Source organism: Adiantum capillus-veneris, chromosome 16, assembly GCF_014529385.1.
Source record: "Adiantum capillus-veneris isolate H3 chromosome 16, ASM1452938v2, whole genome shotgun sequence".
NCBI lineage: Eukaryota > Viridiplantae > Streptophyta > Polypodiopsida > Polypodiales > Pteridaceae > Adiantum > Adiantum capillus-veneris.
In genome coordinates, this window is record NC_140946.1 from 46,035,805 (window position 1) to 46,107,893 (window position 72,089).

The following is a 72,089-nucleotide window of genomic DNA, read 5'->3' on the forward strand; positions in this document are numbered from 1 at the left end:
CAGTGCCCAAGATTCGCTATGGTGGACTCCCCCCCTATCCTCCCACCCTCCCAGTGTCAGACTCGAATAGCTAGACGTATTCACAACAAAGAAAGAATGGGTTGGCAGGACCTCTGGCACTCAGCTGAGTCCAGATGGCTCACTCACTCTGAACTCCTCAGAAGGCACCAAAATACAACCGTGGGAACTAACCCTTATAGATTTAAGGAAGTTTTACTTACCGAAAAAACTGGAATGGTCCCTGTCTACCTTCCATGATCCCTCTCCTAAGGCTATCTACTGGGAAAATGGAAGCTCCCTGCATAATCCCCCCAATCTACCACCTAAGCTCAAGGTACCCATGCACATCACTCTCAACAAACAATGGAATGCTACTCTGTCATGGAATCAGTGGCTTTTCAAGTTCCGAACCATTTGGAATAAGGAAAATCCCGCTAAACACTTTGTTCTACTCTGGATAATCCTTCACAAAGCTGTCTGGACAAGGTACAGAATGAGGTCTCCTGGACTGGGCACTGGAGCTTGTAGCAGGTGCCATCAACAAAAAGAGGACATCCCGCATCTTTTCATGAGTTGCCCCTCTAATTCTACTATACTGTCCCTTTTAATTAGTGCACTGGGCTTCACCCCAACTGGAAATAATTTCTACTTGGTGATTCAATTGCAATTTTGTTAGTTGTTTGGAAGAGGATCCGAGGAGAGTTCTTCTGAATCATATGGCGTGAAAGGAATGAAAGTATCTTTAATAATGCTTACCAGACTAAAAGTCTGAGAATATTATTTTCCCACTTTTCCTTGCAGGTAAACCAGCTCAAGCTTGATCAGTGCATGGGCTCCTATAACAACGCAAACATCAACAAACAATAGGAAGTTCTACTGGATGGCTCGTACACCGACCTCAAGCGAATGATTGACGACTACAGGTCTGAAGAGGAGAAACTTAGAAGGCAACATTTCAATGGCCTTTGCCTAATCACCCACCTCCAAGATGTCCTCCATTCCCTACCCGGTAGTAGCCGGTGGTGATTACAAAGGGTTAATGGAATACTGTTACTGTAACTTTTGGAAGACTGCTATAATATTTGGTATCTAATGACCATTGTAATCCCCCTTGGAAAAGCTATTGTAATTTTTTTAAAGACTGCTGTAAAATTTGGTATCGAATGGCCATTGTAATCCTCCTAGGAAAAACAGGTTTTAGCCTGTCCCCATCACCTTAGATACATGTAATGTTGTTTCTTTTCTAATACAATCCTCCTATCGCCTTTAATAGGGGGGGGGGGGGGGGGGGGGGGGGGGGGGGGGGGACTTGCATTGCCTTCAAGATGCGAGCATTTGTGATTGCATCGAGATAATAACATCAAGCATAGCCTACCATGCATCCTCTCAATATAGTACTGCTACAAGACTACAACGTACAACCTATGACTCATTTTAGACTTAGTGCTCTCTCAAAAAACTATAAGGGAAACCCCTCTGTGAAACAAAAGTGAGACTTACATTGAGCAAAGAGTTTGTGTCAGTGGGGGAAGAAAGAGAGAGAAAGAGAGCACAACATTTTTTATAAGCTTCCTCTTGACTCCTCAGCCCACTTGCAACAAACTTCAAAGAAAGAGACCCTAAGTGTACACCCTACAAGCCTCAATAAATATGACAGTACATATGTCTAAAGACTAAACTTCCTTCCAATGAAAATTTTCCTCATACGGTGTTAGGAGTTGACGCCCTTCTTCCCTTCTCTGACTCTCGAGCCCTTCGTATGAAGGCAACATCGGTGTTTTGAAAGGAGAAGGCAAAATATGCCCATCCTCATCGAAGGATGCTAATCCCACTCTCCTGTCATTAGAAGGGCAACCCTTAGGAAAGCCCTTCCTGGACTTGAACTGAGGTCAAGGACCTTCAAAGGTAGGAGTGGAGACATTTTCATTCACATTTGCATTTTACATATTGACTGGAATTAAGAGTAGATGAGGGGGAATTAAAAGTAGATGAGGGGAATTGGGGTGTGGGGTTAAGCCATTCATAATTTGGTAATTCCCTAAATTTTAATGGGAAATGGGCCAGTGGCCATTGCTAAGTTCTAACTTAACCTAATGGCAAATGGCTACTCAGTGCTCACCCAAAATTTTGAACGAGCCAGACTCCAGAGCCGTGGCGCGAGCACAACGAGTGTAACTCTTGCTCTCAGCCTCTCTATGTAGGTGCCTGTAGGGATTTGGAAAGATATTGAGTGTCGATGGTCACAAGGGGCTACCATCATCCCCACACACATCAAAGGAACTAGAGCAAAAGAGGAGAAAGAAATGTGGGATTTGCTACGTCAACGCATGAGAGAGTTGGAAGGTCTTGTGACAACACGAAGACTCATGATCAGAGACTTGCGAGCAACCTTCAGACTCTTCTCAAGCTCTCAGTTTTCCCCCTATTAAGCTTCATCCTCGGACAATGTAAGAATTGATTAGTTTCTCCAATAGATTCTACTTGTTTCTTGTATGGAAAATGGATGCCTTGACGTTTAATTTGCATTTGACAAATGAATGTTGCTACTTCTCTTTGATGGCCTTTGTCATGGACAAGTATTTGGTAGTGCTGAAAAATGCTTGTTCTTTAAGTTTTATGTGCTATGTATCGAGTTGAGCTTGAGGTTGGTGTATATTTCTGATGTTCTTAATACTATCCACTCATAATTGTGAGTTTTGCAAAAAAAAAAAAAAAAGTGTTGTGTAAGGGGACATTTTTTACTCTTCTGTCATTGGAAGGGCAATGTTAAATTTTTCCCTTTTATCCTTAAGGGCATACTTCTTACATACCTGTCTTTTGACATTTTGAGTTGCCTATCAAATCCTAACAGTGCTCATACCAATCAAATCTTCTTGCCTCCCATGTGGCAATTTCCTTGCTGAACACCTTTATCTCTTTATGATGTATGTTAGGGTGTGGTCACGCGAGGCATAGTTATCTGTTGCGGATAATTATGCCTATCAAGGGTTTATCGTTAATAAAGGATTTGACCTAAAGTCCATTGTTGTCGCACAAGCAAAAGTAATCCGCAACACTTGCAGTGGTTTTTTGTGGGCACTGCTGACCGTCAATAGCTAGGTTGTAGACATGCGGGGGAAGGAGAAAGAGAGAGAGTGAGTTACATTCCAACCTGCTAGCCAAATAAAGCCAACATTCTAAAGCCACCTGCAAAGCTGTCAACGCGTAAGCTACAATCATTCCTCATTTTTTAATGATTTTCTTTGGGTTGTGTTTTGCAACTATGCCGATTTTGACATAGTTGGGAAATGGCATGCATAGTAGAAATAAGCATCCTTAGCAACTGTGTGTGACCATGCACAAGGCATAGTTATCATTTCAAATAACGGATACCCTCGGGGGGTTCACTATATGTAAACCTACCATATCACGTGTGTTCAAAACATGTTTGTAAAACCCCTTATCTGTAAATTTTGTTAGGAATATAATGTACCCTTTTCTTTTAAAATCTGTAAGTTTTTTTCAAATTTGAAAAAATAATATCCTTCTGTATATATATTTCTGTAAGTTTCAAGAACTTTAAATACCCTTCTGTTTAACTCACGTGATAGGTTACATTTTTCTTAGGTGACCTCCCCGGGTGGATACCTAAGCCTCACATGACCAGCACCATATAGTTGTATCGAGTACCATTTTTTTTGCCAAGGCAAAACAAAGTAGACAATCTACGTTATAAGATGTATGTGAAGCGAGGAGACCCTAGGTCTGTTTGGAGCTCGACAGCCTTGGCCTATGCACGCGAGGCGACTGCGTCCAAGGGTTGGGCTTTTGATAGGCATAGGGGAGACGGTGTGTTGCGCACCTTTCTCGGCTGCCGAATAGAGTCGGACAATGATCGTGAGGGCAGGGGATTCTCCTGGGGAGGGAGACCTCACTGCTTTTTGCTCTGGTTCGGTGGCTCCACCTCGTTCGCAATTCTCTTTTTTGTTTTGAATCAGAGGCTTGGCGGTGGCCCCCTCTCCATGCTTGGAGAGACTCCTGCGGGCCCAGCATGTTTGCAGTCAAGATTCGGGACTTATGCTGGTTTAGGTCTCATTCAGTTGGTGCTAGTGGAGAGGAGTGTTTACAAGTTAGTGTGTTGGGGGGTTGTTGAAGGAGGTGCAGATCGATGGTGATAGTGCTGAGCTCCATCATGGGAGTCTTAGCATCGCCCCCTTTGTTGGGTCAGAGTTTGGTGGTGTTGTTGGGCTCATTATCTATGGTTCAGCTCTTACTTCTACTCCTTTTTGAGGTCCTGCTTCATTTCTCTAGGGATTGACATCGACAGTATTCAAAGATACTCTTTGGGCATATCATCTGTTTGTGGCAGAGGCGAAAATATGGTGGAACCCGTGAGGCTCTTCTAGTGATCGGGACTAGCGGCCCACCCTCTCGGCTAGTAATGCGGTGTTCCATGCTTCTAATGTTTGTACCTTTCCCTTTGTTTGGGATTGGCCTCCATGTTTAGGCCCGATCTTGGATGTATTAGCGGTTGATGTATAGGATGGTTTTGTTTTTGAGCTGGTATGGGATGTTACTGTCACGTGAAGCTCTGGCCCGATGGGAGCATGGCTAGCCTTGTAAGTTTTTTGTCATTAATCTACGTTCCTCTCAGATTTTGTGGGTTTGGCAAAAAGAAAAAAACGAATGTCATTCGATGTTATAGCCCATATTTTCTACCTTCAATCGAGAATTAGTACATAGGTGGTGGTCACGCGAGGGCTCAGTTATCCATTTGGGTAACTAAATCTACTGAGCCTCCTATGCATTGAATGAGCGATAATTGAGCCTTGGTCACGGTCACACGTGAGCACAATTATCAGTGATTACCTACATGTGGTAGTCAGCAACAGCTGCACGGAGAATATTGACTTTGCTAGTATGTGCCTCTAATCCTTGTAAGCAGGTCAAACTATAGGGTATCTCATGAATACCCTCCAAAAAGATAAATAAAAGGAAAGTGTAGTGACGTGGAGAGAGAGAGAGAGAGAGGGGGGGAGAGAGGGCGAGTGTCAGCAGGTGTTGAGAGAGAGGGAGCTACGATATTTTTGTGTGTGTCGTGGAGTGCAGCAAGGCGGAAGCAGTGCAATCGACGTAGGGAGAACATCTCTCTGCACCTCTCTCTCTCTCTCTCTCTCTCTCTCTCTCTCTCTCTCTCTCTCTCTCTCTCTCTCTCTCTCTCTCTCTCTCTCTCTCTCTCTCTCTCTCTCTCTCTCTCTCTCTCTCTCGTTCGTGATCTGCAGGGGAGCCCATGGGTGAGCACGAAGGGGGTGACACAGATATGCTGCGAGCAGGTAGATGGATGGCATGACCTTCATGGCCGTGTGTGTGTGTGTGTGAGCTCGTCATGAACCAGGGTAAGGCAAGCGAGGGAAGCGGATTGTGTGAGCGAGGGAAGCGGACTGTGTGAGCCGACGTGAGTTTCCTTGAGAATGGCGACACCTTGTGAGCAAGGGGGACAGTCAGCAAGCTAGTTGTGAGATGGCGTGGGCTCTGCATCTGGGCATCCTAAAGGAGGGGCAATGGCGCGCGTGCATCAGCTCCAGCTTTTAGGCTCAATGGAATCTTCAACGTTAATTAATTAATGAAGAGGCACTTAGACCCAGTATACCCGTCTCTTATTTTGCTAGTAGGCCATGCCAATTTTCGCAAAAGGTTTATTAAATAGAATCTCGCTGGATGATTTGGTGATTGAAGGAAAAAAGGAAAAGGATGCGGCACGTGGTAGGGCAGGTGGAGGGGAGGGACTGGCAGGGATGGCCAACTGCTTGTCTCTCACGTATTTATGTAGGGTTGGACGGGTAAGGTGAACCAAAAGTCGGCTGGTTACATGCAGAAGAGAGAGAGAGAGAGATATGATGTCTGCGGCAAGTGCCAAAGGATTTTTTTGGCTTGGCTCCGATGGCGGATATCGTCTAGATGGTATTGGGAGGTGTTCAATTTGCTTTCGATGTTATGCTAGGGAGATGGCGATAGTGCCAGTGTCCGCATAGACCAGTAGGAGGGCATGGAGATGAAGCGATGATGCAAGTCCCTGCATGGAGAGAGAGAGAGAGAGAGAGAGAGAGAGAGAGAGAGAGAGAGAGAGAGAGAGAGAGAGAGAGAGAGAGAGAGAGAGAGAGAGAGAGAGAGAGAGAGAGAGAGAGAGAGAGAGAGAGAGAGCGTTGCATTGCTTGCCGCCTTCGTCGTGCAGTGCTACTAAGGGCAACAATGGATGAAAGGACGACAGGGTTTGATGCAGACGAGGCCAGCGATGGCGACGCGGGGAGAGGGAAAATGAAATGAAATGAAATGTTATATTAACGTCTTCAAAAGGCCAGAATGACCTATGAGACCAAATTGATACAAAAGTGGTGAATCTGTTACAATGTCTAGGTACCTTAGTACCAAAGTACTAAGTGTGAAAAGTGTTAAAGTGTGAAAATAAATGTGAAAAACTAAATACAAAGTATTAAATAAACTTCTTAGGAGCATTCTCGGTGTCTGGCTAGAATGCTTCTAATCCTTTGTTGTAGTCTCCTCCGGTGAAGTGTGCTTCTGCATCTCAGTCGTGGTCGTCTCGATTTCCTAAGCTCAATCGCCCTGTCAATGAGGGTGCCTTTGGTATGAATGTGGGTACTCCTTTGTGCTGGCTGCTGGCCTCTTGCTTCTCCTTCCACTCCTGCTTCTCTCGATCCAAAGAAATCTGTGATCTGCCTCTGAGGCTGTAGTGCTCTTTGTCTTCTCATTAGATTATCCCTGTGCCGATGTAGTTCCAGTAGGTACAAGCCTAAGCATTTTTTATCTTGGTATTGCATTACTCTATCTAGAGGTCCAAAGCCTTCTTTAAATAGGCAATGGAAACGCCCACGTATCTCACAGTATACGCTGCAATGGCATATGTAGTGTAATTCTGTCTCTGGCTCCATTCCGTATAACTTGCAAATTCTGCTCTCAGGTGGGATTCCCCTAAATCTGCCAAATTCAATTTCCAGCTGGTGTGAGGATGTACGAATCTGACCAATAGCACATCTCAAACCATGAGACAGGTGGGTATCCATGTAGCTCGGGCGAATCACAAATCCATCTTCAGATAGCTGTAGGAAGTTTTCTTTGTAGTTGGCCATCTTCGTGCCCAATTCTTGTGTAGGGTCTACCCATGTCCTCTTAGTATCCAACTATATAAGATCCTGACGGATGATTTTATTAATCTCCATTCGTGTAATTGCCAGTGATGGAGCCGCAAGAGAGTATTGGAAGGGGGGTAATCTTTCCATATTGAACCCGTGTCTCTGAAACCACGAGGACAGTTGCGCATACCAGCATGATGTATCCCCTTTCATTGCTAATTGTCGAGAGGATTCGAGGGCCAGTCTAGTATATCGGCAATTATTTGTATCCCACAAACCATGTATAAAGGACACTGATCTGGTAAGAGATTCAATTTCTATCATAGGGGCAGCTAGTTCTGCTCGGGTAATCGCGTGTGGTACGGAGGCCTTGGCTCTAATCATTCGGAAATCATAGATACCAAAGGTCTCTCCATTGACTTCCAATTATCGTGATCCATAGATGGTCCCCAAATCTGGACCCCATAAAGCATAGCCGAAGCCACCACAATATCAAAGAGCCAAAGTTTTATTCGTGGTTCCTGAAACTGCACTTGTGAACACATCCTCTCCAACCCTCCCAAGGCCGCAGATGCTCTGGACAATCTAGCATCCGCTGCTTTCTTAAGAGTAAACTTCGGTCCTACAAATACCACACCAAGGTATGTGTATGCATCTGTGTACTCTACTGTATCCTGGCCATATGAAAATGTAGGTGCCGATCTCCTAACCCACTGCGGTGTGGTGTTAAACACCATAACTTTGGTTTTACCCAAGTTTACCGATAGTCCACTGTCCTCCGCGAATTTATGTAATGCATCTAGCTGCTTCTGCATTCCATCTGGTGATTCTTCTATCAATACAATATCATCTGCATACAACAACAAAGGGATCCATGACCCTGCAAGTTGAGCACCTCTGTCACCCTCTCTATCAATGTAATCTGATACCTCATCTATGTACATACCAAATAAAGTAGGGGATAGTGGGCATCCCTGCTTTACTCCAATGGTGGAATGATTAATGTCCGAATCTCCTTCTGGAGTACGTACATAACCAGTTACTGACCCGTATAAGGCCATGATCCCCCAAATAATCTCTTTGGGGACCCCTAACTCTTGCATCCTGCGCATCAATCTGGCCCTTGGTACTGTATCAAAAGCTTTCCAAAAATCCACAAAGCAACAATACATCCTTCTCCCGCTTTCTCTTCCTTCCTCAATAATGGCTCTGAGTTTAAGAATATGATCTAAAGTGGAATAACCCCTCCTGAATCTAGCTTGTCTTGTTGCCCTTATGCCCTCATTCTCTGCCCATTTACTCAATTTTTTTTCAAGAATGGATGCGTACAGTCGGGTCAATGTGTGATCTACCATAATGGTATGGTAGTTCCCGGGTATCATAGGATCCCCTGACTTGAAAATAGGTACGATAGTAGATAATTTCCAAGATTCAGGTAATCCTTCACACATGACCCGATTAAACAGAAGTCCTTGCGATTAAACAGACGAGCAAGGACTTCTGAAAGTAGATCCCTGGCATGGATCAGATGTTTTGCTACTAAACCATCATGATCATATGCTCTTCTTGTCTTCATCTTATCAATGGCTTTTTTCACCATTTCCGTAGTAAAGAAAGTACTAGTAGCAGGGCATGGCTCTAGCGGATCTAGTAATGGAGGCTCTCCAGATACCATATATAATGATGTTACATATTGACCCCAAATCTCAGACAGAGAGAGAGAGAGAGAGAGAGAGAGAGAGAGAGAGAGAGAGAGAGAGAGAGAGAGTAGGCTAGCGATGGTGGCACATAGGGAGGGAGAGATGATGCCCTTTTCTATCAAATTCCCAGATTCGAAAGGAATCTACGTAAGAAATTAATTCAGTTGAGTGATTTTAAACCCAGTAGAGCAAAAGTTGACTTGAAAATAGTAGGTAGAGAAGAGAGAGGATCTAAAAAGAGAACATTGATTCTTTTGAAAGTTGCCTGCATTAAATGCATTAAATGTATTACAAACTCCCCCTAATGCAAATGTGTCAAGATTGGCAGAATATGTGAGTACTTTTCATCACTTAAAAATATACATTGCCATTTTTCTATGGGATGGCCTTATTATTATGTGTTGTCTTTAAAATTACATTAGATTCTAGCACACATGGAGACATGTATGCTAGAGTCTAGTTGTCCATGTGAGACACGACTTTAAGATCCAATGACTATGTAGTCTCTTTTTGTTTTTTTTGTCTTGGATACATTAATGGATTGGATCCTATTTGGCCCCTTCTTACATGATGGCACATGGGCAAGGCTCACCAAAAAACTTTTTCTCAACCCTAGAAAAAAAATGGGCACACTTAAAACCCTTTCAATTTTTAGGTCAAAGTTTGAAGGATTTGCCAGTTTCAACATTAATGGTTGTAAAATTTTACCGGTTTTCTTCATGGTAAGCTTAGACCCCGGCCGAATTAACACTAAAGTCCCATTTTGTGTGAACATTAATGATGGGTATTCTTGAACCTCCCATAGACATAGGATGGAGATATGATACATGCCATGAATGAATTTCCCACAGCGTGTTAGGTAGTATGCGTCTCTAATCTTTGTAAGCAGGTCAAACTATAGGGTATCTCATGAGATACCCTCCAAAAAGATAAATAAAAGGAAAGTGTAGTGACGTGGAGAGAGAGAGAGAGGGAGGGAGAGAGGGCGAGTGTCAGCAGGTGTTGAGAGAGAGGGAGCTATGATATTTTTGTGTGTGTCGTGGAGTGCAGCAAGGCGGAAGCAGCGTAGCCGATGTAGGGAGAACATCTCTCTGCATCTCTCTCTCTCTCTCTCTCTCTCTCTCTCTCTCTCTCTCTCGTGATCTGCCTGGGGAGACCATGAGTGAGGGCAAAGGGACTGAAAGAGAACATATGTCTCCATCTCTCTCTCTCTCTCTCTCTCTCTCTCTCGTGATCTGCCTGGGGAGACCATGAGTGAGGGCAAAGGGACTGAAAGAGAACATATGTCTCCATCTCTCTCTCTCTCTCTCTCTCTCTCTCTCTCTCTCTCTCTCTCTCTCTCTCTCTCGTGATCTGCAGGGGAGCCCATGGGTGAGCGTGAAGGGGGTGACACAGATATGCTGCGAGCAGGTAGATGGATGGCATGACCTTCATGCTTGTGTGTGTGTGTTTGTGTGTGTGTGTGTGTGTGTGTGTGTGTGTGTGTGTGTGTGTGTGTGTGTGTGTGTGTGTGTGTGTGTGAGCTCGTCATGAACCAGGGTAAGGCAAGCGAGGGAAGCAGATTGTGTAAGCGAGGGAAGCGGACTGTGTGAGCCGACATGAGTTTGCTTGAGAATGGCTACACCTTGTGAGCAAGGGGGGACAGTCAGCAAGCTAGCTGTGAGATGTTGCGGGCTATGCATCTGGGTGTCCTAAAGGAGGGGGAATGGTGCGCGTGCATCGGCTCCAGCTTTTAGGCTCAGTGGAATCTTCAACGTTCATTAATTAATGAAGAGGCACTTAGACCCAATATACCCGTCTCATGAAGTATATTTTCTTTCGAGTATTATCATGAGATATGTACCATGATTCTTGTTGTACTTGGGTTTTGTCTTACATACTAGCTTGGCTTCTCTAAAGATTGACATCGACAGTAGCCGAAGATACTTTTTCGGCATATCATCTGTTTGTGGCAGAGGCGACAATATGGTGCAACCGGTGAGGCTCTTCTAGTGATGGGGACTAGGGCCCCGCCCTCTCGGCTAGTAATGCGGTGTTCCGTGCTTCTAATGTTTCTAGGTATCCCTTTGTTTGGGGTTGGCCTCCATGTTTTGGCCCGATCTTGGATGTATTGGTGGTTGATGTATAGGATGGTTTTGTTTTCTAAGGTGTATGGGATGTTACTGTCACGTGAAGTTGTGGCTCTATGGGAGCATGGCTAGCCTTGTAATTTTTTTGTCATTAATCTATTTTCTGCTCAGATTTTGTAGGTTTGGCAAAAAGAAAAAAAAGGATGTCATACGATGTTATAGCCCATATTTTCTACCTTTAATCGAGAATTACTACATAGGTGGTGGTCACACGAGGGCTCATTTATCCGTTTGGGTAACTAAATCTATTGAGCCTCCTACGCATTGAATGAGCGATAATTGAGCCTTTGTCATGGTCACACGCGAGCACAATTATCAGTAATTACCTACATGTGTAGTCAACAAAAGCTGCACGAAAGATATTACCTTTGCTAATAGGTAGAGAAGAGAGAGGATCTAAAAAGAGAACATTGATTCTTTTGAAAGTTGCTGTATTAAATATATTACAAACTCCCCCTAATGTAGCTGTTCCAAGGTCGGCAGAATATGTGAGCACTTTTCATCACTTAAAAATATACATTGCCATTTTTCTGTAGTATGGCCTTATTATGTGTTGTCTTTAAAATTGCATTAGATTCTAGAACACATGGAGACATGTATGCTAGAGTCTAGTTGTCCATGTGAGACACGACTTTAAGATCCAATGACTACGACTTTAAGATCCAATGACTATGTAGTCTCTTTTTGCTTTTTGTCTTAGATACATTAATGGATTGGATTGGATCCTATTTAGGCGGGCAAGGCTCACCAAAAAAACTTTTTTTCCAACCCCCGGAAAAATTGGGCACACTTAAAACTCTTTCAATTTTTAGGTCAAAGTTTGAAGGATTTACTGGTTTCTACACTAATGGTTGTGAAATTTTACCAATTTTCTTCATGCTAAGTTTAGACCCGGCCTGAATTAACAAACACTAAAGTCCAATTTTGTGTGAACATTAATGATGTGAACCTCCCATAGACATAGGATGGAGATATGATACATGCCATGAATGAATTTCCCACAACGTGTTAGGTAGATTGTGTTCCCCTTTATAGAAGTACTAGTACGGCCCGTTGCCTTCGGCGGCCTCTCTCTCTCCCCCTCTCTCCCTCTTTATCGCGTGTAAAGGGGCTTGTTTTTGTTTTGGATTTTAGCCTTCAGGTCGCAGATTGCAACATCTGTAAAGGGCTCCCCCTTTCGTCATATTATGTTAGTAGATATTTTCTTTCCAGTATTATCATGAGGTATGTAACATAATTCTTGTTGTACCTTGGTTTTGCCTTACATGCTAGCTTGGCCTTTCGAAAAGATTAACACCCCCCACAAAGAAGCCAAGGATGTTGAGGTTACCACGAGATCTATTCTCCTCATGTATGGTCATTGTACCTACCTTGACGTTTGCAAGGACGAAGGGGAAACCAGTCATTATTTATTATAGCTACACGATAGCTTGATGAACATTAGCACTAAACAAAATATTTTTCTTTACACTCAATCTCCCACTCCTAAGAGTTGAAACCGAGCAACCTTAATACAAGTGCACTCCTCTTAGTCATAATGGTGTCAAAAGAGCTTGTCCTTTCTAGAGATAACAAGAGGATGTCAATGAGTGCTAGCTCAGTTTAGAGAGCAAGAGCATCTTGTGTCTAAGGTCTTGGGTTCAAACACCCTTGACGGCTCGTGTGACATGTAGCTCTAAGGCGTTGTTTCCTTAGTCCATATGATGGGTTGGCCAACCTTATCCGGCTAGGATGCTCCACCTCACGGAGTCAGGTGTGTGAATTGTAATCTCAAGTTCCTACTCTCTCTCAAAAAGAAAAAAAAAAGATAACATGAGGATGACTTGGCCCTTAAGAAGTTGAGATATGAAGACACCAACTCTAGATAAGAATTGGATTGATTCTCATACTTTAGTGAGGAGCTTTGATATTTGAGGAAAGAAATCAGAGATACATAGATTTCACAGTATGATAGTCCTATTGTACAAACTGTCCATTTCAGCAAAAATACTGTTCCAATCTCACATACATAGATTTCACAGCAGTAATCGGCACTGCAGAACCACTCTTACATAGGGAGCCTAGCAAACACATTTGACATCCTGGACGCAATCGCATTCAGGCAATTTAGTTGCGTCTTCAAGATGTTAACCTCTTTGCGTAACAAAAATATTTGTTCCTCTAATTTCGCCACTTGGACATCAACGATGTTGACGTTATAAGTATTGATGCTTTCTTTGATTGTGTCGATTGCTTCAAGAAGCACTATTCGGAGAGATGGTTGGCTCGTTGTTCGATCTCCAAGAAACTCCTTCAAGATTGCAACCAGCACATCCTCGATTTTATCTATGCGTAGGTCCTCATCTGCTTGTGTCTCCTCCTACAATACTGCTTCATTTTGATCTGCAAGACACAACATACAAAGTCAGAGGGACATCTTGCTCAAAAACATATTGAACCAACAACATAGCAACTAGTGATACTTGTCTAAGCAACTGTCGTGACACCAATTCCATGCACCAACGGGATATACTCGTCCCCTATCTCTGGATTCGGTGTGTTTGGATCCCCCCGAGTCAACATCAGCCTCATGATTATCAATAGTCGCACATCCTAGGCTGTTAGAGATATTGACAATGAGATGCTACTTCAGTTTCCAACAACGCAAAGCTGATGCATTACCTTTCTCTTTCTTGACAACGCGACAGAAACCAATCCGATCGTGGATGTGTTGTCCCGCACATGTTATCAATGACAAAGATATTGACAATGTCCTGGTAGCTAGCAGTGCTTGGATGCACCATACAACGCCAAAGTGCTTTTATCTTCCTTAGTTGCATCCCTCGTCCTTGGTATGGAGTTATCCATGAAGACGATGGGTAGTATCTCCATGTCTTCACCATTCTATGCAACGTGGACAAGAAATCATTCCCGGCTAGGTGGCGCATCTTGAACTTCCAGAACATTAGTGCTCTATCAAAGATATTTGCCGGCGTTAAGCAGACCTTGTTTTCACCTCGTCCGCGCTATACAGGCAATATAGTTCTATGCCTTTGTTTACATCGTCAGCAGTGATGTTGTGCATCACTTTCTAGAAGTACACCTCACCACTTTCCTTCAAATAGTATCCCACCATTCCCTCAAAAGTATGTAGATTCTATTGCTTCAATCCCCGGCACAACACCATGCCACCTGTGGGTGTTTCTTTATCCCAGCCCAGATAAGCTTTGATCTTCTTGCCATAAACGCACAACCATTTGGAAGTGCAAGTGGCAAAGAGCACCTCCCCTCTCTACTGCGCACAAGCCAGCATCTTCGAGAAAGGATTCCATGCGCTGCAGCAAGTTCACATCTATATCACCGCCCCCTACGGAGACGGTCACACTAATCTCCATGACTTTGCTAGCAGGTTTTGGTCGTCTAGCAGTCAGTCGCTGCACCTTGGTACGCTTTTCCCTTTTTGGAACAACAGATTCATCTTGCTTGGCCTTTGCTCGTGCTTCGGATTTCAATCTAGGCATTGAAACTACAGTGCATGTAACGACTCACTGCTGCTCTGTGTACCACCACCAAGCAACATAACAAGAGTGGATCAATAATTGCTCTCTGACCACTCCCTGCTGGTCTCCGTCCCACTACCACAGCAAGGGACATGCAGCAATCAACTAGGGCTGCAGCAGAACAGGCCTTGACACAGGCTAACACTGACACATAATGCCACAGCAACCCAATACGACAGCAACACAACAGCCTTTGACACAGCGCATAGAGCTATTGCAGAAAAAAACGCAGAGAGCAATTTCACTCACCTCCAGTCCAGAGTCCTCCGAAGCACTGCGACAAAAGCAACATGGCCACCTTCGAGCATACATAAAGAATTCGAGGTCCGCCACCTGCTGCAATGTGTCCGTGCCCACGCTGGCGAGCGCCACGTCGCACTCGATTCTTCTTTTCGATTTTAGGTCGAGGTCAAACAGAGCGGATCTCGCCAGATTCGAATTAATGTGTCCTGCTGCGAAAATTAGGACAACATATTGTCTCTATATAAAGATATTTATATTCTTTTATATATAACCCAAAGACCTAATGGATTTCTCTATTGTACTACTACCTACTCGGTCCACCTCTAGTTATTAACACGCGGAATCTCGAAAGATTCACTCTCTCTCTACTTTCTCCCTTTTGCAAGTGTTGTGTCCTGCACGCTTCACCCCCCTCCCTCTTGCACTCCATTACAGCTTCTATCGTCCACACCTCGTCTGCATTGTCGAGCTCTCCCACACCTCTTTGGCTCTGTGATGCCCATTATAGAGGACTCCATGAAAAATTTCCCCCCTCAACACCTCCTCACATGTTCTTGGCACCTTTTGTGTTGGCCATTGTAGAGTATTCCATCTAGAATCCCCTCGTTCATGCCTATTTCGCTACGTTGCCTCACCTCCTAGCCTGCCTACACTACATCACCCATTGCACTCTTTGCTTCCGATTGGAGGCGCTTGTAGATCTCCTGCCCTTGCCATGCGCGTTTTGGCCTCTCCATTGGGGCTCTCGGATGAAAATCACTTGCCCCAGCTTCCCCCACATCAAATCAGTACGAACCGAAAAAGAGGCACCTACAACATGAAAACAAGAGAGGCAAGCCTCACTATGGCAAAGCTGCGTTGCTTCTTGTAGGAAGAGAGAGAGAGAGAGAGAGAGAGAGATGTAAAGCGCACATGAGGCCGTTTGTTCGGCCATTTGTTCTCAAAAAAGTGCAACAAACAAATGCGAACTTTTTTTCATTTCACGCACATGCATACGTTCATGATTCCGTTCGGTAAAAAAAACAACCTGCTCCGTCCGACACATCATGTGCGCACATGTGGCCGTCCATTCACGTCCATTCAAAAAGCGCATAATAACATTGTACAAAATGCATGAAAAAAATGCATGACGAACAATGATCTCAATGTTCGACAACCATATAAACTAGTGATTGGCAACCATCAATAAAGTTGTTCTAAGTACATCAAACAAAGGATCATTGACAACGATACATAAGCTTCGGCATTGCTGCTCATTGGCAGCCATAAACAAAAATGCTAAAGAATCATAATGAAAACACTGTAGCCATAAACCAAGATACATGAAAAAAACTGCAACCCTCAGGACATGACTCAATCCTCGGACTCAGAATCATCATCAATCCTTACAAAACACAACTTCATGAAATTAGACGTAAGCTTTATGAATACATAATTTGGACATTAGTTGAAACAAAATAAAGAATCAATCTCAAAAATAAGAGTAATCACTAAATCCACAACCTGCTACACCTGGACCTGCTGCGTTTTGAACCATCAAGCTTCTATGGTGGAATAAGGCTGTCCTTATCCGCAAAGCCATCTCGCAGTGAGCTGGATTACTGCCATCATTGGGAAGTGGCACTTGGGAGTTGGGATACGGATCTCTCTGATCTTGAGGCTTCACCTCGCCTTGGATTTGCACAAAGTTGTGTAGAAAACAACATGCTCCTTTCACGTAGGGCACGAAAACAGGATCGACATTGAGATCTCGTAAAAGTCGCCACCTATTCTTCAAGAGACCAAAGGCATTTTCCACCTTCACTCTCCCCTTTGAGAGTTTCCTATCAAACTCTCACTTTTCACGTAAAAATTGCCCTGTCTTCACTCGATATGGCTTTACCAAGAACGTCCTCGCTTTGTAGGTTGAGTCTGCAATCAAATAAGGTTGTATTGTCTCCCCCTGAATGTGCAATAGTGGCCGATCGAGTGCTTCTCTCCGTTTAAGCTGACCATACAAGTCGCATTCTTTGAAGTGAGAAGAGTCATGCACCCCTCCTGCAGCCCTACAAACTGCACTCCAAAAAAGTTTGGTTGAGTCCATAATACCCTGTAGGAGGATGCTCGAAAAATCATGCATGTTGATGTATTGTGCTGGATAGAACTCTCTTGCTGGCTTTCTTTGTAGCCGGATGTGAGTCCCATCAAGTGCTCTGGAAATATGCGGCAAACTAGAGATAGCCTCAAATCCTGTCATTATCTGCTCAAGACGGTCTCCATGCGGCACTCTAATGTCGACCCTATGAAAGAAGTCAGTACTGCTCAAAATGCGACAAATGATCAAAACATATTTGCGAATGGTGCTCTCACCCAAGCCAAAAAGATTTGTCATGCTTCGTGAGGAGTGTCCATGAGCGAGCTGCCAAAGGACGCAAGAAAGCGCTGCCTGTAGAGAAATGGGCTCTTTGACAAATCTGTCTCAGCTTGTAGGTAGATGTGGACTAATCATGTTTAGAAGCACATGAAAGGATCTGCGAGACATGCGATACGCAAAACAGTAGGGATCTTGATTTGCCAAGCGAGCTGAAGACCAAAGCACATTGTGCACATTGCGAAAGAATGTGTGTTGGCGATGAAAACACCACCATATTCTTGGTGCAAAACGCCATGCCGCTGACTCAAGTGCCCCCGCCATCCCACAACACAACAATGCATAAGCAAACATAAGTATGAAGAAGTTGTTATCCTCCAAAATCCTCAAAGCGTTGACCATGAGATGCAATAGTTAGTCCTTGAGTACTCTCACGCAATAATGTCATCATTTCAAAGAGATCTACCCACTCTTCCATCCTATGATTGGAAACAAACATATTGATTTGGAAAGGCAAAATAACGACAAGAAAACAAATATCCAAACTGCAAAGTAAGTTATAACATACCTGAGAACAAGTAGGGACGCTCACATGCGGACACAATGAAATGCGGCTGCAAAACCTCACCTACATAAAAGTAGACATGTCTATATATCATTTCTTTTGCAATGTAATGTGGCAGTGCTCAAAGAAAAGAGAGATTTTACTATGATTAGGTATACATGAACTTACAACTCTGGCTGCTTAGAGATAAGCTTTGCAATCTCCAAGAAAATCTGGTGACGCTTGGTCTCTTCCTCCTCTCTGATCCTAGCAATTCTCTCCTCATGTAGCATCCTAGCCGTCTCAAGCTCTCGCAATGTGCTTGTCTTCTTATCTTCTGCACGCTCGTAGGCCTCACACATTTGTTTCATCCCATCACCCATCGTCTTGGTCACTGTGCCCAAGCTAGATTTTTTTGGTTGCTTGACTTTCTTACCAAATATGCCGTCCAACCCATGTGTGTGTGTTTTGAGATGCAGTAGAGCTGCCGCCCATTGCTACCATCAAGTAGCCGTCTTTGTTTCTTGCAGAGTTTTAAAACGCCCACCAAACGCACTATCTACGCAACATTTTAGAACGCTTCTCTACGAGCGTCTGGAGCCTTCGCTTTTCCGTGTGGTCTCTGATACCAGTTGATAGGGCTACGAGTCTAGGGAGGATGCCAATGGGGGAGAAGCACCATGGCATGCAAGTGCACAGAAACATGAAATAGATGGATGGAGAGAGAGAGAGAGAGAGAGAGAGAGAGAGAGAGAGAGAGAGAGAGAGAGCATGACACCAAAAAATAAAAGGACATGCTATGATATTTTACAATATATATAACTGCTTTGGACATGCACACTCCACTAGAATTGGAGGTTCACAATGTATCTACATGCCTATAAAAGATGTTCTCACGTGCAATTGGGCTTGAAGCTCAACAACCTACGGCTGTACTTAAAAAAGAATCTATTAGGTAAAAGATTCTTTCAAAAGATTCCCTCATCTTTCACCCCCTCTTGTCGACCTCTCCTCATGCAATTTCTTGTTGCTTCCTTCTCCCATCGCTCACGCAACCTTGATCGTCACCCTGTCGCCTCCCACATGCAATCTTGTTGCTCCCTTCACCTATTGACGAGCAATCTCCTTGTGACTTCTCTGGAAAAAGGCAGAGAGAGAGAGAGAGAGTCACTGCATCGCAATCTCCTTTGGAGAAAGGCCACTTATAGGAACAATCTCCTCTGCAAACAGTGGTATATCATTGACAACCGAATTCACAGGGAGGTAGTGATTACTTGCTGCTATACAAGAAGCCTAATCTAGTGTGTGTGTGTGTGTGTGTGTGTGTGTGTGTGTGTGTGTGTGTGTGTGTGTGTGTGTGAGAGATAGAGAGAGAGAGAGAGAGAGAGTCGCATGAGCGGAGCATGCAAACATAGAGTTAAAAAAGGAAATTTACCTCTACAAAACAACGATGAGAGAAAGGATCTAGGAAGATTCCTCACCTCATATCTTTTCTGGAATCGGTACTGCATGAAATTGGCTTTCTCTCAAAAAAAAATATGATCAATAGTACTAAGATTCCCTCCCTCCCTCCCCAATTTTTTTAAAAAAAGACTGGGCACGGCCACTCCTCTGCCCACTGGACCAACTCTGGAGTCTACAGACGTGCGAGGCACCAACAGTTTTGAAGAGTGCCGGCGCTGATTTCTATCTGAAGAGAGAGAGAGAGAGAGAGAGAGAGAGCTCTTCAGCTACATGCAATTTTGCAGTGTGTAGGTGTGCAAATTGCTGGTGGAGAGAGCTTTCCTGGTACTGGCCGCTGGGCACCATTGCACATAGGAGGACATATATGGATGGAGAAGACGTTGCTCCTATAGTGCTATGGTGCCACCCCCGGTCCCTATCCACGGCTTTTGAAAGGGCTTTTGTGGAGAGGGACGATGATTTTGTCTGCTATCACGAGCCCTTTGGGGAGCCCTACTACTTTGGCGAGGAAGCATTGTCATCGCGCTTCATTGCCGACACAAATGGTCACTCAAGAAAAGCGCTAACCTATATGCAAGTCATGCAAGAGCAAGTGCTGAAGGAACATACGGCAATCAGCAGTATTGATGGGGGTGAGATCAAGCGCAAGCGCGTCTTTGTGAAAGACATGGCGCAGTATATAGTGCTTCCGTCAGGCACGGCGCCGCATATGCAGGTACGTTGGATTCTCATTATCACAATGTCTGACACATTGTAACTAAGCCGGCAGATCTGTGTATAAAGTGCTGATTGCTAGTACTAGGATTGGCATGGATAATGATATGCAGATTGAAGAAGGGAATCCTACCGTCATACCCAAGCGGCTACTGGCCAAAGTGAGGCACAGCTTTCTGCTGCGAGATCCCCACAAGAGCATTCCTTCCTATTGGCGTATGTGTGTGGGAGATGCTTCCCAAGCGACTGGATTCCACTTCTACGACCCCAACGAGGCTGGCTACTTGGAATTGCGTACCCTGTTTGAGTATGTGCGCACGCTGACCCATGAGACACCCCTCCTCCTCACTGCCGAGGACCTCCTGCAGGACCCCGTCTCCACCATGCACCTGTATTATCACCACATGGGCGTACCATTTGTGCCTGGCATGCTCCATTGGGAAGCCAAGGGCATCCCTAGTTTTGACTCATGGCCAGGCTTTCATCGGTGAGTCAGCTCATCTCTGTTCCTGCAATGCTGTTAAATTTACTCTAGATAAGGCTTTTGACACGTTTAATCTTGTGGTCACAAAAAGCATAGTTATAACTTCTTATAAGTAAGTTGTGAGCCAATAGTTACAAAAGGTCGACCATAACTGATAAGGCTTTGGTCACGCGAGGCTTAGTTGCCCATTACAACGGCCGACCATTGCTGACAGCGTACAACTTTCCACATGCTTAGTATTGTTACTATGCCTAAAAGGACACACTTTTCAAACTATGCCGGTTTCTTGCCGATCAGCCCCTCTCTCTCTCTCTCTCTCTCTCTCTCTCTCTCTCTCTCTCTCTCTCTCATCTGCGCCTCGCTCTCTCTCTCACTACCTCCTACTCCCCGTTACGTTCTTAACTACCGTACCTGTCGGACTCGGAACTGTCGAGGCTTACAGATAACTAAGCCTCGCGTGACCATACCCTAACTATGCACCGCATGAAGATTTTTTGACCCACTATAATTTCTATATTGTGAACCAGTACCTCTAAATGTGTTACTATGGCTCCTGTGACACTAGGACGGGCGGTCACACCTATTTTGGAAGGTGGCCAACCATAGAGAGTCACACTGGGTCATTAGTAAACCTAATGCCTATTACCTACATCAAATTGGTTGTAGTCAAGTGGTAGAGCGTCCATGTTCCATGCGGATGGCCGGAGTTCAAATCCTTTGAGATTCTTTCATGCGCACGACTTTTGCAGTAATTGGCCGCTTCAATGGAAAGTTGGCCGGCCTCTCTTGATCTCCCCTCTGACAATGGCTCGCAGCCAACTTTTGCCTTTGTCATGGCGAATGGAGTGATGCCATCTCAACATGGCCTTGCACACCCCGTCCGAATGTGAAAAGGGCCTCTGAGTGTGAGACCCTATCTCTAGCTCGTTGCCAAGGGCTTGCCAGTCTAGAGTGGGGCTTGCAATCACTCATGGGGCCCTAACTACATCTAGCTCATAGGAATGGGGTCTCTCTCTACCAATATCTCATGATCCCACAACACTTAAGGAAGGAAAACGCTCAAAAGCTTATTTTTCCACGAGATAAAGTGCCAAAAACTTATTGTAGAGTTGTTTGTAGATAGTACCACATGAAACTCAAACAAACATGATCTATCTACGTGTGTACACACCATGACAATTTGTAGCAAGAGTGGTACTCATAAGGAGTTGTTGACATTCATTTTCCCATGTGGGGATGTTTGTTGTTTTATTGTTGCTTATCCTTTTAGTGTTAAACATCATGAGCCACTCCTTAGGATCGAGGCACCACCTTTCACATTCTTTCATTGCCCATTAATCCTGTACAAGATGTTATCAAGTATAGCACAAGAAGATTTAGAAATTTTCTCATGTAGGAAAACAGAGTCTTTTTCAGTGCTTTTCATACAATGCATAACATCAAGACCTTATGCTCGAGAGGCATCGCATACCTAGCTAGGTACGATTGGGGGCAGAGGACCACCGACCTAGTTATCAAGTATAGCACAAGAAGATTTAGAAATTTTCTCATGTAGGAAAACAGTCTTTTTCAGCATTTTTCATACAATACATAATGTCAAGAGCTTCTAATCGAGAGGCGCTGCATACCGAGGTAGGTACGATTGGGGGCAGAGGACCATCGCCCCCCCCCCCCCCCCAACCAAGCCGCCGGCGGTCCCCTGCCCCCAATCGTACCTAGCTAGGTATGGAGTGGTCCCTCACAGAAGCTCATGATGTTCACGTAAGTCACAATGTGGGAATTATTGGGAGAATTTGTCCAAAACTTCTTGTGTAGTGAACTCTAATATTTGCATCAAAATTGGACGTTCATAGTGAGTGTTAGTCAAACCATGACCAAGTTTTTGATTTTTTTTCCTTGACCTCATTTCATCTCAAGTCTTGTTAGTGCTTAACAAGAGTCATAATTTTGTTATATTTCAGGGAAGCGCAGCAAAGTTTTGGGTTTGGAAAGTTTGTAAGTCCTCCCATCATTCATGAGTCTCCATATCCCAAGTTGGTGTATGATACCATACAGATGAACCAACCTCATTACAACTACCTTTTGAAATACAAAAGATAGTCTCATAAGTAACCTTTTTGTCAAGCATCCACAACGAAAATTACGCTCTCATTAAAAACTACTTTAATGGGAATGAAGACTGAGGCTGTTGGTCTTGATAAGATTTAGGGGTGGACGTAACCCACAAGCAAAGATTTCAATGGGTCCCGGAAAAAATAAGCTCAAAAATGAGAAGATGGGAGTTTGTTCTCCTCCCCTTCCAGAGCCGGATTAGAGTGGTAAACTCTTATATGATGTCGTATATTGCTTTCCTCAGCCCTGTCCTCAAGATGGCCAAGTGTCACTGGAAAGAATGCTTAAAACCAGTGAAAAGGTTTCTTTGGAAGAACGGCACAAAAACCTCCCGGCCATGGCAGTGGGCTAGATGGGAGATAGTTGCTCGGCCGGTAGACCAAGGAGGGCTCGGCATTATTAACCCTATATCCCATGTTGAGGCCCTGTGTGCCAAATTTATGGTCTCATTGGTTAAACAAGACCAAGCTTGGGCTATCATGACCAAGGAAATGCTTGATGCAACTAATCTAGGATCGAAAGGGGGAAAGTGGAAGGGGGTTGTGATGCACGACAAACTTCTCGCCCCGAAGTGGTCTAATATTAGTTCTGGTGGACTCTCAAGGGAACTGGTGAGGAAGTGCAAACGAGCAGCTGAGGTTTTGGAATGGGGGGGAAAAACCAGATACTTCAAGAAATCCATTTTGCACTGGTCCCCTTGGCTCTCTAAAATATTGGGGCCGCCACAAAGCCCCTATTAGGTAGAAATAGCCAGGAATGTGAATAATAAGGGGCTCGTTCGACTGAAGCAATTCTGGGATGGTAACAATAAGTGCTGGAAAACTGCCGACTCTGTAGCAACTCATTATCAATTGAATGGCTTTGAGATCTTACTAGTCTACAAGGTGTTAAAGGAGCTTGATAAGGTGGTGATGTCAATTTGTGAATCCATTTTTGAGTGGGATGCTTGGAGATGGCCCGAGAGTAGCCTCTTCTGGAACCTCATTCTAAAGGCATTTACCATTCACTAATGCACGAGGAGAACTGGTGTAGCCCCCTCAACAAGTTATGGAAGAGGCACTGGACGGAAAAACGGTGGGAGGAAGTCATGGAGAAGATCTGGAAGCCAAGGTGGCCTCAGTATATGAAGGTTTTTTTGTGGAAAGTGATGTGGGGTGCTTTGCCGACGGGCGTAAAGATACAAGAAAGAGGAATCGGGTCTTCTCGTTGCTCGGGGTGCAGAATAGCTAGTGAAGACCTAGCCCACCTGTTCATGGGATGCCAAGCTATCAGTGGCCTGGCTGGAAAAATATGCAAGTGGATTCAAAGGACTTGGCAAATTAAGTTCTTCAAGAATGATCTGATCTTTGGTAGTAACGGGATGGGAAGTCCGGCTATTATGGTTTGCACTCAAATAATCAGGTACTACTTCTTTCACGATATTTGGCAAGCAAGGAACCGCCGAGTGTTTGAGGGGGATCTGGCTGTGGCAAGTGTTTGTGAAATCATACAAGAGAGCAGAGTGACGATCCATATGATCAGAGGAAAACAAGCCTCAGAGGACTGGTCCAGAACCATACAGATCATGATGACATCTTGTAATAAGTAAATCCTAGGAGTAGCGGTTCCTCTGCCAAGCAGAGAACTTGTAATCCTCTGACCCTCAAGGCTCGGTCTGAGCTTGAGGTTGATGTATATTTCTGATGTTAATACTATCCACTCACAATTGTGAGTTTTGGAAAAAAAAAAGATTATGATGTGACACAAGACATGGCGAACAACAATTTGTTTCATCTTGCAAATCCCATCCAGGATAATAGCTATAAAATGTGGGAATGTACGATCATCTCAAGGTGAACATGAGAGAGGAGGAACTGCCGTGTCTTCAATAATGAAGTTTCTGTGGTCAGTTTTTCAGTAATTATTCAAGAAAGCAAAGAATTGATATATACGATAAGTAAAAGTCATGACTCGGATGATTGGATTTGGGCAGCACAAGCCATTCGATCAAAACCTTTATGGTTGTAAAGTCTGATGTAATTTCCACCTCTCAAGGCTCGGCCTGGGTTTGAGATTGATCTGTAATTTTCTGTTCTCTTTCTAATACAATCACTCACAATTGTGAGTTTTGCCAAAAAATATATATATATTGGCAACAACAAAAATCCATGCATCTTAATGCCTACCCTACCCTCTCTCTCTCTCTCTCTCTCTCTCTCTCTCTCTCTCTCTCTCTCACACACACACACACACACACACACACACATTGTGCGCACATAACCTAAAGATATCATGTCCACATGGTCTTGTGATTTTGCATGGTTTCGTATGTGTATTATTACCCTTGTCATCTTGTCCTTCATCCTTACAAATTAGTCTTCCCTAAATTTGTCCTCTCGTCCATACCTAGGCTCCTTATTAGGATATTATGGAAATCCAAAAGAGAGCAATAGTGGCAAGCCAATACAGAGAATATTAGTCTCACATAAGATCTTTTAAGTGTGATGGTTGGTCACTTATAAGATGGTGGTAAATTTAATGTGGCCTAACTCTTTCTCTCCTTGTTCCTTGACGTGCGTAAGTTTGTGATGCTATTGTACATGGATCTACCACTTTCCTCTCTGTCCGATGCTACACTGTATGGATTATTCCTCTTTTCCCCTCTGTACGGTGTCTCCACATCACCCTTGGAATACATGAATGTATCCTTTTCCCTCTGATGTGATACTGGGATCAACCTTGTAGTACACCGATTATCCCTCCTCCTCTTAATGACAATTTTGTTTCACTAGCTAAGACATGGCTTTGTGGATGGTGGCTACTATCACACTACAAAGCTCTCAGATGTCTATTTAAGGTGAGGAACTCTATTTCACTCAATTATTCTTGGATTAATTTTTTTATATTTTACTAATTTACTGGCTTTACTCACTAGTGCAACACATGGGGATGATTTTAGTAATACTTACCACCTGATATGTCGCTTTTTGCCCTTCAAATTTTGTCTATAATGGCCTTGTTTTGAACTTAGAAAACAAAACTAGCTTAAATTCATTTGATGAAATCATGTTCTCCTACTTGGAAATGGCCATTGAATGTTCCATTGCTTGAAAATAGACTCTAAGGTGAAATACTGGCCCAACTGGATTTCTAAACTGCCATACTATTTGATTTGTGAAAATGGTGATGGGCTATTTGGCCTATCCATGAAGTCATTTGCACAAAACATGTAGTCTCCCACTTTGGTGATTAATTGGTTTTTTGGTTAAATAATTATGATAAGCAAACATGAAGCTATTGGTTTCATTTGCTGTATGATTCTATTATTGAAATCTCAACCTTTTTTTTTTGGCCTATACCAAATGTACCAAAGGGGTGAGGTCTTAGTGATGCCTTCCCTTTTTCTTAATGAAAAGTGAGGTTTTTTTTTTAAAAATGCACAATTTTTTATCGGTTGGATGATAGCATATATAATTGATTGTGAAGATTTTGATTATGAAGACACAGTAATATATTTAGACTAAGAGCCGGGTCGCGCCATGCCTAGTAGGACTAACAGTGTGGTAGGAGGTAGTTGGTCACACCCTGAAGGGAGGAAGCCTGGTGTAACGCAACTAGCGAGAACAGCACTTAAAAGCAACTGAAGTGATTGCCTTGATCTTGAGAGAGTTGCATTGCTTCATTGTTGCCCTGAAATATAGCTTAATATCAACATTTTTGAAGGGGTTAGTGAAACCACATCAGTGCATTCACGATTTTGGAGCAGATTTTGGGATTTCCTAAAAAAGGTTCTTGCTTCCCTCCGCTACCCCCACAGACCCATGGTGCAACTCAGCTCTAACACTTAATCATGAAAAGTAGAGGTACGTCACTTCACAGTGATGAGGCATGGCCCTAGGTGAACTTGGAAGAGTGAGCTATGCTAGTGTGCTACCCTCAGGACTAAAGAACACGGGGTCTTCAATGAATAACCCGTCATGGGATCCACAACGAGGAGCTACGCGCGCAAAACATGAGGTAGGCTCGACCGTCCGATTTTAACGGACATGTCCGAGTTTACTTTTTGTGTCCTAGTTTACTTTTCCCTATAGTAGTTTATGTTATATAGTTTATTTTTTACGTTGGTGACAACAAAATACACGCGCATGCATGGTTAGCTCATCGTGTTGCCATGGCCAAGGTTGTGGGTTCGAACCACAGGCGAGGCCGTTGACCTACCTTTTCTGTTGGACGTTGATCCTCCTTGAGATTCCCACGTGCTACGCCCGCCGTCGATCCCATGACGAGGTCTTTATTGAAGACCCCGTGCCCTTTAGTCATGTGGGTGTGCTACCCAGTATTTGATTCTCTCTCTCTCTCTCTCTCTCTCTCTCTCTCTCTCTCTCACACACACACACACACACACACACACATAAAATAAGAGGGTGAATCATGTCTCTTAGTGGAGTAGAGCACAGACCAAAAAGTCACAAAGACCTAACTTTTGAGAGAACCTTACCAGGGGCAAAAAGGGATAAGTTGCACTAAGCCAAGTGAGCTTGTCAAGGACTATCTTGAGAGTTTTGAGTGAGCCTTGACCATGACAAATCATCCACCACCAGGGTTCTCTACTCCACTCAGAGACATGAAAACGCTGCAATACCGACAACAGGGGGATTGGGAGTATACATAGAGGAGAGGCATCCTCTAATCAACAAACCGAAAGTGAGATTCATCAAAGCCAATGAATCCATGAGAGTGCTTAGATTACCCTCATGAGGGCATATATAGATTCACAAATGGGGATCCATATATCTTCTACAAGTGTGTAGAACCCAATGCTAGAGAGTTGACCACCCACATAAGAACCTCTATGCATTTACGTATACATATGCCAACGGAGTACACGTTTTGATGGTAGATAAGTATGGACGTGAGTACAAACTTGTCGATCCATCTGACTTAGAACGATACACATACGAGGGTACTCCGATCTCTACTTACTTTCAATCAAGAACGATACCGGAGTACATATCAGAGAGGATACCATCGGGATTTTCTCCAAGACTAGAGGAGACGACAAGATCCGACTTTGCAAGAGACAATGAATTGGTTAGATTAGTGACTGGACCACAACGATTAAGACCATATCAAGTGGCCTAATGTGTCAAAACAAAGTGCAATGGGTCAGAGGATCCATATGCTCATGTCTCACTCTTTAAACAAGTTTTGAGAGCTGAACAGATTACGAATTTCCATACTAAGTACGAGGGATTTGGGTTGAGATTGGAAGGAACAGCCTTGACGTGGTTCCAACCACTAAACAGAGATGATTTTCCAAACATAGAAAAACTCTTCTAAGAATTCACATAAGAGTTCTTGAAAAGGGGAATCAAGCACAACACGGTGTCACAGATCTACGCTTTCAAACAAAAAAAGGATGAAAGAGTGAAGGAAGCTCTGCTTCACTTCAAACAATACATCGAGAGATGTTTTGTGAGAGAGCTACCATAAGATGACAGGCTATCAGTTTTTTTCATAGAAGGCTTGAGGAATGAAACTCTAAAAAAGACCCGCTAACATTGGCGCCACGACGAACGTTTGTAGCATAGTTATCGGACACTAACATAATGTCAATACTCAGGGATGACTCGGATGGGGCACAGAGACTCTTTGAGATCGTCAATCTCAAGAAGTTAACCTTAACAAGCAAACACACTAGCTCAACAAGCAAACCAACACTCACACATCAGGGAAATCTGTCTATGTTCTTTCTCACAGCTCTAGGTCATCACGCCATTTCGGTATTCGAACGGACTCGAAATGCAACGAAACTTTACGAAGAGGTCTAGGAGACTTAGCGTCACTATTCTACCAAGTCTGGTCGCAATCCAACAAGGTACCAAAATCACGATCCATCATGAAAAAGGTCCTGAAAATTGCAACAAATCAGTCAAGAAAGGTTGGCCTATGGTCTAAGAACACCCTGTTATGGTCAAAATGACTAAAAATAGTGATTTAAGCACTCAAATCTGCAATTAAAGGTCATAGACGCGTAATCCGAACCACAACAAAACTGACAATGCTTACACTTAAATGAAAGAGCAAAGAGAGAGGAACACGATGCAAGTTTCAGAATTGAAAATGGATTACCCAATCGTTAGAAAAGTTGACTACAAGTTGAAGCAACTTCGTAGCTCGAGCATACTTACAACAGAACTCTTCTCTTCTAAAAATAAGCCTCCTTTTCACATTAAGGTTATTGACCTTTATACCTAGGGCATTCTAAATGGCCAGTGGCCAATTCACATGGACCTTTACAAATATCATTACAACATTACAACTTAGGAAATTGATCCACTACTCTGGAATCAGGATTACACAGAGTAATACTACACTAGCTTGGAAAACTAATAGAGGACAAATGTGGTGTCCAGCTACGTGTCCGACCAGGTGGACGCTCGTTCGATTGTCTCTTAACAGATCCTTATCGACAAGGCGACATAGGCTATTATGTAGCCCTAGTGTTATTAGCCCCATGAGCTTGGTTGTTAGATAAGCAGGCTTAACCTTGATGTATATCACCTCGATGCACAAGACCTTGTTGAAAGAGCACACATGGACCAACCTTAGGTAGATAGTTGTGAGAAAGCTTTTGATCGTCTTAGCCTGGCTTTTCCTACATTACCCTCCCCTGCTCTCAACTTCACCAACTTAGACAATAGAAATGTTGCATAGAAAATCCCAAATTACTGTGTTGCAATGTAGTCCATCATGACATCCTCCCCATTAGTGTCCTTGACCACTTGTTTAGTGATCTCCGTGGAGAAGGGGATGAGAAAAGCTCAAGAAAGTTTGATGATATCATGGAAAGAATAGATGGCAATCACCCCTTCCCAAAGACGTTTAGGAATCAAACACACACACACACACACACACAAAGCTTGCTTCATAGGGTGAATCAATTGGGTTTTGAGGTAGGAGAATATTTTACCATGTGCCTTGCAATATTACCATTTAGTGCTGAGATGATAAAAAGCTTGCACACAACTAACTACTTAAGGCTCGTGCATGTGTGCTCTCTCAAAAAGTTCTTCGGCATCAAGGTGATATACATCAAGGTTGGACTTGCTTATTTGGTAGCCAAATAGCATGCCTTACCTCAACATGGTACCATGAGAGAGAGAGAGAGAGAGAGAGAGAGAGAGAGAGAGTTTGCCTTACCTCAACATGATACCATAAGAGAGAGAGAGAGAGAGAGAGGTGATCACTTTTTACTTCGACTTGTTCCTTGATAACTATAGGAAGTCGGTGATATCTATTGGTGTCGAATGTAATCTCAAGGGAAATTATATCGGCATCCATGGAGTTTAGGTAACAAGGGATTAAGTAGAGTATCCATGGCCATAGTAGCTCTTTTGCACCACCATCATCTTTTGTATGTAGATCCTGTATGTATCACTACCAAGGTGCAATTTCTTAGCTTCATCGAGATTATGACTCTCTCTCCTCCCTTTAACCACCATTACTAGGCAGGCCTCGTGATTTTATCGCTTGTTTATTTTTGTTTGTGATCACGATATTTGAGTAGTTCCTTGGTGGTTTCTACTAAGCCTAACCTTAACCGGGAAGATGTTGATACTCGTTACTTGGATATAAACTCACTTACGAGGTCTTTAGTAAGCTTATCCAGTTGTTGGCAAGCTTAACAATCTATACCTAAATCTTGAGGCTAGCTTATGTACTGGATGAGCTAGTGGCCTATGCATGGAGTTCTTTACACAAAATATATGGTTTCTTGACCAAGTTTTCAACTTATACTTTTGATGCTCATGTGGTTTTATTGACTAGTTGAGTGTGATAAACAACAGCACTGAGCCAATGATCTCATATACAATAAGATCTTGCACCCAAAAGGATTGGATTAGTTGATGTTGCTTTGAACGCTGATATTGTTATGAGACTGGGCACCCTCCTGTTGCATGTGGTTAACTGCAATTGGGATAGCTGGCTTAATGGTTAATTATGTGTTGTCTATTTCAATTTTACTAATAGTGAGTGCATGATGGTTTGTAGAATGGAACTCTAGGAGTTAGCGAGGAGGCATCGGCAAATAATAATTTTCTATCATTTTATCCTAGCACAATATTTTAGAAATAAACCACTATGGCTCCTTGTAAATAGGACAGTGAGAACCCACCCTAAGAGGGTCATGCAATAACTAGTGTGTACCACTTATTACTTAAGTGTAAAAGAGGGGCCTCCAATTTTGGCACCAAGAATAAACCAAATATCAAATACCAACTCCACAAGAGAGATGACGTGGAGTTTGTGGCTATGATTTTAGGTCTACTTGTGTAGATGCTCTCAATTTATCTCTTAAGCTTTTGTGTGTTCTCTGTGTACTCCTTAATTAAGTCTACATCTTCTCTTCCATGCTCTTACACCCTCTTACAACTTGTCTCTATCAATTCTATGCTTTAGTCTGTGTGTGCTTGAAAATTGGGGAAAGAGGTTGACATATTGATGGTGATGTTTGTGAGCAATATTGAAATGTTCTAAGCAACCGGTCTCCCCCGGATTCCCCAACGGCCCACCCTAAGAGGGTCATGCAATAACTAGTGTGTACCACTCATTACTTAAGTGTAAAAGAGGGCCCTCCAATTTTGGCACCAAGAATAAATCAAATATCCTTTTCAAAAATTATGTCGTGATTTCTTTTGGCCTACTATGAAAATTGATGCTAAACAGTATGTTTCAATTTGTTCAATTTGTCAAAAGGTCAAAGCAACAAACAACATGTAAGAAATTGGGACTTTTACACCCTCTCCCTATTCTTGAAAAACCTTGGGAGCATATTTCAATGGATTTTGTCACTAGAGTTCCACTCACTGTTCACAATCATGATATGATTTGGACTGTCATTGACCATTTTTCCAAACAAGCATACTTCATTCCTTGTAAGAAAACACTCATAGCACATCAAGCTACACTTCTATTTCTTAAAGATGTCTTTCCGCATCATGGTTTGTCTAAAGTTATAATATCTGATCAAGATTCCAAATTTTGTAGTGCTTTTTGGACTATTGTTTTTTAAAAATATAGAACAACACTTGATTTTACTTCTGCATTCCCCTGAGTCTAATGGTCAAACCAAAGTCACTAGTCGTACCATCATTAACTTGTTAAAAGCTTATGTTTCTTCTCAACCCAAGAAATGGGATGATTATCTGTATATTCTACAGTTTGCATATAACAACGCCACTCACATTGCCATAGGTAAATCTCCATTTGAAATTGTGTATGGTCATTATCTGCCTACTCCTACTTCACGTCTTTCCAATATTGTGCTTGCCATTGATGATTTTATTGTTAATTTTATGAAATTTATGCAAGTGTGCATTTTGCCATTAAACACTCACAAGAACTTCACATTAAGCATGCTAACAAGCACCGCAAGGCACACCAATTTAAAGAAGGTAATTATGTTATGCTTCGCATTGAAAATCGAAGGATCAAAAGTGTTGATACTAATGTTTTTGTTAAACTTGCTCCTCATTTTTACGGACCGTTCAAACTTTTTGTTGTGATCAATGACGTTTCATTTTGTTTAGGCCTACCTTCACATTGGCACATTCACAATGCTTTCCACATTAGTCTTTTAAGACCTTTTAGAGAGCCCTACCTACACACCACATTTACCTCCACCTTCACTTGTGGACCAAGAAGAACAACTCACCCCTGCACAAATAGTTGATCACGAGACCACCACCACACGTACTGGCATGGTTTATAACCGCTATCTTCTGGCCTTCAAAGGCCACCCTTGAGAGGATGCAGATGGATGCCTCTAATTTTTTTCCGCAAATTCCCAGACCTTCTTCACATTTCCATCACTCACGATCCAGTTGATTCTTTAGTGAGCAACTGAGGACAGTTGCTACCCCTAGTCGGAGGGATATTATGAGACTAGGCACCCTCCTATTGCATGTGGTTAACTGCAATTGGGAATGCTGGCTTAATGGTTATTTATGTGCTATCTATTTAAATTTTACTAACAATGAGTGCATGATGATTTGTAGATTGGAACTCTGGGAGTTGACAAGGAGGTGCTGGCAAATAATAATTCTCTGTCATTTTATCCTAGCACAGTATTTTAGAAAAAAGCCACTATGGCTCCTTGTAAATAGGACAGTGAGAACCTACCCTAAGAGGGTCATGCAATAACTAGTGTGTACCACTCATTACTTAAGTGGAACTAAAGTGTAAAAGAGGAGCCTCCAATTTTGGCACCAAGAATAAATCAAATATCAAATACCAACTCCACAAGAGAGGTGTCGTGGAGTTTAGGGCTATGATTTTAGGCCTTTCTTGTGTAGATGCTCTCAATTTTCCATATCCCATCTCTTAAGCTATTATGTGTTCTCTGTGTACTCCTTAATTAAGTCTACATCTTCTCTTCCATGCTCTTATACCCTCTTATAGCTTGTCTCAGTCAATTCTAACTCTTAAGCTATTCTATGTTCTCTGTGTACTCCTTAATTAAGTCTACATCTTCTCTTCCATGATATGTGTGTGTGTGTGTGTGTGTGTGTGTGTGTGTGTGTGTGTGTGTGTGTGCGTGCTTGAAAATTGGAAAAAGAGGTTGACAGATTGATGGTGATGTTTGTGAGCAATTGTTGAAGTGTTCTAAGCAACCGGTCTCCCTCGGATTCCCCAATAGGTATGCTTTGACGGCTAATTAATTTTGAGAGATTCTTTTACTTGAGGGTTTTTTATTGATGATAATTCACCTTGAAAATGTGTTTTTCTATAATATTTTCATCGGCTAAAATTGTTTATTGGCCCTCATGTCCATTGTAGCGGAGAATTTTTGGGTTGCTAACCTAGTGTAGGTTGAATGTTTCCAACTATGTTTTCTAAGATGCTTAGTGTTTACCTTGGGAAGGATCTTCCCTTTTTACTTTTTCTGCCTATTTTTTTCAAGATGCTTATTGTCTACCTTGGGAAGGATCTTCCTAATTTATTTTAGCTTGCTACAATAGTAGTCTTTTGGAATTATTATTTTTTAGACCTTTGGTGCTATGGTTTAAAACAAAAGGATTGTTGACTTGGTTACTACTATGATTTTACAAACTTGTCTTACTATGTTTACAATCTAGTTCCCGCTTAAATTTACTATGGTTTACAATCTAGTTGCTACTCAGGTTTTACAAGCTAGGTCTTATTATGGTTTTACAAGCTAGGTCTTATTATGGTTTACAATCTAGTCGCTACTTATATTTTACTCTATCAAAACTCCCTTTTGGGTTTGGTGGCTCTTTTTGGGCATGATTCCTTTAGTTATTAACTAGTGATTCTAGTGGTCGGTGCTATGGTTTGCAACAAATGATTTATTAACCTAATTGTTACATTGGTCTTATAATCTAGTTGATTATCTAGTTTACAACCTTGTTGCTACTGTGGTTTACAATTTGGTCGCTAGTAGTGTTTTACTTTATCTGCACTCCCTTTTTGGATTAGTGGCCCTTGTTGGACATGATTATGTTAGTTATTTCTACTAGTGTACTATTAAAGATGCACTACATCATGTCTTCGCTATTGGTATTTTTTAGAATCTTCCTGATTAATCTTCGCTTTTGACACGTTTAATCTTGTGGTCACCAGAAGCATAGTCTTATAAGTAAGTTGTGAGCCAAAATTGGCATACTACATAGTTACAAAAGGTCTTCCATAGGTACATATAAAACAAGGCGTCCACAGAAGAGGGGCACTGCCGGTTTCTCTCTCTCTCTCTCTCTCTCTCTCTCTCTCTCTCTCTCTCTCTCTCTCTCTCTCTGTGTGTGTGTGTGTGTGTGTGTGTGTGTGTGTGTGTGTGTGTGTGTGTGTGTGTGTGTGTGTGTGTGTGTGTGTGTGCGCGCGTGCACGCACGCGCCAAGGAGTCTTGCTACTGTGCCTGCTAAAAATGCTCCGCTGCCATATCCCGCGCTCTAGGAGCAACAAGACGAGAGAGAGAGAGAGAGAGAGAGAGAGAGAGAGAGAGAGAGAGAGAGAGAGAGAGACTCGTCAACACTTAAAAAAGAGATTACTATTACTGGCTAGAAATTCAAGGCCACACTTTTTGTAGTAAAAATCGAGTCGTTGCATTGGCAGCTGCCTCCGGCAGTGCCAACAAATAGTACGTCCACATGTGACGGCCCGATTCATTCCAAAAGTAACTGATAAGGCTTTGATCACGCGAGGCTTAGTTGCCCATTACAATAGCCGACCATTGCTGACAGTGTACAACTTTCCACATGCTTAGTATTGTTACTATCCCTAAAGGGCATAGTTTTTAAACTATGCCGGTTTCTTGCAAGTCAGCTCTCTCTCTCTCTCTCTCTCTCTCTCTCTCTCTCTCTCTCTCTCTCTCTCTCTCTCTCTCTCTCTCTCTCTCTCTCTCTCTCTTTTGCTCCTCGCTCTCCCTCTCACTACCTCCTACTCCTCGATATGTTCTTCACTATCGTATCTGTCGCAGTCAGAACTGTCGAGGCTTACAAATAACTAAGCCTCGCGTGACCATACCCTGACTATGCACCGCATGAAGATTTTTGACACATTCCCACTATAATTCCTATGTTGTGAACCACTACCTTTAAATGCGTTACTATGGCTCGTGTCACACTGGGACACGCGATCGCACCTGTTTTGGAAGGTGGCCAACCATAGCCAGTCACACTGGGACATTAGTAAATCGATGCCCATTACCTACAGCAAATTGGTTGTAGTCAAGTGGTAGGGCGTCCATGTTCCATGCGGATGGACTGAATTCAAATCCTCTGAGATTCTTTCGTGCGCACGACTTTTGCAGTTGGCCACTTCAATGGAACGTTGGCCAGCCTCTCTTGCTCGCCCCTCTGACAATGGCTCACGGCCAACTTTTACCTTTGTCATGGCGAATGGAGTGATGCCATCTCAACATGGCCCTGCACACCCCGACCGAGTGTGATAGGGGCCTATGAGTGTGAGACCCTATTTGTAGCTCGTTGCCAAGGGCTTGACAACTTGGAGTGGGGCTTGCAATCAATCATGGGCACTAACTACATCTAGCTCATAGGAATGGGGTCTCTCTCTACCAATATCTCATGATCCCACAACACTTAAGGAAGGAAAACGCTCAAAAGCTTATTTTTCCACGAGATAAAGTGCCAAAAACTTATTGTAGAGTTGTTTGTGGATAGCACCACATGAAACTCAAACAAACATGATCTATCTACGTGTGTACACACCATGACAATTTGTAGCAAGAGTGGTACTCATAAGGAGTTGTTGACATTCATTTTCCCATGTGGGGATGTTTGTTGTTTTATTGTTGCTTATCCTTTTAGTGTTAAACATCATGAGCCACTCCTTAGGATCGAGGCACCACCTTTGACATTCTTTCATTGCCCATTAATCTTGTACAAGATGTTATCAAGTATAGCACAAGAAGATTTAGAAATTTTCTCATGTAGGAAAGCAGAGTCTTTTTCAGTGTTTTTCATACAATGCATAACATCAAGAAGCTGCTTCTGCTCGAGAGGCATCGCATACCTAGCTAGGTACGATTGGGGGCAGAGGACCACCGACCGAGTTATCAAGTATAGCACAAGAAGATTTAGAAATTTTCTCATGTAGGGAAACAGTCTTTTTCAGTGTTTTTCATACAATGCATAACATCAAGAGCTTCTGATCGAGAGAACCGCATACCGAGCTAGGTACGATTGGGGGCAGAGGACCATCGCGCCCCCCCCCCCGGACCGGACCGGCGATCCCCTGCCCCCAATCGTACCTAGCTACGTATGCAGTGCTCCCTCACAGAAGCTCATGGTGTGGAATTATTGTGAGAATTTGTCCAAAACTTCTTGTGTATATGGTGAATTGTAACATTTGCATCAAAATTGGACGTTCATAGTGAGTGTGGGTGAAACCATGACCAAGTTTGATTTGTTTTCCTCACCTCATTCCATTACAAGACTTATTACTGCTTAACAAGAGTCATAATTATGTCCCTTATCTATTTTGTTATGTTTCAGGGAAGCGCAGCAAAGTTTTGGGTTTGGAAAGTTTGTAAGTCCTCCCATCATTCATGAGTCTCCATATCCCAAGTTGGTGTATGATACCATACAGATGAACCTACCTCATTACAACTACCTTTTGAAATACAAAAGATAGTCTCATAAGTAACCTTTCTGTCAAGCATCCACGACGAAAATTACGCTCTCATTAAAAACTACTTGAATGGGAATGAAGACTGAGGTTGTTGGTCTTGATAACATTATGATGTAACACAAGACATGGCGAACAACATTTTGTTTCATCTTGCAAATCCCATCCAGGATAATAGCTATAAAATGTGGGAATGTATGATCATCTCAAGGTGAACATGAGAGAGGAGGAACTGTCGTGTCTTCAATAATGAAGTTTTTGTGGCCAGTTTCTCAGTAATTATTCAAGAAAGCAAAGAATTGATATATACGATAAGTAAAAGTCATGACTCGGATGATTGGATTTGGGCAGCACAAGCCATTCGATCAAAACCTTTATGGTTGTAAAGTCTGATGTAATATCCACCTCTCAAGGCTCGGCTTGGGTTTGAGATTGATCTGTAATTTTGTGTTCTCTTTCTAATACAATCACTCACAATTGTGAGTTTTGCCAAAAATATATATATATATATATTGACAACAACAAAAATCCATGCATCTTAATGCCTACCCTACCCCATCTCTCTCTCTCTCTCTCTCTCTCTCACTCTCTCTCTCTCTCTCTCTCTCTCTCTCTCTTTCACACACACACATTGTGCGCACATAACCGAAAGATATCATGTCCACATGGTTTTGTGATTTTGCATGGTTTCATATGTGTATTATTACCCTTGTCATCTTGTCCTTCATCCTTACAAATTAGTCTTCCCTAAATTTGTCCTCTCGTCCATACCTAGGCTCCTTATTAGGGTATTATGGAAATCCAAAAGAGAGCAATAGTGGCAAGCCAATACAGAATAGTAGTCTCACATCAGATCTTTTAAGTGTGATGGTTGGTCACTTATAAGATGGTGGTAACTTTAATGTGGCCTAACTCTTTCTCTCCTTGTTCCTTGACGTGCATAAGTTTGTGATGCTATTGTACATGGATCTACCACTTGCCTCTCTGCCCGATGCTACAGTGTATGGATTATTCCTTTTTTCCCCTCTGTACGGTGGGTGTCTCCACATCACCCTTGGAATACATGAATGTATCCTTTTCCCTCTGATGTGATAATGGGATCGACCTTGTAGTACACTGATTATCCCTCCTCCTCTTAATGACAATTTTGTTTCACTAGCTAAGACTAATTGGCTTTGTGGATGGTGGCTACTAGCACACTACAAAGCTCTCAGATGTCTATTTAAGGTGAGGGACTCTATTTCCCTCAATTATTTTTGGATTAATTTTATTATATTTTACTAATTTACTGGCTTTACTCACTATTGCAACACATGGGGATGATTGGGAAAGCATCATCTTCACAAGTATTTTAGTAATACTTATCACCTGATATGTCTCTTTTTGCCCTTCAAATTTTGTCTATAATGGCCTTGTTTTGAACTCAGAAAACAAAACTAGCTTAAATTCATTTGATGAAATCATATTCTCCTACTTGGAAATGGCCATTGAATGTTCCATTGCTTGAAAATAGACTCTAAGGTGAAATACTGGCCCAACTGGATTTGTAAACTGCCATACTAATAGTGGTTATTTGATTTGTGAAAATGGTGATGGGCTATTTGGCCTATCCATGAAGTCATTTGCACAAAACATGTAGTCTCCCACTTTGGTGATTAATTGGTTTTTTGGTTAAATAATTATGATAAGCAAACATGAAGCTATTTGGTTTCATTTGCTGTATGATTCTATTATTGAAATCTCAACCTTTTTTTTTGCCTATACCATAGGGGTGAGGTCCTAGTGATGGCTTCCCTTTTTCTTAATGAAAAGTGAGGTTATTTTTTTAAAAATGCACAATTTTTTATTGGTTGGACGATAGCAGATATTGATTGTGAAGATTTTGATTATGAAGACACGGTAATATATTTAGACTAAGAGCCGGGTCACGCCATGCCTAGTAGGACTAATAGTGTGGTAGGAGGTAGTCGGTCGCACCCTGAAGGGAGGAAGCCTGGTGTAACGCAGCTAGCGAGAACATCGCTGAAAAGCAACTGCAGTGATTGCCTTGATCTTGAGACAATTGCATTGCTTCATTGCTACCCTGAACTATAGCATACTATCGACGTTTTTAAAGGGGTTAGTGAAACCACATCAGCGCTTTCACGATTCTGGAGCAGATTTTGGGATTTCCTAAAAAAGGTTCTTGCTTCCCCCCGCTACCCCCACAGACCCATGGTGCAACTCAGCTCTAACACTTAATCATGAAAAGTAGACGTACGGCACTTCACAGTGATGAGGCATGGCCCTAGGTGAACTTGGAAGAGTGAGCTATGCTAGTGTGCTACCCTCAGGACTAAAGAACACGGGGTCTTCAATGAAGATCCCGTCATGGGATCCACGACGAGGAGCTACGCGCGCAAAACACAAGGTAGGCCGTGTACGAGTTTACTTTTTCTGTCCTAGTTTACTTTTCCCTATAGTGATTTATGTTATATAGTTTATTTTTTGCGTTGGGAACAACGAAATGCACGCGCATGCATGGTTAGCTCATCGTGTTGCCATGGCCAAGGTTGTGGGTTCGAACCACAGGCGAGGCCGTTGACCTACCTTTTCTGTTGGACGTTGATCCTCCTTGAGATTCCCATGTGCTACGCCCACCGTCGATCACATGACGGGGTCTTCATTAAAGACCCCGCGCTCTTTGGTCACATGGGTGTGCTACCCAGTATTTGATTCTCTCTCTCTCTCTCTCTCTCTCTCTCTCTCTCACACACATACACACACACACACACACACACACACACGCACGCACACACAAAATAAGAGGGTGAATCATGTCTCTGAGTGGAGTAAAGCGGAGACCAAAAAGTCACAAAGACCTAACTTTTGAGAGAACCTTACCAGGGGCAAAAAGGGATAAGTTGTACAAAGACAAGTGAGCTTGTCAAAGACTATCTTGAGAGTTTTGAGTGAGCTTTGACCATGACAAATCATCCACCACCAGAGTTCTCTACTCCATTGAGAGACATGAAAAACGTTGCAATACCGACAACAGGGGGATTTGGAGTATACATAGAGGAGAGGCATCCTCTGATCAACAAACCAAAAGTGAGATTCATCAAAGCCAATGAATCCATGAGAGTGCTTACAAATTACCCTCATGAGGGCATATATGGATTCACAAATGGGGATCCATGTATCTTCTACAAGTGTGTAGAACCCAATGCTAGAGAGTTGAACACCCATAAGAACCTCTATGCATTTACGTATACAGATGCCAACAGAGTACAAGTTTTGATGGTAGATAAGTATGGACATGAGTACAAACTTGTCGATCCAATTGACTTAAAACAATACACATATGAGGGTACTCCGATCTCTACTTACTTTCAGTCAAGAACGATACAGGAGTACATATCAGAGAGGATTCCATCGGGATTTTCTCCAAGACTAGAGGAGAGGACGAGATCCAACTTTACAAGAGACAACGAATTGGTTAGATTAGTGACTGGACCACAACGATTAAGACCATATCAAGTGGCCCAATGTGTCAAAGTACAATGGGTCAGGGGATCCATATGCTCATGTCTCACTCTTCAAACAAGTTTTGAGAGCTACAAATTACGAATTTCCATACTCAGTATGAGGGATTTGGGTTGACATTGGAAAGAATAGCCTTGACGTGGTTCCAACCACTAAACAGAGACGATTTTCCAAACATAGAAAAACTCTTATAAGAATTCACATAAGAGTTCTTGGAAAGGGGAATCAAGCACAACACAGTGTCACGGATCTACACTTTCAAACAAAAAAAGGATGAAAGAGTGAAGGAAGCTCTGCTTCGCTTCAAACAATACATCGAGAGATGTTCTGTGAGAGAGCTACCACAAGATGAGAGGCTATCAGTTTCTTCATAGAGGGCTTGAGGAATGAAACTCTAAAAAAGCACCCGCTAGCAATGCCGCCACGACGAACGTCTGTAGCATAGTTATCGGGCACCCCTCGGGCACTAACATAATGTCAATACTTAGGGATGACTCGGATGGGGCAGGGAAACTCTTTGAGATCGTCAATCTCAAGAAGTGAACCTTAACAAGCAAACACACTAGCTCAACAAGCAAACCAACACTCAAAGATCAGGGAAATCTGCCTATGTTCTTTCTCACAGCTCTAGGTCATCACGCCATTTCGGCATTCAAACGGACTCGAAATGCAACGAAACTTTACAAAGAGGTCTAGGACACTTAGGGTCACTATTCTACCGAGTCTGGTTGCAATCCAACAAGGTACCAAAATCACGATCCATCATGATTAAGGTCCTAAAAATTGTAGCAAATCATTCCAGAAAGGTTGTCCTATGGTCTAAAAACACTCTCTTATGGTCAAAATGAATAAAAATAGTGATTTAAGCACTCAAATCTGCAATTAAGGCTCAGAGCGCGTAATCACGAACCACAACAAAACTAACAATGCTTACACTTAAATGAAAGAGCAAAGAGAGAGGAACACAATGCAAGTTTCAGAATCAAAAACGGATTACCCAATCATTAGAAAAGTTGACTACAAGTTGAAGCAGCTTCGTAGCTCGAACGTACGTACAACTGAGCTCTTTCTCTTCTAAAAATAAACCTCCCTTTCACATTAAGGTTATTGACCTTTATACCTAGGGCATTCTAAATGGCCAATGGCCAATTCACATGGACCTTTACAAATATCATTACAACATTACAACTCAGGGAATTGATCCACTACTCTAGAATCAGGATTACACAGAGTAAAACTACACTAGATCGGAAAACTAATAGAGTAGAGATGTGGTGTTCGGCTACGTGTCCGACCAGGTGGATGCCCGTTCAATCTGTCTCTTAACAGACCCTTATCGACAAGGAGACGTAGGCTATTATGTAGCCCTGTGTTATTATCCCCATGAGCTTGGCTGCCAAATAAGCAGGCTTAACCTTGATGTATATCACCTTGATGCTCAAGACCTTGTTGAAAGAGCACACATGGACCAACCTTAGGTAGATAGTTGTGAGCAAGATTTTGATCGTCTTAGCCTGCCTTTTCCTACATTACCCTCCCCTGCTCTCAACTTCACCAACTTAGACAATAGAAATCTTGGATAGCACATCCCAAATTACTATGTTGCAATTAGTCCATCATGACATCCTCCCCATTAGTGTCCTTGACCACTTGTTTAGTGATCTCCGTGGAGAAGGGGATGAGAAAAGCTCAAGAAATTTTGATGATATCATGGAAAGAATAGATGGCAATCACCCCTTCCCAAAGACTTTTAGGAAGCAAACACACACACACACACACACACACACAAAGCTTGCTTCATAGGGCGAATCAATTGGGGTTTGAGGTAGGAGAAGATTTTACCATGTACCTTGCAAGAACACCATACAGTGCTGAGATTATCAAAAGCTTGCACACAACTAACTACTTAAGGATCGTGCATGTGTGGTCTCTCAAAAAGTTCTTCAGCATCAAGGTGATATACATCAAGGTTGGCCCTACTTATTTGGTAGCCAAATAGCATGCCTTACCTCAACATGGTACCATGAGAGAGAGAGAGAGAGAGAGAGAGAGATGATCACTTTTTACTTCGCCTTGTGCCTTAATAACTATAGGAAGTCGGTGATATCTATTGGTGTTATAGAAATGATATTTTATGATTTACTGCAGCTGACAGGTGGAAAAGACTAGACTGAGCTACGCCTATGCGAATGGAAACATATATATATATTGTACATTTTATTATTCAAGTGCTCTTTATGAGCTTTGGCCATTTATGACCAGACGGCCAGTTTGTAACCAATTTGACCATTCAAGAAATCTATATAACAAATACGTGCAAGAGGAAAATGGTCACTCTTGCATGGGGGGAGATTGCACCCAGTGTCTGCGTAGTTCTTCTCTCCTCTCTTCTCTTCTCTCTTGCCGTGCCGGCGTAGCACTCCATTCTAGGAGGTGCGTCTGCACATGCTATCTCGCTCTCTCCCGCTTTCTATCTCTCTCTGTTTGCATACGTCGTGGTTGTGTGCTATGCGAGTCGGCAGGTACGTAGATTTAATCCTTTATGTCTTGCTATCTGCCATTTTCGAGTATTTTGCAGGACAGCCAGGCTTCCGGTTGTAGCAGTGGTATCAGAGAGAAGGCTACGTTCTTGGATTTTCCGCAATCATGCCACTATGGATATTGTCATGACCAACGATAAGTCATGCTTACCTGCCATTTAATTCTTCTTGTTTAAAAAAAAATTACATGTATGTGACTAATTATTATTTATCTGTCAAGTTCACATGTGTGTTTGGATTATTAAGGAATCATAGAATTGTCATGATGCTGTGAATTGGAGTGTAATGATCGATTATAGTAACAATTTACTTAGAGAGAAAGAGTTAGACTATTGTATTGCCTGTAATAATTAGACCTAGGACACTGTAAAAAAAAATAAGAATAACAAGACCAGAATCATCTTAGGGAGCGACCCCCAGAGAGTAGAAGAAGAGTTACGTCATAGGAAAAAATTCTGAGAGATCTTAAAGATCTATCCGAAGCAGCTTTGATCTTGTAAGAGGCTAGACTCCAAATCTTCTACAGTAGGGTGATGCATAAGGCGAACAATAGAAAGAAGCTATTCTTTTATATCTCTATGAGGAGCCCTCCCAAATATATTTGACCTGCGACTCCTCCTTCGAAGACGCTCCATTGCAAACTGATGGTTGTGGGCAACTACCCTAACAGAAGAGTTTATATATGCGAAAAAAAAATTTTAAAAAATGGTGACCCTTGGCTATTGTCATCACAGCTGTGCGAGAGTGGCATCATCGTAAAATCATTGCAGTGGACGACAACTGATTTTGTTGCGGCATCATCGGCCGAGTTGCCGGAGTAGCAGTGGGCATGAGACACGGGTCAATGGCGGCGCCATGCAAAATGTAACTTGCTTAAGAGCTTCACACTGCAGCGTATCAGCCACACACACACACATGCAACTCTCTCTCTCTCTGCATCTAGTCGGCGCCCGCATCACTGTACCTTGTGCATGCATGGCACACTACTTTATGCCGTGCAATCAATATCTCTCTCTCCCCCTCTCACTATATGGGCCGTCTAGTAATCCTTCTCTCTCCTTCGACTCAACTGATGGCGGAGCTGCACTGTGCCTTACCATGCAAACCACCACCCCTAGTTTGCATGCAACTTCTGGTAGTCCTCGTCGTCTCTCTCTTTCTCTCGTTGAATAACTACCAACCTTTCTCTGGTTGAATAACTACCGACCCCGTAGCAATGTCGTTGTTTTTTACTTTTTCTTCTCTCAGTTCTCACCCACACCTCGGACTCCCTCACGCTCTGCATCTACCATCCCTCAGCCCACCAAAACTCTCTCTCTCTCTCTCTCTCTCTCTCTCTCTCTCTCTCTCTCTCTCTCTCTCAAACTCCCTCACATCGCCCATTTGTTTTTTTTGTGCATGGAATTGGTAGGCCACGACCACACACACACGGTATGTATCTCTCTCGACCATTGCTTTCTGTCTACAGTCTTCATGTGTTTTCTCTCTCTCCCCCACTCACACACACACACACACACACTACTTGAGCCCTGTACTACACATCCACCACATGTAGTGATTCTCTTCCTCTCCCTACCTTCAACTGATGCCTGTGACGGCTACCAACCAACCCCACTCACTCTCAGTTCCAACGGCGCAACTCCCCTCTTAAGCTAGAGTTCTCTATCTCTCTCTGTCCTTAACTGACACCACATCAGCAGCTTTACACACAGACCCAACCTACCCCATTAAGCATGGCAGTTATGGGTCCAGGAATCTCCAACACACACACAGAGGAGTGGCGGCCTGGATCGAAACAGGCAGCAGCGCTGGGGCTCATCGATGAGAAGAAACAGGCATGGAGTACGCGGACAAAGGTCAGCAGTGGTAAGGTTGTAGCTCATGGCGAAAGCTTTTGAAGTGGCAGCTTGGCTCAACTCACTACCATATGCGCGGGAGTTTCAACCCACAGAAATCGAGTTCGCGGACCCCATAGCCCACATTTCAAAAAAAAACACTTGAAGCAGAATTTCGAAGTTTGAACCTATAACGGCATCTGCAACATTATCCCCCCTTTTCCTCAGAGTCGAAGAAAACGATAATGGCTGACCTCATGGATCTCTCTCTTCTTCTTAACGCTCATGGCTCCTTGGCATGTGAGCCTGAGGTGCGACGTAGTATGGGCGGCTGCATGCCTCCGCACAAGTAGGTCATCACAGGATGAGTGGTCGGCCTTTTGTAGTATCCCCTCTTCTTGCTTCATTGACGGAGACGAGGAGCTTAAGGCCCAGTTCAACACACGATGCCAGCAGCTGGGCTGACCTGGCTATGGATCATAAAGGAGGCCTGGAGTAGAGCGGATAAAAATTTCAGTAGGCGGCATGTTTCTAGGCGAGAAATTAGATCTCTACAAGTCTTTCTTCGTGCCTGCAGACGTCAGAGAGAGGAATGGATGTTCAACGGGGTTTGAATTCCTTGAAATCATCGTTCTTCACTTTACTTCAATTTATTTTGTATCCAAACATTGTATTAGCTTCATAAAGATTATATCGATTGGGTCCCATAGTCCTTTGCACCACGAGGAATATCACATTTCATTTAGCTCTCTCCCTTCCCACTCCTACTCCCAGTACGGCTACCTACAGATGCAAACATGAGCGAAGCTCTTCAACAACTTATGGAATACTTTCTCCAACAAAGATTGTTGCCTAGCATCCTCCGGCATCAACACGATATTGATGATGAGTATAGGCTTTACGGTTTAGTTTCACACTTTAATTCATTCTATTTTGTACCCAGACACTATATTCGATCCATAAGAATTGTGTGCGTTTGGTCCCATACACATTTTACAGACGGTTAATATAACATTTCATTCATTTCGCTATCTCTCTTCCCCCCTCCCAGTACGCCCACTTACAGAGGCGGGTATTGACGATGCTGACGACACCTTTTCTTTATTTTTTATTTCCTTTACTTCATTTTCATATGTACCAGGCATTGGATTAGATCGTTAAATTTACATGGATTGTATCAATTTGGCCTATCTTTAATTTTGGCCTTTTGAAGACGTTTAATACAACATTTCCTTTCATTTCTTTATCTCTCGTCGGCCTCCCACTATGATTCCTTATCACGACGAACATTGAGGAAGATGCTTTTAGGGTTTTAATTTTAGTCTTTCATTTTACCTCATCTTTAATACACAGATCTTAGATTCACACTAATTGCATCAATTTTGACTCACAATATAATTTTGGCCTTTGAAGGCGTTGAATGTAACATTCTATTTCATTTCATTTCTCCCTCTTTCCCCCTCGTCTGCTGCATCTGACACCTCCACATCAGAGCTCTCCCCCCTTAGAATTACATTGGCAATATGTCCCATCGACGATTACAATGTGACTAGATATTGACAAATGGTACAAATTTGCGGTGGGTAACAACACTAAAAAAAAAAGAAAAAAACAAAGTATTTGGAACAAAACTATGAAATATGTTGGAGACGATCACAATCAAGTTTCATAATTAATTAGGGAATTAATTAGGGAATTAAAATTTGTTAGACTTCTCCAACTGTGAAGATTTTTTGGGTTTTCTCCTTTTCGAATAGCTCATTGTTACATTTGACTAGTTGTTGTACATTAACGTTGCTCCACACTATTATGTTTAGTTCGTTTACCACTTTTATCCGATTTGATGATACTCCCCCCTACCCTGTTATCAAACCTTATTATTTCCTGCTTGACTATACTAAGTCTGTCATACAAGCTTGTGCCAAACTCCTAGCTGTGTTTACTAATACCATTCCCAAAAACAACACAACTTTCTCGACACGCATACTCAGGTAGCCACTCTGGATCTTGCTGGTATGTATCTCGAATACGTCACTCCTTTTTTCTCTGCATTGTATTTAAGCTGCATACTCAAACACTGCGAAGATTATGCCCTCTAATTAAATTCAAAGGAATTTTTATGAGATAATTTTGTCAGTAAGCTATGCAGTTACTCATATGAGCTACAGTACTCTGGGATAGTGCACAACGATTTGTAAGTGCTTTGATATACTACATTGTGATTTCAACAACATTGTGAATATTTTTTTTTTCCCTTTATGTATTGCCTAGTCCATTGGTCACACACACACAGATTCGCCGATTTAGGCAGCACATTGAAAATTACAGATTCATGATTTTTTAAACAATACCAAATGCAGATTTGCCGATTTAGGCAGAATTAGTGCAGATTCGCCGATTTAGGCAGCACACTTTATTGGTGTAGACTTACCGAATGAGGCGACACCAATCACAAAATCATGCTGCAGTGGCTGGCCATCACTGTAACTGGTATGATTTTGTTACCCGGGTACATAATGAAAGTGATTTGGATTTAGACTTATACTGTGGAACTGGAACTGGATTGGGATTTGATATCTGGTGATTATTATGGCAGTGTTTATGAGATGAGACTTGACATTATGAGATTGATGATGAGTGTGACCAATGATATCCTGATTCATCAGGGTATGACATATACCGCTTATTCCAGTGGTATGGGACACTAGAATAGGTAGTATGTGGATGACGGAAGGCATAAGCAATATTATCTAATTTTATGGATTTTCCTTTTACTATTTGATACAGATTTCTAATCATTGTTTTTGACAAGTATTGTTTGCAAATTTTTATCTTCTCAACTAAGGACAGTTGCTTTCCAATGGAGAGGTATGTTATAGAAATGATATTTTATGATTTACTGCAGCTGACAGGTGGAAAAGACTAGACCGAGCTACGCCTATGCGAATGGAAACATATATATATATTGTACATTTTATTATTCAAGTTCTCTTTATGAGCTTTGGCCATTTATGACCAGGCGGCCAGTTTGTAACCAATTTGACCATTCAAGAAATCTATATAACAAATACGTGCAAGAGGAAAATGGTCACTCTTGCATGGGGGGAGATTGCACCCAGTGTCTGTGTAGTTCTTCTCTCCTCTCTTCTCTTCTCTCTTGCCGTGCCGGCGTAGCACTCCATTCTAGGAGGTGCGTCTGCACATGCTATCTCGCTCTCTCCCGCTTTCTATCTCTCTCTGTTTGCATACGTCGTGGTTGTGTGCTATGCGAGTCGGCAGGTACGTAGATTTAATCCATTATGTCTTGCTATCTGCCATTTTCGAGTATTTTGCAGGGCAGCCAGGCTGCCGGTTGTAGCAATTGGTGTCCAATGTAATCTCAAGGGAAATTATATCGGCATCCATGGAGTTGAGGTAACAAGGGATTGAGTAGAGTATACATGGCCATAGTAGCTCTTTTGCACCACCATCATCTTTTGTATGTAGATCCTTTATGTATCACTACCAAGGTGCAATTTCATAGCTTCATCGAGATTATGACTCTCTCTCCTCCCTTTAACCACCATTACTAGGCAGGCCTCGTGATTTTATCGCTTGGTTTTTTTTTGTTTGTGATCATGATATTTGAGCAGTTCCTTGGTGGTTTCTACTAAGGTGGTTTTGAGCAGTTCCTTGGTGGTTTCTACTAAGACTAACCTTAACTGGGAAGATGTTGATACTCGTTACTTGGATATAAACTCACTTATGAGGTCTTTGTTGAGATGTCGAGCTCTCCATGAGCTGGCACTCTTGGTAGGCCTTGGTGACCGTTGGCCACATTTACATCACCAACACGGTTGGTGACCGACATGGCGTATCCTCGGCAGGGATTCTACAGTTGGCATATCTATCTAGCCAGCATAGCTACTTAGCGGGTTCACATTATGGACCGCATCTCCCTTTTTGGTTGTACTACCACTACAACAAAAACAGGTGCCTTCGACGCAAATTTAGATGCAAACCGTCGAAAACTGCGTTGAAATCCTCGTCCCTATGAAACAGTCAAAATACGCGTCGATATCTACATCGAAGGCACCTGTTTTTGACACGTATTTTGACGCCTATATCCACGCGTAATTCGACGACCATATTAGAACAAAAAATTATTGGGCAGAGGACAGGCAGCCTGGCCTATGCCCAGTGAAAAGATGGACACAGTCACATCTAGACTGCCTGTCCTCTGCCCAAGAAAGCGAGCAGTACCAAAATCAATCGTGCTCCCGTAGAAATTTCGACAGAGTTCCCTTCGTTTTAACATAAACTTTTCAAAAAAAACCATATGTATACGCCTCCTACATGATATCCATGTAGGATCTCACATGAGATTTAAGGCACAACTTGATGGAAGAAATGAAACGAACTTTGTGCAAAACCATAACCAAATTAAAACCATAACCATAACGAACTTCATATATAACAAACTTTGTGCAAAACCATAACCATAACCATATTGATCAAAACCATAACAATAACCATAACCATAAACAAAACAATAACCATAACCATAACCATAAAGTTAAACATAACCATAAACAAAACAATAACCATAACCATAATGTCCATAAACAATAAACAATAACCATAACCATGTCTATACAAGAAAGAAACACAGAGATGTGTCTGTGTCTCACAAAACATATATAGAAATCCACTGATGACTTGCGCGTCACAACCTGCACATAAAAGGACAAGTCACAAAATTAGTATGATATTACTTCATATATACTTAATTAATTAAGTCAACTCACACATATTATTTGTCTTGATCAAACGTCTCACCTCAATCGATCAGCGAGACTCTAAGGACTCCCAGTCTACAAGCTCTCCTGCGGCACCAAGATCATTCAATACTTCATAAATGCCTCTCCGATATCCATCTGTCTCCTCCTGGCGTATCGAGGCTCGATGCATTGCAAGATTCTGTGTTTATACCAAAACCAAAGTAATTAAGAATACATGATTCATCGCTCTTGGAAAAAAACGCCATAGCTAGGATTGAATTGGAAACTCACAAACTCATAACGAAAGGTGTCAAAACCTCCGCTGCCAAGATGACATGTGCCCCTAGTCTCCCTACGTACCTCCGTGGCGAGACGCTGCTGTCTGAACCTTGTGTCCACTGTCTCCTCATCCTCCCTGATCTACTGCCACGACTCGTGTGAGATGCCCGAAGGCTTCAGTGAGCCCTGTCTGAAAGCCCGACGAGCTACATCTCGGCGATGTTTCACGGTGTCCCGTACAACATTTGTGATCCACCTCCTCGAAAGCTCCTCTGAACCCAGAGCAGGCCGATACTCTCTCATGATGGTCTCCACTATATAATTGATTTTGCTGCGATCCTGATGAGTCCAAGACGTCATGATGGTGCTAGAAAACTGCACCTCCGCGAGCTGGCGAACCCGCTGTCTCATCTCAGTCCCGACACTATGTCAACCTATCCATCTGGCCGTACAGTATAGACCTTGGAGGCACTAGGATCGTGTGCCCCCCAAGGTGTCCGAGGTGTGCTAACAGGTGTCGAGAGGTGTGCATGGGTAGGACGGGGATCGTGAGCGAGGAGGGGCCGAAGCATCTGTGGACCCTCCTCCACAGCAACCACCATCTGCAGGACCGCACTTCCTCCGTTAAACACCCCTTCATCGCAATTGGAAGAATAAAGTACAAGAACTTATACCAGTCGTGCGATTTCAGTCCTGACAGATGATCATCACGGGTGAATGCTGTCTTGAGACACCGCATGCATCCTGTTGGCGTCCTGAACTCTAAAATCACCCTTTTGACTTGTCGTTCCTTGCTTTTTAGCAATACCTATGGCACTCTTGGAAGCTTTGTTTGGCCCGCTGCATTGGTGAAAGGCCACAGCTCTGGCATCTTTCCAACTGACTGCAAATCATCTCGTGAAGCTCGATTGTCTTTCATTCCCATGATTGTCTTCCAAAGGAGCTCTCCCACATTCTTGAATATATGCATTGGATCCAGCAAATGGTTAATTAGTAGATCACCCCAGTACAGCAACGTATGGAGAATGGACAAACGTTTCATTCCTGGAACAGGTTGCCCCTCATGTTGCTCCCATCGGCGACGCCACTCTTGTACATGCATAGGACGACATTCGACGCGACCAAGCTGACATTCGCGCAAGTGATGGCCATCTGGAAGATAACGATGGTGGCCTTGATAAATTGTCTTTCGAAGCGAGGCATAATAGCGCACATCCAAAGACGGGCCGCAAATTGGACATGCATTGTATCTCGAAGTTATAAGCCCTGCATATATTAAATCATGATTCAGTACTACACAAAGTGCTTGCGAATAGCCATTAGGAGAAAGTTGGACTCACTTTTGGGCCCTGTAAGAAGTGCCACGTCGGCTTAGAGAGAGAAAATGAAAATGTTAACTTGTGCATTTTATGTGATACTTTTCTGCGCAACAAAAAGCCAAAATGACATTCTTTGGTAGGTAGCCGCCGTCTTTATCATATTATCCTTCGTTCTCTTGTCAGGAATCCAACTAACCATATGACTAATGATTTGAAATGCCAACTTACAACCGTTCCCTTCAGAAACATAAGCCACACGAACTCTATCAACTCTAAACTTGAGAATATGGCTTTCCCTCCCAAAACCTGAGATAATTCTCCGTCTTCTTCTCTATCAACTCTAGGAATGGAGAACTCATCTTTTCCTGATGAAAACACTAATTTGAACTTACTATCCTCGGCCCCTTCATCTTTAACACTTACCCAAAGGAAGAACACACATCATCTTCATCTTGATGTATTGCAAGAGTATGCACCGTTGCAGAAACGTAGGAGGGAGTCTTTCTTATCTCAACGGGAGAAAGAACTTAGAAGGACAAACAAGGAACATCATTTGGATTTGTGTACCGATGGGTCTATTTATCCAAAGGATACTATGACAAATGCGCCACCTCCCTTTGCTAATATCACTAACCTCTTACATTTCACAGGCGATGGCAAGGATGGGCTATTGGGATACACCGAACCTTTTGAAATGAGAGGATTGAATGCGGAAAGGCAAAGAAACTTCCTGGCAATGGAGAACATGCAGCTGAAGAAACTTAATGAAGCATGCTCTCAAAAGATTTCATCAAACAAAGAGACAATCCAAGGCCTTGAGAAGAAGATCACAAGTTTGCGAGAGAAAGACACCCACCGTGCTTGGTAGCCGGAAAAGAAAACGAGATCTGTGCAACCTTGAGAACATGAAGGTTGGTAGTGGTGGCCTGAAAAAACGAATACGAGCTTTAAGGTAACGCGAAGTTTGTTTCTATTCATTAAGAAGTGGATACACTGACTTTCCTATACATGATCATAACGTATTGTGCTTTTTTGGCAGGTCTTTACTGCATCCAAACTCGAACGGTGCAGGCTTCAATGCCGGAGTGCATTACAGCCGTTTAGTTCCAAAAGAAGTAGTTGAAGAGATGATAACTCAGAAAAAATTTCGTATGTTGAAAGGGAGGCTACTTACCTCCTTCATGAACGAGAATTAGCTGGAACCAATGGAAGTGCAAGCAATACTTGATGAGAGTGGCATCTCGCAGATGGGATACAGGGCACTCTTCAAAGCGATAGCTAAAAAATCTCAAAATAAACTACAAAGAGGATCATTGCTGCCAAAGCCATCACATGTAAAGGCTGCTCGCCGGCACGTAAACGATGAGGTGTTTGAGAAACTGGGGTCACCATTCCATATTGAAGCAACGTTCTTAGGCAAGGGCGGCAGAGAGGTACAGTTTAACGAGCACAACAACCTCTTCGTTGATCTTGAAGCATTGCAAAGGTATGCAGTTCACTTCTTTGACATCAGTCAAGACGAGTGCGGTGGGGTTCTCAAGTTTGTTTTGAAGCTCGACGAGTGCGAGGTCCTGAAGAACAAGAAGTTGGAGAGAGTCACCATTACCCTCATGAACAGAGCTCTGGATCCATCAATAACGAAAGAGGATCCACGATACTTCAGCGTGCAATCAAAAAACAACATTCTATCTCTAGGATCATTTCAGGTATACTTCGGTCAATCTCTGATAACAAAAATATTGATTATTTGGTTGTTGATTTTGTGTTTTCATTTTTCACTGCAGGTTGATAAGGAAAATTTTGAAATCCTCAACTGGGTTTTTAGTCAAACCCAAATTCCTTCTATCATCAGTGAACAAAGAAACAGAGCCGTTCTTTCAGTGGAAGGATTTGGCGACTACACAGTGGAATGGCACATGGCAGGTGACTTAAAGACTCTTAAGTGTATGTACAACATAACACACGGAGCAGCTGTGGCAAATCCATGCTTATATTGCATGGCTGATGCACAATCACTTGAGAGTGTGCAATGTATTAGAGCTCCCAACAGACATCTTCAAGATAAAACTTTTAAACCAATGCTTGATATTCCTCTGAGTAGAGTTCATGTCTGTACACTTCATGCACTCTGTTGAATAATTGAAAAGGTGGTTCATTTGTACATATGTTTTGCATGGACATTAAAGCCAGAGAGTGAGTCGAAAAGAGTGATCAAAGCATTAGAGGGAGTGCTCTCAGACATTGGTTTGCATGGAGGCAATGTCAAAATCGAAGAGGACCCTAAGATGTCTCAAAGTCGGTACAAGGTACCAAGGAAAGCATCGATAGGCGGAGTGAAGGCAAGAAGGTTTCTTGGGTTTAGCCTCAAAGATTCAGATAGAGAAGAAAGGAGGATCCTGTTCAACAAATGGAAACAGTTACATAAAGTGGTTAAAGACAATGCTGGTGGTGGGGCAATCCAGAATCACAAAGCGAACATGTGGAAATCACTAGATAAAATTTTCCACTACCTTGCTCACATCATTTCAAGCAGCCTTGCTGGATTGAAAAAAGGCTTACCTTACAGGGTGGGCTGGGCAACATATCACACATTACATGGTAGGTTGGCATTCTACGTATACAAAACAAAATTTTAAATTGTACTCAACTGACCATTTTGTTTTACTTCAATGCAGCACATACTGTTCAACCATGGTCCATATTTTGCCAAGACATACGGTTCACTATCAATATGGTCCACACAAGGCATGGAAAAAACCCACTACATGGCAAGAACAGGTTATTTTAAGCACACTCGGCATGGGGGAGGAAAAGAAAAGTCCAATAGCCTATTAGAGTTACACCAATGGACTTATAGACGACTAATTCATAGAGCAAGGCAGAAGGAACTTCTTAAGAGTTCAAAAATTACACGGTCTTTACAACACATCCGCAAAGAGAAGAAACAGATGGCTTGGGGAGCATCAAATGCGGCCGAGCGCCATGCGAGGTGGCACCGGTCACGAGTCAGGAGCGGGAGAAAATGGACCTGAGCCCGTCGTTTTTATCCTCTTCGATGCACCTCCTTCCTCCTCACTTTGTACGTCTTCGATGTGCAAGCTCTGTAGACGAGCTCTTTCCTCTGTTGATGGCAGCATCCCTATGGGCATCATGCGTCTTCTTTCCCTCAGAAACAGCCGCTTATTGTATGGATCTAATCCTTCCGAGTCTTCAACCCCTGCAGCCAGAGCCTGAACTGTGTAGTACATGAAATATGGGGCTCTGAGTGCTTGGCACCCATACCCAATGCCAAATACACGTAGAGAAAACTGTTTTTCAATCAGAATTACTCTTTCTGCGTTTAGTGGGAGGGGGTGCCCACCACACAATCTTGTAATAGCTTTCATTGCAAACAGAGGGAACTTTGCATTGTCATCGGAATATTCCTTGTGGTATATTATGATCTACATAATAATTGCAATCAATTTATTAGCCGTAAGTGAGATGAGTACAATTGTCAAGTACTTGAATTTATTCTACAAACCTTTTTGTGGTTGAAACGCCCGATGTAGTGAGACAACGCTGCATCCTTGCCTTGGACTCCAGTGACAAGCCCTTGGCGTGAGCCTCCCGCTCTTCTAAGGAAACTATCGTCATACACTAGCACCTAGCAGCAAAAAAAATTGTTCATGATATTTTATCACTCAGCCATCTCTAATACTATATGAATACTCGACAAAAGTTACCATCTGATTCTCGTCCATTTCCAGCATCGACCTCCCCCATAAGTGAATAGACTGACTATTCATTACATGATCTTCTGGTGCCACGTGTCTATCCATGTTTTCCAAGCCGAGGTGTTTTGTTGTCAATTCAAACTGCTCATCTGTTGGCAAATCCGCCTCTCCGGACTTCGCCTCATTGAACGTATCTTTAATCAATTGCGACCCTGAAGTGAACTGTGAGTCACTCACAGCTGTGTCAGCAATAAGATATTGATCCACTGCATCATCGTCCACAAACCCCATGTCTGCCTCACAAAAATTTGCAATTGCCGCTAGGCAGTAGTCCTCCCGTATATTGATCTCATGCATGATATCTGCGAGTAGAATATAGTGGGTGTCGCCCGCCATAGCAAAGCTGGGAGCACAATTGAGAGGCAAAGTCACTTCCATACTTGGGCTTTCTTGCCTGCACCCTATTGCTGCATCCGCAAGAGAAACAAGAGTTAAGCCCGCATCAAAGGTTTCCTTTAGTACCTCTTCCCGCTCTTCTTCTGGATTGAATTGCACCTCCACATCCTCTACCTCTTCCTCCGCCGCCAATGGACAACTACCGAAAGTTGTTGACTGCGAAGTCTCTGACTCGCCATCCGTCTGCAAGTATAAGTAATAGACAAACCCATGGTAGAATTCCAATAAGCGACATTTTTTTGAGTGCTTCATACACCTGTCTTGTACAAGCAGTGCATTGGAGGGACACTTTTCAAGACAGCGATTCAGTCTCCTTGAAGCACTCTTGTCAGGGTCAAGGTCGGCAGGGTGCACATATCTCATGCCATCAGTTGTCATGGAATTGTCACAAGTGACTGCCTCATACTGTTGCAAATGGTTTTGTAGGTACTCAAAGGAGCAATCTATAATCCTCTGTATAGAAAACTCTGCATTGAACATTCCTGATAGTTCTGGTGCACGGTGATGAGCTCGGGCGTTATATAAGAATGTGAATAGTTTTTCTTCACATGTATCCTCACTCACGTCTGTCTTGAGGACTATGATCCCCATGACTGAAAGAAAAAGCAAGCCAAAACTATTTGGTGTCATAACAAAGCGAATTTTGGGCCTAGAGTACCCCTCAATGTCTTATTTTGCCTGGTTTGAACCCGTGCGCTCATATCATAACAGGTGATATTAGTTGAGTCAGAACCAAGCGAGTAGGGTACCCAAGAATTTCCGAAGGACCCTCTTCGCTTGGTTCTGTCCCGTGTGCTAAAGTCATAAGAGTTGACGTTAGTTGAGTCAGAACCAAGCAAGTAGGGCTCCCAAGAATTTCCGAAGAACTCTATTCGCTTGGTTATGTCCCATGTGCTAATGTCATATCAACGGGTTATGTCCCGTGCGTTAATGTCATAAGTGGTGACATTAGTTGAGTCAGTACCAAGTGAGTAGGGCCCCCAAGAATCTTTGAAGGGTTCTATTCGCTTGGTTCTATCTTGTGGCATTCAGAACAGGTGAATAAGAACAGAGCATATTATGTTTTTTTTTACCATAAGCGCGAGTTAATAAATTACAAGAGCAAAAAATAATTTACAAGAGGGGTAGCTACACACGACTGCTGCATGACAGTGATAGATTTATAGTTCACATAAGGAGTAATTATTCCAACCATGAATGCGATACGGTCACCACATAAGGAGTAATTATTCCAACCATGCATGCGTTTTTACCCTAACGCAGTGGCTTCGGTGCACACACAGGAAGGGGAGAGGCAGGGAGAAAGAACCTGTCTCTGCAATATCCAATGGCACCGAGTTGGATGGTGATGTCGTAGGCCACCGACAGCAAGAACCAGTAGGGGGGCGATGGCGATGGCGACGCGGCAGCAAAGGACTCGACCTAGTAAAGGTCACTCAACGCAGGATCACGAGAGCTGGGCAAGGGGAAGAGCGCAAAAAATGCAAAGGCGATGGCGAATGCAAGGGCGATCAGTGTCTGACTCTAATCGCAGGATCACGAGAGCTGGCCAAGGGGAAAGGCGCAGAAAAGGCAAAGGCGATGGCGAATGCAAGGGCGATCGGCGTTTGACTCTAAACGCAGGATCACGAGAGTTGGCCAAGGGGAAGGGCGCAAAAAAGGCAAAGGCACGAGATCTGGCCAGGCAGAAGGTGCGAGATGGAGATGGAGATGGCGACTGCAAGGGCGATTGGCGTTTGTCTGACCCTTAACGGTCACTCAAAAAGGCACGTGGGCTGCGCTCTCAAGGACAACCAGTATTAAATGGTCTCAGATTCCCATGCAGTACGATTTACCAACCGCAATCTCGCGCATAAGTGAAGTTGTCACCCTCCCCGAGGTAAGCATTCTAAGTTGAGGCATTACCCCCGCCAAACATCTCAAGTTTCAACTAGTCTGCCTCTTTTCGCGTCCTCTACTGCGCATCATTCTAATTAACTCTACCCCCATCGACGCCACGCAGTAAGGAAACTCCATCACCTCTTACTCTCGCGCATCCTCCTTCTCTTACTCTTGTTCTGCAGTGCTTCAGCGACGCGGAACTCTACACATAGTGAAGAGGTATGCTACTTACTACCCTTCTGCGCACTTGTATTTTGTGTAGTTGGTCAGTACCAAGCGAACAAGGTAACCCCTGCTTGTTGTGGATTTAGGGCTTTCTTTTGCAAAATACGCCTTTTGATTTAATAAGAAAGAAACAAAATTACAACTGAACACCGGGCTTGAGTTAGAAAACACTTCAGACTTTACAAAGAGTGGCCTATTAATTTCCGGGGGGTTTAGGGTTTAGGGTTCACAGCCAGCTTATCTCTTCGCAAAGCATGTTTGCAAAGTTAATGGCCTCCTCATATTTACTGGCTAGCTCAAGCACTTCATCCTTCATTTCCTGAAGCCAATTAATGATTGCCTCCATAGAGCCATTCTCGGCGAGCAATCGCTGCATGTCTTCAAGGCTTCTTGCTTCCAGAGAGTTTTTAAGGATTGAGACCCTCTGCCTGACGATCAGCATTTGCTGCAGCTTCAAGCTAGCATCCTGCACAGAGCATTTAGCAAGTAAGCTCTTCAAACTACGAGCTTGGAAATTGGGAGCGGAAAGCAAAGAATTACCAGCAACTTACCTCGAGAATAGACTCCCGTGTTGACAGCAGTCACTCCCGAGCTGTGTCGGATGAGAACACTAAAGGTAACATCGGGGGAGGGCCTAGGGGGGACCTCATGAGGAGGGCCCGGATGCATTGTTACTGGCGCTGCGGGAGTATACCTTGGAAAGGCATCGCCACTATCCTAAGCTTCTTTTAGTTGTTCTGCAAAACCCTGAGGATGGTTCTGAAACAACTGCTTCTTAAATAGACTTTCAAACAAGCCTAAAAAGCAGAGCCTGGGCTGGAGGTTTTATGAGAGGGTGGTACTGCCATGAGGTTTCATGAGAGGTGGACGTGGGAGAGAGAATCAATGTTATCATCCCCCCGATATTAGGGGAGGTGATCGGAGGGAACGACATGACAGTTAGAACCGCATTGATTTAAGATCTCCTTCACATTGCTTGTAAACCTGTTCGCTTGCTTGTCACTTTTTGAGGTCACCACTCAGCGAATAAGGTATTTTTTTGCAAGGGCTGCCAACTTGTTCGCCTGGTAGTGATCCCAAAAAATGTAAGTGATATTTGCTATTACTATTTCTGAAGTCACTATCGAGCGAATAAGGCAAGGCAAACTGTTTCGTATGCACCTATTTGCTTGGTAGTGACCTCAGAACATATAAGTCATGTCTAACCTTACTATTTTCTGAGGTCACTACCGAGCGAATAAGGCAAGGCAATTCTTTCCTATCCATCTTTTCGCTTGGTACTGACCTTTACTTAAATCTGAAGTCCCTTGTGCTGACAAATGAATTGTCTTTTGGTGTTAATTTGTAGAGATGCCTCGTGTTAAGGCATGCGCTAGGAGGGCAACAGGTGAATCTTTGAATGCTCAAGCAAGAAGACGCCGATATGAGGTGTACAGAGGTGTACTGCAAGAGCTGCGCAGGATAGAACGACACGTTCAACCTGCTATTCCACGTCTCCCTTTCCAGCGAGTAGTGCGGGAGATTTGTGAGCAATGGAGAGTCGGCATGCGATGGGCCAGCAGTGCACTCCTCTGCCTTCAAGAAATTGTTGAGGACTACCTCGTGGAATTCTTCAGCGATGGATATATCCTGGCTACCCATGCACACCGGGTCACTATCATGCCGCGGGATTTTGATACTCTTCGTAGGCTTCGTTTCCGCTACGATGGGCTGCTTCAGCCAGTACCAATCCGGGATAGTAGAACCATGGATATTCTCAACATCCCTCCTCTCCATCCTCGTGCACGACAGACAGAGCCGTCTAGGACTGAAACAAACAGCAGAAGGACCCGATCACGGGTCGAGAGAAACGACACAGATGGGCAGGCTGAGATAGCCTCTGGATCACTATGGAAAGTCACTTCTACATATGTGCAATAGTACCGGAATTCTCATTGCAAATGGTGTATCTCAATGGGAAGGCACCAATGACTTTACATGTAGAAAGCACAATGGTGATAGCGTGATTGACTATATGTTGTTCTCGGAAGCCACTCTAGAATGCATACAAAGATTTACACTTGGTGAATGGAATCCGGAATCGGATCATAGGTGTAAGGTCTCTGACCCCGATCAAAAGAGCACCATTGTACCTTGAAATGAATATAATGAAAAAAGTTACTATTTTTAGCAGTTTTCTGAATTCTATCAGTGCCATGATGTTTAGAATGTTTTAAAGCTTCGAAATGTGAATCAAAATAATTTTTGTGAAAAATTTCCCAAAATAGTAAGTTTTTGGTCACCCGACCCGTCCAGTTTTAACCGTCTCGAAAAATTGCACCCGTACCCCGAATTTTAAAAAAATGCATTTTCGGACCCCGGGGGACTGCTAAATATGGCAAGTACTCGGGCCGGTACGCCTTAGTTAGAGCTTGCTATAACAATTTTCGGCATCAAAATCCGACTCGTATGATTCGTTTTAGCCTAGAGCCAAATTTTCCCGAAATTGTCCGGGGAGGCTCCGGGGGCTCGAGGCTGTGTGGGAACAGGTTCCAGCCCACTCCGTCTCAGCTTTAGCAACTAGTGGGCGCCCTCTTGCCTTGTGGGAGTCATGGGAGAGTTTCTAAGCTTGCTACTAAGTGTGAGAGCCAGTTAACCAAGCCAACTGGACACTTGGTGGGTAGGCAACTAGACTTGCCATGCTTAACTAGAGAGGCTCCCAGATGCAAATAGCAACCCAGATCGATTTTCAGTTTGAGGAGGCCTATTTAAAGGTGTGCTCACACACACACACACACACACACACACCCAGTATACACCCACACACCTACACACACCTTGGGGAGGTGCTGCCGGTATGCGCACAGTTTTTGAAGGAGGAGCAAGGAGGGAGGTGTTGTCGAAATTCTCATCTTGAGGATTCATTGGATCAGAAAAATCAAAGGATTCTCAGCCCCTAATCACGGTAATTATGGTTTAATTACGGTTCTTCTTAATTCTCATTATTACTCTCTCATAACTCTCGTCTACTAGGCCTACTTTTAGCTATAATTCCCAATATTTGCTCTCTAAGTTTACATAGCTATACTCCGTTACATAATCATCATTCAATTAGCTAAATTATGCAGCCATTCATCATCCTTAATCAAGGATTAATACATGATTAGGAAAGATTCTCTCTCTAGGCAGCATAGTTAATAAATTGTCTGTCGATAATAAAGTAGATTTGATGGAATTCATTCTTTTATCATTCAATAGTATTGCAATTAAATTAAACTCGATCTTCTCTCACATTAAATGTGATTAAGGCTGAAAATTAAACCGTCATTAGGCAATTAAGAAGAGAATTTTCTATCACACATGCCTGCGGTAATTCTGCATCTTCAAATTGCTCTAGGAAAGTGATTGAACTCGCTTATTTCATCTCTCTTGTAAATCAATTAGTAAAATTCTGAATTTCTTAATCATCTAAGCCAAGTGATTAACTTAGAGCTAGTTCCCATAGGGCAAGTAAAGAACTACCCATAAAATTGCTAGGTCTCGAAGGAAAAATCAAATCTCTTGCATAAGGTGGATTCATTAATGATTCTAATATGCCAATTGGTTTGTTATGATGCTCTCAGACTTTAGCTCTTTTTCAAGTTTATCATTTAAAGTAGTGAGTAAAATGGCCCCGGTTAAGAGGACTTGCTTCGGTGGTGTCCAGGACCGCGAGGCGGGAACGAGCAATGTGAACGGAAAGGGAAAAGCTCCCATGGACGAACAAATACCGGCCATCTCACGGGCCATTGACGAAGAAATGGAAGAGGTAGGTCATAATTTTATTCAAGTCGTTTGAATTAACATTGCACACGTTTAGTTAGGAATGAACATATCCCCAAAATATGTTGGAGAAATCCGATGGAAACCTCGGCACTGAACTCATTTGTACATTAAAGTCTAAAGTAGGAAATAAATGATTGATGGGTATGTTGTTTGCAATAGGAAAGAATGTCTGCTAGGAAAAATTTAGCTCGACATGTTCATTTTATTTCCAATGTTGAATCAGTCCTGACCCCCCTACTGATCACAAGGGGCAGAGTTCCTCGTTAAGGTCTCTTGAATCCACGACTTGCTTTTTATGCGGTGGATACCCACAACTTGCTTTCTATGCGGTGGGAACCCACGACTTGCTTTCTATACGGTGGGAGTGTCCATGTCATGCTTTCTATGCGGTGGACATACCTAGTTGTATGGGCAGCTAGGCGACAACGGGAGGAGTAAACTCTCGTTGGAGGGGGGATGTTGTACCTCCAGAACATAGGAATTTTAATGAATAAGTTTGAGTAGAATTTTTACTAGAATACTGTCTTGGTGTTGTTTGCAATACTGGTTGAAGGGCTGTCTTAACGAACAATGTGATTCGGAATTAATCAAAGAATGTTTATATGGAACAATCATTGTGGTAGTAATTAGGTCACACAAGGAAGTGTGAGTGTGGGGGTGGAAAGTGGGGGCTTGGCTCAGGTTGCCAATGCCTATGAGATGGGTGGTCCCAATTGGTCAAGAACTCTCTGTCCCCCATAGTGTTCAATTCGATATTAGTAATACTCATTGCCCCTAGAGCAGTGAAATCTCGAGAGTACGTGCCTCTGAAACATGGGAAAAAAGGCACTCGAGGTTTCGCTCCTCTTGAAAGGTGGGTCTTAGGATCGCTAGATAGTTTAAGTACGCTTCCCCTGCGAGGTGGAGCTAGATCTCATTGCTAGTAGGCTCGAGCTCGCTTTGTGATGAGAGATCATCCGCTAGCTGAACCCTGAACCACTTTGTTTGCTTCTGCTATAGATCTAGTGGCCACCAGGTTCACCATCAGATCCGTTGTTTGATATGGCCGGGTGGGGACCTCACAATAGGATGTTATGTATTGACCTCAAGTGTGGTAAACGGCCCAAGCATGTAGTCTCCAATCATGATGTGAATCATTTGTACCTACGTCTAGACTTCAAACAAGCACTTATATATGTTGATATGGTAGACCAAATGTTAAGCATGATAGAGCATCAAGAGAGCGCAACATTAGAATGCAAGTGGAAAGTTTTGAAAGAAGTAATTTTCTCTTGTGCGAAGGAATTCTTTTCGGTGAAACACATGTCTTGCAAAAGGTCTAAGAAGGGTATCACCAAGAAGAAATGGTTTTACATGGAATGTAGTCAAGCCCGAAAACACTTGGTAAGATTGGATGCAATCAAAGACAAGGAAGTTTACTTGGAATGTTCACACACATACAAAGCACTTGTTCAAAAGAAGAGGAGAAGGTGGGAAGTCAAAAAACAACTTCTTTTAGTGCAAGAGAAAGCACATGCATGTGGCAAGTTTTGGAAAAATCTAAAAGGCAAGCGCGTTGAGAGCTTGAGGATATGTATATGGATTGCAAGAACCTCTATGAGAAACCCAATGTTGATAAGATGAAGTGTTGTAGCTCCCTTCCGTTTATGTCTCCCTTCTTTACCATTGAAGATGTATGCCGCGCACTTGAGAAACTTGCTACTCTCAAGGCAGGTGACCTTCAAGGTGTCAAGGCTGAAATGATTAAATGGACAAGCAAGAAAACATGATATTGGATATGCGATATGTTTAACCTTGCACTTTAGTATGGCATGCCTCATGATTGGAGTGCAAATTGGATCAAACCTTTGTACAAAGGAGGAGATATAAACACTGTGAACAACTATCGCACTATAATGGTTGGTTCTTTGATGGAAAAGTTATTTGGATGTATCATGGAGATGAAGATAAGTGAATGGGCTGAAAAGAATGACAAACGTGCGCTTGGCCAAGCAGGTTTTTGAAAGCATCATAGCACTATTGATCACCTTGTCACTCTTCGAGTTCTTATGGAAGAGTCTCGATTGAAAGGAAAAAAGTTGTATTGTTGCTTTGTGGATTTCAAGAAAGCTTTTGACATGGTACCGCGAGGAAATCTTTGGAGACGTATGCAAAGCCTTCAAGTGCCGAGAGAATTTATGCATGCAGTCTTTCACATCTACCAAAAAGTGATATGTCGATTACGTATGGGAGATGGAATTTCAGAATTTTTTGCAAGCACCATTGGTGTCAAACAAGGATGCCCACTTTCCCCAACCCTCTTTGGGCTACTCATTGATGAATTGGAATGCATGGTTCTTGATTTTATGCAGCAAGAAGGCATAGAAGAGGTTAAGATCGGAAATGCGGTGATCATGCTTTTGCTTTATGCCGATGATGTAGTGCTCTTGGCACATACCTTAGAAGATGCACAAAAGCTTATGAGTGTCTTGGAACGCTTTTGCCTACATAGCGGGCTGATCGTGAATGGATCCAAAACCAAGGTTATGCTTGTAAAGACCCTCAATGACAAAAATCCATGCATTGTATACAACAATGAGCAACTTGAAGTGGTAGATCACTTCAAGTACCTTGGCCTTGAGGTTCCATCCAATCATAAATGGAAGGATTGTGCAATGCGTCGCTTAGAAGCCAGAAAGAGGGCTTATTATGCATTTGAGAACATGTGCAATGCTGGAGAGATCAAGTGTTGGGCTCTCAAAAAGTACCTCTTTGACACATTGGTGACACCGGTGCTTCTTTATGGAGTGGAGGTGTGGGGTGGAAGCATCGGGAAGTCTACTTGGAAAGAGTTTGAGAATGTCCAAAAGCGTTTTCTCACCAACTTTCTCCAAGTCAAGACACAAACTCCCTACATGCTCTTACTTCTTGAGTCCAGATCACTTCCCATTGAGGTCTTGGGCATGCAAAGGGTTGTGGAGTACATGCGTAAGACACAACGTAGCCCTTTGCATCGACTTCCTAGAATCGCATATGAAGCAAGTCAAAGGTTCAAAAGACATGCAAGAGCAAAATACTAAGTTCGGGGTGGATGCTTGACATCAAGAAATGGTTGGGAAGATGGGATGTATGTCATTTGGTCAAGGATGCGTCGATCGACTCCCAAGTTAATGAGCCCTTCTTACAACGCCAATGTATCACAGCTTGGGAGAAATCCGGAGGTTTTCGCTTCAGCCATTACACCACACACGTTGCCCCAAACTACAAATCTCTCTTCTTCTCTGAACGAGGTAACCGAAATTATCCCTATATCCTTGAGCCCATCCCGTTGAGCGCGATCCACACCATTGCCTCCATTTGTCTTAGGCCCCATTCTCTACGCTGCGAGATAGGACATTGGGGCATTGGCGAGGAGTGTCATCAACTTTTCACCTTATGCCCTCGTCAAGTGCGAGAAAGTGAGTACCACACACTACTTGAGTGCTCAGCTTTTGACCACATTAGGTCCTCTTTTCCCCATATATTCATCCATGAGCTCTCCCTACATACCTTCCTCTCCCAACCATGATGTGGACTCTCTATTGCGACGCTCATTTCAGCCATTTTTGAGCATCGAGAGTCACTTATGACCTCCACTCACACCACGTGACATGTTCATTTGGTCCCATAGGTCATATTTGACCTCCGAGGACGATAATAGAACTATATATCTATCTATCTCTCTTTCCTACACACACACAATGTAGCTTGAGAGAGAGAGAGAGACAGAGGGAGGGAGGGGGGGGACAATACCTACGGTGCAGGTTTCCAAGAAGGCTAGATCTCTGTGCGTGCTCGCAGGCGAAAATGAATGCCTGTGCGCGGATGTGGTTTTTTTTTCCAAATTTTTTTCCGTCGATATACACATGGAAATATGCGTGGAAATACGCGCCTTTCGACACGCATTGCCACGTGTATTACCATGTATGTATTGACCCGTATATCAACGCGGGATATGCCCGTCGAAATGCACGTGGAAAGGTACGGTGCGTTGAAATATTGCGCGTCGAAAAGCACGTAACATGTTGTAGTGTACTTATGTAGTCAGTTTTTCATTATGTATTTACACACTCATTTTGTGAAGTAGATGAAGAAGAAATTTCAGCCCTCTACCATGTGTATCTTCTTCTTTGTGTGTGTCTGTGTGTAGATTGGGAGAAGGTCTCTCTCTTCTCTCCTCTTTCTTTTCATGGTATCAGAGCTAAGTTAGAGCTACTGACACACTGTACTGACACGTTGATCTCTAGGAGTAAAAATTTTGGGGCTAATTCTCACAAAGTTCAGTACTAGGATCAATTTAGGCTCTATCTAAGAGATAGAGCCTGAACTCTATCTAAGAGATAGAGTTCAGGTACATGTAATCAAACAGGGACGATCAGATTTGCAGTTTTTTGGTTTCTGTGCAGGTTGCAGATTTGCATGCAAAACTGTGTGCAAACAGAGTTGGTACATGTATGCCTGATTGTGGATACATGTATATGAGTTGTGGTCACTCTTGTTGAGTGTTTAGTAGATCGTAGGTACGAGCACATCAAGGTTGCAGGTTTTGTGCAAGTTGCAAATTTTTGGGGCTGTGTAGGAATATGGCAGACAAGTTCAGTCAAATCGTTAGTGAGAAGTTGGACAATAATAATTTCCCTACATGGAGGTTTCGGATGACAAAATTCCTACAAGGAAAGGGCTATTGGGATTACATTGAAGGTGAAAATGATGAAGCTCCATGGTGTCCCAAAGAGAACGTTACTCCAAAAGAGAAGAAAGCCTTGAAATATTGGAAGCAAGGCAAAAGCAAAGTCACTGTATTGGCTATCTATGAGTGTCTCAGATAGTATGATGGGTTACTTAGAGAGTGCATCCTCTCCTACCATAGCATGTAAGAGCTTAGAAAAGCTCAATGAAGACCAACCAAAGTCAGAAAGTTGCAGCTCAAAACAGAGCTAAATACATTGAAGCGAGGCAACATGTCTATCAATGACTATGCCTCAAAGATCAAGACAATAACAAATTCTCTTGGATCTATTGGTGTCACAGTTGATGACGATGATGTTGTTGCTACGACAATAGAAGGGCTTGGAACAGAATACAAAAACTTCAAGTCCTCTATGAATACTAGAGCAGATGTTCTTGACTTTACAGAATTGACAACCATGTTAATTCGTGAAGAGAAGAGTCTTGGTCTTGGTGCATCCTCTTCTCATAGCAATATCAGTTTTGATCAGCAAGCCCTCTATTCAAATAGAGTTAGAGGCAGAGGTCGTGGCACAGGTGGTGGTCGTGGTGGTCAATATCAGAATTGGCAGCAAAATCAGAGTCAAGGTCGTGGAAGAGGAAGACAAAATTATAGAGGTAGGGCGAGAGGTGGAAATCAGAATGCAAACAGAGATCAAAATAATGCATCTGATGTTGAATGGTGGACATGTGGTGAGAGCGGTCACTACTCAAATGAATGTCCAACAACATGAAGGAGGCCAAATAACAAAGGTAGAGGGAGAAGGCAGCAAGACAATTATGCTGCAACAAACAGGAACAACAATGATGATGACCGATCCGAGCAGTTATTTGTTATGCAGCATATGGTAAATGCTATGACTGCAGGTGTACATGCCAGTGACAGTGTATGGTATGTGGATTCAAGTGCTTCTAACCACATGACATCCCATGGTGAGTGGTTCAAAGAGATGAAGCAACTAGATGGACCAGGTTATGTAGAAACAAGTGATGACTCAGCTCATCCTATTGCACATGTTGGAAAAGTTCCCTTGCAAATGCAAGATGGTAAAATAAAGTACTAGGCTGATGTGCTTTATGTTCCAAATATTACAAAGAATCTTTTTTCAGTTGGGCAAATGATAGAACAGGGATTGCAAGTCTGGTTTAATCCAGATGGTTGCTATGTGGAAGACTACAAGAATGACTGCAAGTTGACTACAGAAGGAAGACGTGTTGGAAAGATGTTTACTTTGGATGTGAATATGCCTGAAGTAAAAGATGTTATGTTTGCACAAGGTGCAGGTGTTGTGGCCAATGTAGATATATGGCACAAACGCATTGGTCATGTAAATGAGCAGTGATTGCGCTCTATGCAATCAAAACAGATTGTTGCAGTTTTGCCAAAGTTTAAGGTTGATGGCATGCATAAAGTATGTGAGGCATGTCAATTTGGTAAGCAATCATGTAATTCCTTTCCTCAAGAACCTAATGTATGTAAGAGGCCACTTGAGGTGGTACATACAGATGTATGGGGCCCAACAAAGACTGCCTGCATTCATGGAAGCAGGTATTATGTGTCGTTCATTGATGACCATACTAGAAAAGTGTGGGTCTATTTTATGAAGCAGAAGTGATCATTTCAAAAGATTCAAAGCTTCTGTTGAAAAAGAAACAAGTGAACAGGTAAAGACACTAAGATCAGATGGAGGGGGAGAATACGTCTCCAAAGAGTTTTCTGATTTTTTGTAGAAAAATGGTATACGTAGGCAGTTCTCATGTCAATACACTCCACAACAAAATGGAGTTGCTGAGCAGAAGAACAGACATATTGCAGAGGTGGCAAGAGCCTTGATGGCTGAAAAGGATATGCCTCATCATTTTTGGGCTGAGGTAGTAAATACAGGTGTTTACATTATGAACAGGACTCCTATTGTTGCTATGCACGGAGTCACTCCTGAGGAAAAGTACAGTGGCAAGAAACCACGTTTAAAAGTGTTTGGGTGCATTGCGTATGTGCACATTCCAGATGAGTTGCACACAAAGCTAGATCCCAAGGCTGAAAAATGTATTTTTGTGGGTTACTCAAATGAGCAAAAAGGGTACAGGTGTTACAATCCTGGTACTCGTGAATTGTGTGTAAGCAGGGATGTTGTCTTTGATGAGATGGCGGGCTGCTGGTACAATGATGTAAAGGAAAATATTGGGTCTAATGTAAAAGATCCTGTGGATGCTTCAAGTGGGAAGCAAGAGTCACATACTTTAAGTGGACCAAGAGAGTCCTCTTCTAGTGGTTCTATTGACAGGCCATGGAGTGGCAGATTACGCACGTAGGTTACACCACAAGGTGCACCACAGGTCTGTCGCAAAGGAAAAGAGAAGGTAGGTGAGCCCCCATGTATGACTAGTGTGTCTTCAGGTTCCTCACACATTGATGCAGATTCTGATGGTTCAGATCAGAGTCTTGATGAGGAGCTTGGTATACCAGCAGCCAGGACCCCAGGTGTTAGAAAATAGATTGCAAGGACACCTGGCAATGATGCAGGACCACGTAGGTCTAATAGGGTCAGATTTCTTGTGGAACTTGGGAGTTGGTGCCATTACCAGAGGGCAAGAAAGCCATTAGGTGCAAATGGGTGTATAAGGTAAAGCATAAGGCTGATGGTACAATTGAAAGATATAAGGCAAGGCTGGTCGCAAAAGGGTATGCACAGACTTATGGTATAGATTATAAGGGAAACCTTTGCTCCAGAAGCAAAGATGGTTACAGTACGCACTGTCATTGCGGTGGCTACATCAAAAGGGTGGTTTATGCATCAAATGGATGTCAAGAATGCCTTCTTGCAGGGGGAGCTACAAGAAGAAGTGTATGTGGAGCAGCCACCTGGTTATGAAGATGGTAAGCATCCAGATTATGTTTGTCATCTTCCTAATGCCTTGTATGGGCTGAAGCAAGCACCTAGAGTGTGGCATGACAGAATTACAAAATTTCTTTTGCACATTAGATTTCGTATGTCACATGCTGATCACTCACTCTATGTACGTCAAAGTGATGCTGGATTTGTGCTTATTACTATCTATGTAGATGACTTGATTATTGTGGGCGGCAATGAGATAGAGATTGAGCATGTTAAGGGACTTCTCAAGAAGGAGTTTCAGATGAAGGATTTGGGAGAGCTGCGCTACTTTCTTGGACTTGAGGTGATTCGTACGACAGAGGGCATATGGATGTCTCAGAGACAGTATGCATTGGATATGTTATCCAAATATGGTATGGATGATTGCAAGCCTATTTCTATGCCCTTGGATGTCAATACAAAGCTGAGTGCACATGATGGTGATGTACTCGAGGATCTCACTATGTATTGCAGGATTGTGGGCAGTCTCATTTACTTGACTTCACGCGGCCAGATTTGAGCTATACAGTGGGACTTCAGAGTCAGTCTATGCAGCTTCCACGGAAGCCGCACTTGGATGCAGTGCGCCGTACATTATGCTATGTGAGGGCTACATTGGACCATGCACTATTTTATGTTGCAGATGTTCTAGTGGAGTTGCATGGTTACTAAGATGCAGATTGGGCTCGTAGCGCCACTGATCGACGGTCTACTAGCGGTTTTATGTTTACACTTGGGAGTGCTACCATCACTTGCAGCAAGAAGCAGCCCACAGTTGCCTTGTCTAGTACAGAGGCTGAGTATGGAGGTGTTGCAGTTGCAGCATGTGAGGTAGCTTGGTTATGCAAGCTACTTATGGATTTGAGGCTACAGGTGGACAGAGAGGTTGTCATTTACTGTGACAACCTTAGCAGTATTCACGTGGCCAAGAACCCAGTATTTCATGCGCGGACCAAGCACATAGAGGTCCATTACCATTTTGTTCGACATCAGGTTCTGGCGGGTGACATCGACTTGGTTTATGTCAGCACAGAGGAGCAGGTAGCGGATATCTTCACCAAGGCCCTGGGAGCTGAGAAGCTCCGTCGTTTTCGGACTATGCTTGGAGTCCTTGAGTTGGCGTCGAGCTCGAGGGAGAGTGTTGAGATGTCGAGCTCTCCATGAGCTGGCACTCTTGGTAGGCCTTGGTGACCGTTGGCCACATTTACATCACCGACACGGTTGGTGACCGACATGGCGTATCCTCGGCAGGGATTCTACAGCTGGCATATCTATCTAGCCAGCATAGCTACTTAGCGGGTTCACATTATGGACCACATCTCCCGTTTTGGTTGTACTACTTATGTAGTCAGTTTTTCATTATGTATATACACACTCATTTTGTGAAGTAGATGAAGAAGAAAGTTCAGCCCTCTACCGTGTGTATCTTCTTCTCTGTGTGTGTCTGTGTGTAGCTTGGGAGAAGGTCTCTCTCTTCTCTTCTCTTTCTTTTCAGTCTTTACTAAGCTTATTCTTAACTAGAAGATGAAAATATTTCCAGTTGTTGGCTAGCTTAACAATCTATACCTAAATCTTGAGGCTAGCATATGTACTGGATGAGCTAGTGGCCTATGCATGGAGTTCTTTACACAAAATATATGGTTTCTTGATCAAGTTTTTAACTTATACTTTTGATACTCATGTGGTTTTATGGACTAGTTGAGTGTGATAAACAACAGCACTGAGCCAATGATCTCATATACAATAAGATCTTGCACCCAAAAGGATTGGATAGGTGATGTTGCTTTGAACGCTAGTAGTGTTACGAGACTGGGCACCATTCTATTGCATGTGGTTAACTGCAATTGGGATAGCTGGCTTAATGGTTAATTATATGTTGTCTATTTCAATTTTACTAACAGTGAGTGCATGATGCTTTGTAGATTGGAACTCTAGGAGTTGACGAGGAGGCGTCGGCAAATAATAATTTTCTATCATTTTATCCTAGCACAATATTTTAGAAATAAGTCACTATGGCTCCTTGTAAATAGGACAGTGAGAACCCACCCTAAGAGGGTCATGCAATAACTAGTGTGTACCACTCATTACTTAAGTGTAAAAGAGGAGCCTCCAATTTTGGCACCAAGAATAAATCAAATATCAAATACCAACTGCACAAGAGAGATGTCGTGGAGTTTTGGGCTATGATTTTAGGCCCACTTGTGTAGATGCTCTCAATTTATCTCTTAAGCTATTCTGTGTTCTCTGTGTACTCCTTAATGCAGTCAACATCTTCTCTTCCATGCTCTTACACCCTCTTACAACTTGTCTCTACCAATTCTATGCTTTAGTGTGTGTGTGTGCTTGGAAATTGGGGAAAGAGGTTGACATGTTGATGGTGATGTTTGTGAGCAATTATTGAAGTGTTCTAAGCAACCGATCTCCCTCGAATTTTCCAACGGCTCATGCTAAGAGGGTCATGCAATAACTAGTGTGTACCACTCATTACTTAAGTGTAAAAGAGGGCCCTCCAATTTTGGCACCAAGAGTAAATCAAATATCAAATACCAACTCCACAATAGAGGTGCCATGGAGTTTGGGGCTATGATTTTCGGCCTTTCTTGTGTAGATATTCTCAATTTTTTATATCCCATCTCTTAAGCTTTTTTGTGTTCTCTATGTACTCCTTAATTAAGTCTATTCTCTTCCATGCTCTTACAGCTTGTCTCTGTCAATTCTATGTTTTAGTGTGTGTGACTAAACCTTTTCGTACATTGATCATTGAAGAGTTACACAAACCACCCTATGCTAGTGAGTGGCATAAAATGGTAACCATCTTTTTGCAACATTTGTCAGCCTACTCAACGTCCTCTTCCTCATATGTGTATATATTTTTCTATGTTATTAAGTTATCTAGAGTAAATTCCCCCTCTTCGTTTAACCTTTGTGGCGACACATACATTATACTCTTCCCAAAAATGTCACCTTAGTCATATATTTATATTACCACCCTTTTCTTTTTTGCTTTGTAAATAGAATAAGCATATAATAACCAACTATATACCCCCAAACTTTCTTACCTCTTGTGAATTAGTAGTAGAAAAATAATATATCCATCTTCCACCCCATATAGATAAATTCCCATGGAAATCAACTCTCCACTTGTCTTTACCAAAGATTATGGTCCCTCTCTACAAGTCTTCTATGCCCCCTACATAGGTGGCCCAATATCTCTTAAGAATATACATATAGTTTCTCTCCTTTCAAAAAAGACTCCAATTGTATATTCTTTTCACAAGAAAATAATATTGGGCCCTCCTCTATTTGTTTAAGCATCATAGCCTTTTGAAAAAGCATGATTCCCCTTGGATGCATACAAGCAAAGGGCCCATACAAGAAGACTTGGAAGCAAAAGGTTCCCTAGCCTAGTGTGGACCTTCCAAACCAAATTCCTTGGTGCATGGGCGTGAAGAATAGTCCAAATTCATATCAAACATGTTGCGAAGGTCAATTTTGCCTTTTGAAGCATGTCATTCCGAGCTACAGGTAAAAAGTTATGGTCAAAATAGTGTAAATCTTTCAGATTCGCAGCAAAAG

General features: G+C 42.8%; 1 protein-coding gene and 1 pseudogene across 2 annotated transcripts; one reads left to right on the forward strand and one right to left on the reverse strand.

The window, feature by feature from the left end:
• Positions 1-16,091: 16,091 nt before the first annotated feature.
• LOC147438961 (protein ANTAGONIST OF LIKE HETEROCHROMATIN PROTEIN 1-like) lies at positions 16,092-17,259 on the reverse strand (annotated as a pseudogene).
• A 2,026-nt stretch (positions 17,260-19,285) lies between these two features.
• Positions 19,286-32,716, forward strand: LOC147438962 (branched-chain-amino-acid aminotransferase-like protein 2). Of its 2 annotated transcripts, none has more exons than XM_086484224.1 (3): positions 19,286-19,811; positions 19,924-20,297; positions 32,447-32,716. In XM_086484224.1, the coding sequence occupies exons 1-3, from the start codon at positions 19,461-19,463 to the stop codon at positions 32,589-32,591; spliced, it is 870 nt and encodes a 289-aa protein (XP_086340350.1). In that variant the 5' UTR covers positions 19,286-19,460; the 3' UTR covers positions 32,592-32,716. The 2 variants fall into 2 exon arrangements, with proteins under 2 accessions (XP_086340350.1, XP_086340352.1); XM_086484226.1 differs by lacking the exon at positions 32,447-32,716 and adding an exon at positions 30,441-30,725.
• The last annotated feature ends 39,373 nt before the right edge of the window (positions 32,717-72,089 follow it).

Bases quoted from the DNA above. Each gene is read 5' to 3' on its own strand.
- LOC147438962 (XM_086484224.1), top strand. From the start codon at position 19,461: ATGGATGGAGAAGACGTTGCTCCTATAGTGCTATGGTGCCACCCCCGG. The intron at 19,812-19,923 runs GTACGTTGGATT...AATGATATGCAG, and splicing joins GCACGGCGCCGCATATGCAG to ATTGAAGAAGGGAATCCTAC. The intron at 20,298-32,446 runs GTGAGTCAGCTC...GATGATTTGTAG, and splicing joins TCATGGCCAGGCTTTCATCG to ATTGGAACTCTGGGAGTTGA.